The sequence below is a fragment of the Tympanuchus pallidicinctus genome, unplaced genomic scaffold, assembly GCF_026119805.1.
Source record: "Tympanuchus pallidicinctus isolate F22 unplaced genomic scaffold, pur_lepc_1.0 scaffold4, whole genome shotgun sequence".
Lineage (NCBI taxonomy): Eukaryota > Metazoa > Chordata > Aves > Galliformes > Phasianidae > Tympanuchus > Tympanuchus pallidicinctus.
In genome coordinates, this window is record NW_026294758.1 from 38,575,352 (window position 1) to 38,636,299 (window position 60,948).

At 36.8% G+C, this 60,948-nt stretch overlaps 2 protein-coding genes across 4 annotated transcripts in view; one reads left to right on the plus strand and one right to left on the minus strand.

Annotated features, from left to right (window-relative positions):
• The window catches only part of ANXA1 (annexin A1), a 16,573-nt gene extending 4,480 nt beyond the window's left edge, over window positions 1-12,093 (minus strand). The window contains exons 1-8 of one of the 3 annotated variants that reach the window (XM_052701125.1): window positions 11,959-12,093; window positions 8,584-8,662; window positions 6,416-6,509; window positions 5,558-5,652; window positions 3,723-3,836; window positions 3,042-3,132; window positions 1,868-1,947; window positions 1,067-1,123 (exon numbers count right to left, since the gene is read on the minus strand). In XM_052701125.1, the coding sequence (XP_052557085.1) occupies window positions 1,067-1,123; window positions 1,868-1,947; window positions 3,042-3,132; window positions 3,723-3,836; window positions 5,558-5,652; window positions 6,416-6,509; window positions 8,584-8,649 (597 nt within the window). In that variant the 5' untranslated portion in view covers window positions 8,650-8,662; window positions 11,959-12,093. Of the gene's footprint in view, window positions 1-1,066; window positions 1,124-1,867; window positions 1,948-3,041; window positions 3,133-3,722; window positions 3,837-5,557; window positions 5,653-6,415; window positions 6,510-8,583; window positions 8,663-10,566; window positions 10,591-11,958 lie in introns of those variants that run through there. The other 2 variants (XM_052701127.1, XM_052701128.1) reach the window with 2 other exon arrangements.
• Window positions 12,094-47,995: 35,902 nt separating this feature from the next.
• On the plus strand, window positions 47,996-60,637 carry LOC128089373 (uncharacterized). Its single transcript, XM_052700705.1, has 10 exons — window positions 47,996-48,094; window positions 49,633-49,752; window positions 50,389-50,481; window positions 54,006-54,066; window positions 54,476-54,624; window positions 55,075-55,275; window positions 55,668-55,834; window positions 56,242-56,399; window positions 57,016-57,095; window positions 58,893-60,637. The coding sequence occupies exons 2-10, from the start codon at window positions 49,672-49,674 to the stop codon at window positions 58,917-58,919; spliced, it is 1,017 nt and encodes a 338-aa protein (XP_052556665.1). The 5' UTR covers window positions 47,996-48,094; window positions 49,633-49,671; the 3' UTR covers window positions 58,920-60,637.
• Window positions 60,638-60,948: the final 311 nt, after the last annotated feature.

Sequence of the window (60,948 nt, forward strand, 5' to 3'; positions counted from 1 at the left end):
TACAAATAATATTTTCAGACATCTTAGAACCACCTTCTAGCCTTTCTGGGTATGTTCTTTCCTTGAGTGAAGATATTTTTTTATGTATCATGATATATTACAGTCTGCTTGGAAATTTAGGACTAGCAGGGCTTTCCTCAGAGGAATAAAATTAGCTCTGATCAACTAGACAAACGTGAAAGAGAAGCCTATCCACTAGGTACTTCTTTTCTTTCCATGACCGACTTTAAAGTAAAGTAAGAATCAAACCCAGTAAATTTCCCCACCTATTCAAACCTTTCTAGAAGTGCTAATTAAATGCCTTTACAGTGCAACAAAAAAGATTTAACAAAATTCCCTGTAGGTGCTGGCAGTGAATCCTCTGGACTTCTCTGGAAATTTTACTGAACTTTGGATCTCGGAGTATGAGTTTACCAGCCTTTCATATGTGGGGCTGATGGCAAAACTACATCCCTCACATAGCAGGAATAAAAATAGCAGTTCTCACTGACCTTTTCCCTACTGGATTTAAAGTAATAATAATTTAAAGCCAATCTAGATTTAAACTGTAAGTGATGCAGGAATTTATAAGTGAAGGCTCAGGACAGGCTGTAAAGTTCAAAAACATATTAGCATAACTGTCATACTAAAAGCAGAAAAAAATAAGGGGAAAAATTGTTTACTTTAGAAATATTGAAAATGACTGAAAAATTTACAGTAGCTGATTCTTTACCTACCTAAATATACATTTTGACCCTCAATTGAAGAACCTTACTTATTTTAAACAACAAGCAAACAAAAAGATTAAGTCCATTTTCTGCTAATACTGACCTCTACCTTAAATGCTCTGTACGTTTTACACAAACTAGAAGAGGTTTTGCAACATTTCTGAAGTTGGTTATTAAAAGTTTCGTTTCACCTAGTAAATCTCATGAACTTTGGAAAATAGTATCTCCTTAGAAAATATTGCGACATAAGTGTTTGTCACGTCTGCATTGCACAAGAAGTGAAACAGAACATCCACAGCCAGGCAGAATTTGTAATAATATCAAGGAAAGAAGCTCTGCAGTGTGAATTGTAGTCTTACCCTGGCATCATTGTCAGTGAGATCATCGTTCACATAAGGATCTTCAGATCGGTCACCCTACACAAAAATAAGAAAATTCACTGTTAAAATAATTCTATTCAGTATTTTGGAATTCTGGTCTGCCATACTCATCAACAACATAATATAGAACTGCGGAAAGCTGCAGTTATGTTAGTTATTCTGCAGATAAGGTGACATTTTTGTTAATCAAACAGGGCTCACATTTCTGGGGCCATCAATAATGTGTTTCTGAAATCATACATTAGAATCCATTGACGTGAGAGTGCCTTAATGTGAAGTTACAATCTTTAAAGCTGTGTTATCTTCTCTGATAACCACTGAGTTATTTTTACTTCTTAGCTCCTGTGTTTCTTTTGAGCATCTATTCACAAAAAAATATCTGTCCATTTATTAGCTACCTGCAACTATCTCATGACAAGAAAAGCATTTTAACAGGTAGTAAGAAGGTTTCTCTCTCTATTTGTAAGCATTTATTCTTTTTATATTTCTAGTCAATTGACATTCTAATTTTTTTTCAAGTGCTAAATGACAGCAACCACTGAAAAATCTTAAACATAATTTAATAAGTTATAATAAACAACAAAGATAAGTTTCTTTAAAATATTTCTGAGAGAAATCTTATTGTATCTTGTTGAATAATCATTTCATATGGTTTATGCTATATAAGAAAAACAGTGCAAGGAAATAAATATTTCTTAAATTCTTATTTATTGCATGACTTTAACATAATCCTGACAAAATTACTGGTAATGTTGCTGAAAATATTTAAGTACAACATACCTTGGCTAGAATAACCAAAGCCTTTTGAAAGTCTCCAGATGTGTCAGAAATTATATCTTGTGTCAAATCTCTCTTCAGTACTGAAATCAAATGAAAAAAGAATTACAGTTTATTTTAAACTGTATCATTTATATTACTTTTTTTTCTCCATCTTCCCACTTAAGTATGCCCAATAGAACTGTAGTTTTTTCTTGTTTCATTTTGAGAGAATAGATATTTTTGTATATCGTCTTCTAAAAGCTGGGATATGCTGTGAAATTGGAGGCTAAACCCAAAATCTGTTCAAAAAGTCCTCATTAAAGCTTTAAAGGGTAGGCTCTTGCTTGTGAGATAGAGAGGAAAAATGAAAAAAAAAAATAGTAACCCAAAACCTTGAAACTTTGAAATTTGCCCCTCATTTTTATGTTTGGATGCTTTGTTCAGCACAAAACTCTTCTGAATAAAATCGAGCTATTATTCTAGGTTTCTAACTGAAACTGTTTGATTGGAAAAATTAGCTCATAATTACATAAAACATGAAGTAATTAAACAACATTGACAGATGGCAGTAAATAATACAAGACACGATATGTTTTAGCTACCTCTCTGAACATTTTCTGCCTTCAGTTCATAGGTTGCTCCTATCTTTCAAATTATATGTGTTGTTAATTCAGATCATTTTTGTCAAGTTCAGTAAGATGATCTTGAAACTAGATGATATTTAGGGTCCCTTTCAACCCAGGCCATTCTATGATAAGACCTTAATATGTCAGACAAGGCTTAGCGATGGGAAGAGGAACACTGGGATTTTCCTTGCGTCTTATAAAAGGCAACTAAATGCATGAACCATCCCAAGAAATACTCACAGTTCTAGCTGGAATCATAAATCATTTACTAATTTATTGAGATCTATGTAAGCCAGAATTCCCTTCCCACATTTCTCTCAGTCCTACATGAAGTTTTACTTGTCTCCTAAAACGTCAGCTCCTCGTTGAGAAGTTAGGTCGCTACAGAGTTTTGAGAAGATATGCATAACCTACTCTAGATTCTTTCAGTCCAGGAATTAAGTTTGCACAGATCTGTTCATTATGAGTACTTTCATAAATAAACACCAAAGACATGAATCATTATAGAACAGAGCTTGACCATCTTTCAGTCCTGCATACCATTATACTTCCTTGTTAATCTAAATTACCTTCTTTGTAGTATCTGCTGGCTTCTCTGATTTCTCTGTTGTTTCTTGATGCCAGAATCTCAATTAAAGTATCTTCATCAGTTCCAAGGCCCTGTTAAAAATGATTGAATTTTTAAAATATATTACTTAATGCAGAAAAGTAGTAATTCAGAAAAAAATATGATGGGAATCATGGACAAGATTTAAAGAACCCACACAGAACAAGACATACAAAGGAAAAACATTCATCTCATTTAGAACTCATTTTTTGGAATCTAATATCATGCTGATATCCAACAGAACTGCTGAAGTGACCAAGCACTGTACATAGAAGAAAAAAGTATAAAAACTATGATGAAAATGCCCCTTTCCCTTTCTTTTTTTTTTTTCTTAAGTAAGCACATATGTAGACACCATGACTTTGTAGCACTTCATCAGCAACCAATTTCAAATTTTCAGCAGGCAAAGAGAGCTCTTGCTCACAAAGGATCAACCAATCTCTTCCAATCTTGAAATTCAGCAGAGATGATTTTCTTGCTTCTAGTGATTGGCTGTGGATTACCAGTATCAATGTATTTTACAAAACAGGGGTGGAATTAATATTATACATAAGCTTATACAATATGCAGCCAATGGCACTTAAAGGATCTGAGAGTTATTTACTTCTCTTTAGTAAAACCTTCTCTCAACTTTTTGCCTTACCTTCATAGAGGCTCTTAATTCTTCAGCATCAAACTGAGCTGGAGTTTTGAGAAGAGCAACAACAACATCTTCCAAGTGGCTTTTCAGCACCTTTTTCAAGTCTTCTTCCAGACTCTATAAACAATAAGGAAGAAACTCTGCGTCTTGTTTTTAACTGTTAGAATTAACTACCTTCATAGCAGCTAGTATGTTGTGTTTTAGATTTTGGAGAAAGACAATGCTGACAACACAATATTTTAGATTTTGCTAAGCAATGTTTGCATTAAGTCAAGAATTTTTCAACTCCTCTTACTGCCCAGCCAGCAAAAAGTTTGGACATACACAAGAGTTCAAAAGGGTTCACAACCAAGGTAGCTGATCCAAATTTTTCAAAGGGATATCTTATACATCACATGAATCTTGGCATCATATTGAACAATAAAACTGGGGGGCAGTTAGTCATAGCATTGAGATTGCTGTTGGTCAGGGACTGGTTGTGTATTTGTTGGAAGTGGTGAGCAGTTGCATTTTGCATCACTTGATTTGTGTACTTTTTTAATAATACTGTTTTCCTTTTATCTTCACATTTCTGTCCTATTCAACTAAATTTATTGCAACCCACAAGTGCGATCCATTCTCAAATTTCCTCTCCAATCCTACTGAGGGAGGAGTGAGAAAAGAACTGTGTGCTGCTTATCTTCCTGTCAGGTTATGCCACAACACAATAAGTAGTCTGATCTGTGATAAATTTTAGTGTACATCATTATTTTATCCATGAGAAAGAATTAAAAACCACTTGAGTTTTCTGATTTGTCATCTTAATGTTAACTAAAGAGTCATGGTTTTCCAGCAAGTATTCACGACAGCTTTCAGCCATTGCCCATCACAGTGTGCTAGAATGGCTAAGGTTGACATGGCCATCTGAATCAACTCCCTTGCTCAAACACTGACATCCAGACCAGTTTGATAAGGAACATGTTCTGCTGGCTTTGGAAGATCTCCAAGGAGGTATAACAACCTATCTGGGAAACCTATTCCAGTTTGTACCCATTGACTCTTGTCCTGTTACTGAGCACTACTGAAAAGAGCTCGTCTCTGTCTTCTTTGCATCTTACATCCAGCCATATATGGACACTCTTTTTCTGAGTATTCTCTTTGCTAGACTCCAAAGTCCCAGCTCTCCAACTTTCTTCGTATATAAGAGATGCTTCATTCTCTTAATGATCTTAGTGACCTTACACTGGATTCTTTCTAGTATATCTAGGCCTTAGTTGTACTGCCACTTTCCAAGGAGCAAAGGTATATTAAATCCAATCTGCAAATGCAATTTCAATTTAGATGTATAGTTCTAACTGGAGGAAATTTTGTACAGGTAAAAAGGGAAGAGCAATTAAACTCTCTTGCAGAAATGTGCAGTAATTTTCAAGCTTCCAATTATAGGGATTATTGGTTTCACTATGCAGAAGCAGAAGCTCACTATTCCCTGCACTGTTCTCATCAGCATTGATGTATTTACTCCTTTCATTCCCTCTGCAGATTGTCCCCCAAGTGTTAGTAAACATATTCATTTGCTCTGATTTTGCAGTATAAGAAATCCTTTGAAAATTTCAAAACTTAGAGATCCAGAAGTTTAAAATTTATCCTTTAATTTCAAAAGGATTGCCACTACATTCAAAGAATTATCAGTGACAATATTGTCACAGGATTACTATCGCTGCTACAGTTTTAATGAACTACAGAAGACAGTATCACTGCAATCTTTTGTTCTACAAAGAAAAAGCTGTTTATACCATAAATGCCAGGAACGATATTGCTATTCCTCATGCACATTTAAGCTCAACTTTGGTATACTATACCTTTCCTTTTGCCTGTTGATAGGCAGCTTTGATCTGCTGACGTTGAGCATTTGTTCTTTTAGTCAAGATGTCAATGATGGTGGCTTCATCCACACCTACAAATTATCAAACACTATAATGACTACCAGATTAGAGACGTTATAGTGTATCATTTAATCAAATAATAGTTGTACTATTTGTACTGTGTCACATTTTGATTGCTTGACACAGCAAAGTTTAACCAAAAGGAAAACTGTACTCATCTATTGAATTACAAGAGATGCAATGAAGAAAAAAGGTTGATTACCATAGAACTCGTAAGTCTATGTTTTCACAATTTAATATGAAAAGTCTGAAAGTGATCCGAGGGCGAAACTAAACATAAATATATAAATAAATAATAGAATTAGACAGCATACTCATTTAACCTCAGGAAGCTAACTGAAAAAGTTTTCAAAGCACAGTTAAAGTGTTAAACATTAACTTCATTAATGAGAAGAATGTAATAGAAACACACACTGCATAATAAAGTAACGTGGGCATATCCACTGCCTTGAATGGATTCCACAGAAATCAAATTTAAAAAAGACTTACTATGGTATGGTATCTTTGTTATTTTAATATTCTTCAGAAATTAAATTCAGGAAATTCATGAACTTTAACATAGTATTAAGACCTGAAACTGTAATTCAATGTCAGACTATCCAAGAGCAGAGATTTTTTTACCAGGTGACCTAATTAAATGTCTAGCTGAGCTTTTAAAAGTTGAGTCACCTATGCTGCTTTCCATTCCATGTGGCTCTGATATTTTATTCTGAACTATTCTCTACATTTTCTAAGAATCCTAATGTAGCTTACTTAAGTCTTTACTCCTCTTACCCTTTACAGTAATAGCTTTGTCCAAAGCAGAAACATCAGCTGAAGGATCAAAGTTTGGGTATGAATGTACTGCAGAGCCACCTTTTGAACTTTTCTACAAAACAAACAACAATTAAAAAAAAGCTAATTTAAAAGAATACTTATGCAAAGAAACATTTCTATGTGCCTTAATTAGCCTACCTCAGGGACTTTGGAACTGCTTACCTAGGACTATAAAGGAAAAAACTGAGCTTTCTAAAGGTAGCAAAATAAATCCAATATGGTATGAGCACTGGATTTGCCCCCCCCCCCCCCCCCCCCCACTCCACTTCACAACTCCCATGATAATGCAATTATATTAATTTTAAAGTCCATAAAATGACAATTAAATTCTATAGCTGCTCTCAGCAAAGCTCTACTAATTTTCTTACTCACTGTATGCAAATTGACTCTACATCATATTAAGTGATTTCTCAATTGATTCACATATCATAGTCTACAAGCACTGCTTGCATGCATGATCTTGAAGAAAAGTTCTGGCTCTCATCCTACAAGGAAGTGGAGATTTTTTTGAGGCACGAGATATAAATAACCCTTTCTTTATAGGCATTAGGTATTGGCTGACTATGGTGAATCCATACCTAGATGCTAGACACTCCCTAGATAATGCCTAAGGGACTCTGGAAATAACTAGGGATGATAAATTCCACTATATGATCAATTTCATGGCTTGCCCCAACATTAATAGACACATTGCTAGTAGGGCATGTAAACTCAATAGCACTATCTAAACAATTGTACTCATTACTTTGTGCAAAAAATATATAATGTCCTGAAATCCTTGGGTGAAATATGAAATAAATTTCTCTTTTATACAAAATCTGTAGTGATTTTTTACAACAAAAGTGAAGTTCAGCTAAATGTTTTTTTTTAGAATCAGCTGCAACATTTTATCTTATCTTCAAGAACTTTTTATTTTATTTTTTTTTTAAGAAGTCCTATGCAAGTTCAGGACTTGGCAAGCCTTAGGGATACACACTTTACGTACATGGCACTTTACATACAGAGTGCTGATTTTTTGTACACCTGAAATGACAGAGTTAAATGTTCAAAACAGAAATTTTATTAGATTAAATTTATGCTATGACTGCATACTTAGCATGGCAAGCCAAGAGAAATGAATGCAGTACATATTTCCCAAACAGGCTAGGTTAGTTTTTCTATATTGATATCCATGACAAATATATCAACTACCCAAGCAAAAACCTTCTGTAATCTCCAGTATGAGAATGACTCAGGGCTCTGTGAGAGCATGCATTAAACAATGGTAGAGGCAAAATTTTGTGTACAAAATACAGCCCAGGTAAAATCAGAAAAATCAGAAATTGGGAAATCCATGAAGATCTATATCACAAAACATTATTTACTGAAAATCACTTCCGCATTCTATTTTTTTCAAGATGAAAATTGCTTTAAAGTTTGCCTGTGGCTTCATGGCATGCCACATTGCTGACGCTCATTTGGGTGACGGCAGGCTGGAGAGCAGTGGAAAGGGATCTGAGAAATACTCTCCACATCCTCCTACTGCAACAGTTCTCCTTTACTCATCACCATAAGTATTCCTTCTCATCAGGATCAGGACTGATCATCTGAGATGTTTAACCACATACAGTGATCTCTCCCACCCACATGGCAGTGAGACATGTAGTAATGTTTTTGCTTCCTCCTTTACGTTCCACAGCTCCAAGAACTGGCATCCTGTATTTCAGTCTAAGCATACATATCTTTCTCATGTATGTCATCACAACAGGCTGTTACACGTTCACATGCTATACAGGAGATTACTGCTTTAAAGAGGATAACTTGAATGAATCAATGACTGGCCACTAGAAATGACAGTTCCATTACAGTATCTAGTTCCACTTTTAAATTGATTTGTACAAATGAAGGCATTTTTTTAAATCTGATAGCAGATTTATTAAATTATTAAATTATATTAGATAGCAGATTTATTAAATTATTAAATTATATTAGATTATAGGATGCAAACAAATTGGCTTCCAGTTCTAAACAGATGGAACTTTGCCACTGCTTTTCCTTCCTTATGCGTATGGAAGATGGCCAGTTTCATATGGCTTTAAGACACTTCTAAAAGCACAAGTAAATAAGTATATGATGATAACACTTACAATACATTCCTGCTCCTGGTTATCCATGAACCATGCCTGCTTCAGAAATTCTGATACCATAGCCATGTTGATAGAGTCTCTGAGGAGAAGAGATGCATCAAATTACAAAAATTACAAAACATTTTTCATCATTTTCATCACCAGTGGAAATCAAGATTTGCCACTCATAAAAACTTTTCTCTTAAACTGTGGCATGCAGGGTTTTGTTTCCCAAGTAGTAACTGGCTATTGGAAGGTGATAACTTTTGCTTACACTTAGCAGGTTGACACTGTGTTTGGCAACTGACTGGTCAATTGAACACACTTATGATACTTCCAGAAATTTTGAATTAAAAATAGAAAAGTAATTTATATTATAGCGATATCTAAGCACTGATTTTCAAAGGAATGTTACCAGAAGCAAATTAAACCTCTGTCTTTCCCCACTTGTTAATGTATTAAAATGTTCTTTTATTTTTCTAACTTTTTGAATCTGTTAAAATTCAGTGTTAAACAACTATTTCTGTTGTTTATTGACTTTGGAGGCCTTGTATGTTGTATTAAGGTAAAATATTTTCTCTTGTTAAGTATTCTCTCATGTACTTTCTTAAAATATCTCCTTCTTAAGAAAGATAAGTAGAAATAATCTCACATACACTATCACATACACTGTTCCTGATTTCTAATGGACTGCCTTCAATTTTTACAGAATAGATTGTTAATCCTTTAAAAAGGAAAAAAAAAATTTCACCACTTAAAAATGAGTCCAGAATTCCATGGCAATATGACTTGACACTGACCAATGAAAAGTATTGAATACAATGACCTCATTGTGAAGAATCTCTATTCTAGGAAAATCATTGATGAAACACTTTAAATATAATGAAGGTCTTAGGGCACAGATAACATAGAATGTATACAAAATTATGAAGAAAAAAAAAAAAGGATGTTTACACTGCAAACACACGTGTGTTATTTATGTCCTGTGATCAACATAAAGGTGATTGAGTCACTTAAAGCAACAAATTCCTAGGACCATGAAATGTGGCTGTAACCTAGTTCTCTCTTTCCTTACTGCAAAACCACAAAATTTACTTCCAGACTCAGCTGCTGCCAACATGCAGCTAGTCACAGTTTCCCTCCAGCTCAGCTCCACCCTTTTCTCCTTTTCCCAAGATAGGATCAGCCTATATTTCCTCTTGCCCAGAAAACTCACGATTTTGTGCCCTTACCTCCACCTTGAGGGAATAAATTCATCTCTGCCTATGCTGCTTAAAAACAAGAAGCTGGCTCTGAATCTATGTTATCTAAAGCAGGTGTCATTCGGGCAAATGATTGGAATACAGTGTGAGTTGTGAAGAACAACTTTTATGAATGTCACTTCTGAAAGATCAGAAAAGCATTCTTATGAAATTCTTCAAAACTTTTTATCAAGATTGTGGAGAATCCTTTATTACCATTGTATTGACAGCACAAGTAGATGGTCAGATGAAGTACTGTAGTGTTTCATCACAGAATCACAGAGTCACAGAGTCATAGAATCACAGAATCACAGAATCACAGGGTTGGAAGTGACCTCAAGGAGCTCATGTTCTGTTGCATTTTATAAAAAACATATATAAAGATCACATGCAGAAGGTTGAAACTATTCTAAAGCTGTCATCATTCTGTGTTGAGTCCAGTGGATCAGCAGTGACATGTATGGGTATATCTGCAACTAATAGACCCACTTTTTATCCCTGTTTAAAGCTACAAAACAAAGATTCACAACACCAGATCTAAGAACGGTTTGAAACCAAAACTTCATTTTGGTTGGTAGAATAACACCTCTCAGAAATAAAGTTGGTGGAGCTGGCTCCAGGAAGAGCTGCTGTTATCTATGTTTCTGCTTGCCCACTGCACTGCTCTAGAGGTTTTGCACCTTCTGGGGATAATTAAAAGGAAAGCCTACTAGCCTACGCTAAATTGGGTTTCTCAAGCCTCTCACCTATTATGGCTGCTAACCTGTTATGTAGAGCCTAGGTTCATCAGGGATACATTCAAATTACTATTTTAAGTTAGTATGAAGAAGGTCTGGAAGAACTGATTTTTTGCTGTATCTTCTTCTCGTTCATTCTTAAACTCACACCAAAGTCTATGAAAATAGAAAATGAAAATATGTGTATTATCTTCAGAGATATGCAAAGATGAGTTACTGTGGAAAACCAGGATATTCCACAAGAAACATCTTTTCAGAGTTAGTCTGTTTAATTACTCTGTTTAATGAAACACAGTCCAGTTTACATCTCCCACTTCCCAGGCTGGAAACCATGAACATCTCACTTGAGAGGAAAGAAGATTGTGGATTTATAATTTCTCAGTTTGAAAAAAAAATAGTAATGGTTTTCATGCATTTTATCATTCCTAATTTGAATGGTCAATGTACAACTAGACCAAAAAATGAGAGATCCAGACCTGAAAACTCCTGCTGTTCTTCACAGTCATCATTGAAATGTTTTTTTTCAGTTTTTTCTCAGTACCCAGAGTTGGACATATTCCAGTTTTTAGAGGTTTTGATAAAATACACAGCATTTGTTGAAAATATTTTAAGACATGCTTTTGCATTTTTCCTTCAGATAAAGCTATGTGTCAAACTACACCACTTCTCTAATCTTATTTGACTATAAGAGACATATAATCCCTAGTTACTGTCCAATGGTAGTTCCCAGGATCTTGATATAAATTCAAGTTATCAAATTCTATCAGAAAAGCAGGCAGTAGATATAACACAATTTCCTTTGCAGTGGAAAAGTCTAGTGAATACAAATAATACACGAGTGAGAAGAACAACCTCATTTTGGAAAACTCAGTGGAAAGTGTTAGCAGAACAAGCCCCAAATGATGCATCCCTTACATACGTGGCATTTGCCTAAATTATGAACTGTAAATACAGAGTTCTTCTCTCAGAGATCCTTTGCCTCATTTTCACTCTGAGGAAAGATTCCTTTACTGTCCCAAAGCAGCAAACTGTTGTTGAAGCAATAGCAGCTGCTTCTGAAGTTACCATACAAAGCACATCTTTTTCCAGCAATCTCAGTTTTGCTGCACAGAAAGCATAAGAAATAGCCTAATCTAAATAACTTTAATTTTAATCATTTAAGCTGCTCAGCTTTGTTTTTTTAAGGAGGGAAGAAAATAAAAACAAACAGTAAGAACAAAAACAGTGATTATCCAAGATCTCCTCTGCAGATAAAATATTTTAAAATGAAAAGAATTTCTTCTGGTCACACCCATTTTTTTTCTGTGCCAGCAGATCCAACCTACAGAAAATTGCACCAGGCCTCTTGAAAAACATACTGGATAGTTCTTAAAGTCTGTCAGGTCTACAAACAGCAGTAAAGAACTACAAAAACCTACCTTTCTCCTCACAGGTATTACTTTTCAGAACAGCGAAGCCCGGATAAGAAAGCAGGCGGATAGTGAGGCTTTTATTGTGCCATGCAGGAAACCCCACCTAGCAACCAGAATTGTTTCTACAGCCCCAGCAACTGGCTGGTTTTTCCTAGCAGCTAAATCTGTTTGCTGTCCAAAACAGGGAACCACACACAAAAAAAGTCATTGCGAAACTATGTGCTGGAGAAAGCAGGAAGAGAAGGGAAAGCTCATTGGCAGCTTTTCTCTCCTGCCTTGGCCAAATCCCTCACTGTAGCAATCGACTTAAATCTTCCTGTATCATAAGAGAGAAAAAAAATCAGTTGAATTACATTTTTGCCATGTCTGAAACAATTTTGAAGTTTCCTCTGAGGAACTTTAAGGAAAAAAATAAAAACGAGAAGAATCATTATAGGTTTAACTCTCTTCCAAACTCCAGTGACTACTAGTTCTGCTTTTTCTGTCCATGAACTGAGGACAGAAGTATTCCAAGAGCAAGATACTTCTGAAACTGAATAATCATACAGGATATCGAAATAACTTTGTTGTTGTTGTTTTGTTGTTGTTTTCATTTTATGCAAAGAAAACACTTAGAACCAGGCAGGCTTAACAGAAAAGCAGTAATTTAGACTTACGTAATTAAAATTTGTTGTAATACTCAGAAGTTCAAAGTGTAAAAGGTTTGCAAAAGACAGGTGAGTTTGCAGCCTGCCAGAAGCGGTTTTCTGCAAGCACTTCCTCGCCCTGCTAGCCCAACACATCTTCCAGAGCACGTCCTGCACAACACCGTGTGATGTATCACTAACATCTCAGGTTGGCTCAAAGCATCATGCCAGTGAAGAAACACCAGTTCCTGAAACAGAAATGTGTGTAGCTGTATGTTTGGCTTCCTAAATGCCTATTGCTTTGCTTTCTGCTGATCAGAATCTGCTGAAATATGCTAATAACTTCAAAATGAGGTTGTGCGGCTGATATTGAGAAACATGCATGAGGAGAAGGAAGGGGAGCAGATTTGGGTGATGAAAGGGATACCTGCCAATTTCTTAAATGAACTACTTCATTGCAAATTTTTCTTAAATCACACATATAGTACATCAAGCACAAGCCTTGCTTTGCTTAATATAATGCTACCTAGCTTTGTAGAAACTGTAAGAGCCCTGGAGGAGTTTGATTGCCAGGCCTCTGTCAGCTAAGGATCAGTGAAGCCACTTGGAGCAGGCCATAGCCCATGTAGTACTGTCAGAGGTGGTGCTCAGTCCCAGTCCAAGAAACTGCACCCTTGGACTTGACGTGGCCTCAACCACCAGCCTGGCTCCTCGCATCCCTGTGTCCATCTCCATCCCCAGGGAGATGCATAGTGCCCAGGGATGGGGCTGGCCTCATGTCTGACAGGGTAGTAGGACAGAATAAGCTCCCAGATCCTTCCCTGGCATCTGCATGGAGAGCCACCAGCCCTCATAAGACCCCACATTCCCAAATCTCTGATAAGAGCTTGAACTTTTTTTTTCCTCCAAAATTCACGTATTATTTGACAAGGGTATTTCAGACATTTTCAGTATACTGAATAATTGAGGGCTTTAGGAGTTGACAGTGATACTGTGAACAAGCTGTCTAGTTGCTTTCCATTTTGTTTATTTATTTATGAACTGTGAAGGACAGATTATTCCTGCTCTCCTGACCTTCCTGTCAGTATTAAGCTGACAGTCTTACTTCACTCATTTTGTATGTTTACAGAGTTTACAGTCTTTTTATCAAGGGAACATTTGCCTTTTCTATCACTAAACATTTATAATTGCGAAGTTTAAATTGAAAAGCTGGAAATCTGTGTGTATTCTGGGTATTCCTAACTAAGTTTTCTGAAATACTGAAATAATATAAAGAAAAACAGTTTACACAGGCTCAGAGCTTCCTTGTAAATTAATGGCATTTTCTGAGTAAAGAAATAAAGACAGAAACATTTACTCCAAGTCTGAAAGAGAAGGAAATAATGTGTCACAAGTATGTAGTAAGACATTCCTCCCAGGCTGACTTTGTTTTCTAAAACTCTTTCTTAATAATCAGACTATTGTTCCATTTTCACTGCAGCATTTTAACACGTTTTCTACTCTACTGTCTATCAGGCCTGTGTTTCTACTTTCAGACTGATCTGACATGAAGATATTTCACTTCAGTTCTTTTCAGGAGCTGGTTGCATGTGCTTTTTCTACATTTTTAAAGGGTGGAGATGTTGAGTCATCTTCTTCCTGAAGCTGAAGTGAGTCACCATCTGATAGCTAGAAACCTTAATTGTACAAAATGCTTACCCCTGAAAAAAATGCAGCTTAACCAGAGGAAGTTTTAGCATGCACTGTTTAGTCTTTAATAGAAAACCCACCACTTGTTTCACAGAGTTGTAATTGTGCAGATACTCAGGATCTGGTATTCCTTTTCCAGAAGTAGCAAAGCATGCAGCTACTGTCACTCTGTAAGAGAGATTAAAAAAAAACATTTTTCTTTGTTGTTAAACTTAGTATGACAGATCTTAAATGCTGCAATTATCACTATTTTGTTATAATAGTCAATCTAATGTGGAATACAGTTCCTGCTGAGAGAAAAAGAAATGTATGCTCTATGTAGTAAAAATAGAAAATAGTCAGGTTTCATAATCTGCTGTGTTCAGATTTACCAAAAATTCATCCTGAGGCTGACTCAAGTGAGCAGATAGAATTGCCCCAAGTTTTTCATACTACACAAGATGATAGCACAATGATTCAATAATTTAGTTGAAGATGGAGACAGGAGCAACAGTCCTTATATCTATCCCAGTGAGCAACACTGAACCTTCTCTAATTCTGTGACTATTCTTACAGGGAATTCTTTAAAGAGGAATTAAGGTTGGGAGTGTTTGGGAAAGGAACATTCTACCTGTGTTCAGACAAATGACTTCATTTTACTAGCGACCTTCAGATTAACCACAATAACATTAAGTGAAAACTGACGCTAGCAAACTGAATTGTTCTGAATTAAAATTGTATTTTCCTGCAAGAACTAAGTCAGACAACAGAAGATAAAACATAGATCTCTGCCTGTTTTCCACCAGATCAATCATTCCTTTGTGCAAGTTGAGGACAAGACAGAGTCACCTGGAATCTACCTCTCACATATTTTGCACCTTGTGATTTTAATTCATCCTTACTGGTGTTTACCTGCATCCTGTGAAACTGAAGAGAAAAATATCACTCACTACCTTAGACAGCAAGGCCCTTCAGGGCAACCAGCTTTACTCAGATTTCAACTAAAAGTAGTATAGATTATATGCATTCAAAAACATATAGTATTGTTAGCAGTCCTACTGAAGGCAACAGTACTTTCAACAAGGCATTCTAGTGATTCTAGTGCAAACCTAGTTTCTTTTACTAATACACTTATTCCTGCACAAATTCTTAAAGCAAGCCTCAGTTGCACTGTTCTGAAAAATATATTTTCTGTGTAATGAAGCACTGTCTTAGATTTTATCTTACTTTAACACTACATTAAATTTCAACCTGATTAGATTTTTATTTTAAGAGAAAATAGCTATATTATCTATTCATTCACATCTGATCTATACAGCTACAGACAAATATAATTACAATCTGACTGTGATCTTGTGTATCCACATTATCCCGTGTCATAGGCTGGCTGGTATATAGGTTCAATACAGACATATTTTCTTAGTAAGAATCAAGCAAAAAATGATGCATATGAGACAGCTAAACAAAACTGTGTTTTATCTCTGTGTGGTCTGTTAAAGCATTTATTTTCATTAATGTATCATTTCTCGTTCAGTTCATGGTTCAGATGCAGGCCACTTTGCCAGACTGCAAATAAAAAGGACAACATTCATTTGTATATTGATATCAATCCAAAAAGTTAATAAATATTTCTGAGGAATTTTCTAACTGGGATTGTGTTCTTACACTGCAGAAAATACTTATCATTTATCTCTCTCTTTCATCTTAGATTAGCTAACATAGTTGGAATGAAACACTGAATACTAATCCTCTGACAAAAGGAAGTCCTTGCACTTTCTGTCATTAATTGTCTTTAATATTTACTATTTACTTAGTCACAGTAAATACCTTTCCGTAGCTCTAAAGCAATATTAATGTAGAAAATGTAAAGGCATTTTCTGAGTCTTATGGTAGGTTGTAGCTTGGCTATTCCACAACATACAAAATGCTAGAGAGCTGCTCCCCTGTCTGAAGAAAAAGAAAAGCCCACACTGTATTAGAAACAGGCAGAACAACTGTCTGTGAAGTAATGTCAAGATGCCATCATTTTAGGAATTGGATTCATCTTAAATGAGATAGTGCGTTGACACCCACTTAATATAACTGGGAGTTATCTTTGGGATGCAGATTGAGAAAGAGTTCCAAAAGCTTTTTTGACTTGTCAGACTGCCTTCCAAGCATAAGCCCTGAAATCACTGTGGTTGTGTGCCAAAGTAATTTATACAAGAAAATTCTTGACCTTCTAGGAAGGCTCTAGGAAAAAAAGCTTTGGAAATCATGGTTACACAAATCCTCCTCCAAATCACAATAGAGCAAAACTAATCTTTATGGTAATATAGTTTTGACTTCAGTAGTAATTCTCTGAGGAAGGTATAATATAATGTACACGCAGTGGGAAGTACTAAGTAGATAAGAAGAGAAAGTGGAAACACATAAGCCATTGTACAGCAGGCAAACTACGAATTAGTTGCCATTACAGAAATATGGTGGGATTACTCCCATGACTGGAGTGCTACAGTGGATAGTTATAAGCTCTCCAGAAGTGACAGGCAAGGAAGGAGTGGTGGCAGAATGGCTTTCTATGTTAGAGAATGTTTTGATGTTCTTGAGCTTCGGGCTGGGAATGATGTGGTTGAGATTCTATAGGAAAATATATTTTATATATATATATATAGTATAAATATTTTATAAATATATTAATAGTAAGAGAAGGGCTAAGGGAATCTCCATCCATTACTGGATGCAGAAGGGAATGTGACCACTGTGGACAAGGAGAAGGAGATTCTCAATGTCTTTTTTACATGTCTTTAAAAGTCAGACCAGCTATCCTTGGGATATCCTATCCGCTGTCCTGGAAGTCTTGGATAGGGGAGCATAAGAAACCTCCCATGATTCAGGTGGAAACTGATAGAAACCTACTAATTCACTTGGGTATCTACAAATCCATAGGGTCAGGTGGGATCCACCTGAGCGTACTGAGAGAGCTTGCAGAGGTGAATGTCAAGCCACTTTCCATCATCTACCAGTATTCCTGCTCAACCAAATAGGTTCTAAGGGAGTAGAGGCTTGACAATGTGACTCCCATCTACAAGAATAGCCATAAGGAAGATCAAGGAACTACAGGCCTCTCCAGAACTACAGCCTGACCTTAGTGCCAGGAAAGCTTATGGAGCAGATGATTTTGAGGGAGATCACACAGCATGTGTGGAACAACTGGGTGATCAGGCCTAGCCAGCACAAGTTAGGGTTAGGGTTAGCGAATGTGAAAGGCAGGTCCTGCTTGACCAACATGATCTCTTTCTATGATTGACTGATCCACCTGGTAGATGAGGGAAAGACTGTTGACATAGTCTACCTAGACTTCAGCAAAGCTATCAACATTGTCTCCCACAGTATCCTCCTGGAGAAGTTGGCAGTCCATGGCTTGGGTTAGTTACATTCTTTGCTGGGTAGAGAACTGGCTCGATGGTTGGGCCCAGAGAATGGTGATGTATGGATTTAAATCCATCTGGCTACTGGTCATGAACAGTGTTCCCCAGGGGTTTGTACTGGAGTCTGTCTTCTTCAATATCTTTATTGATGACCTGGATGAGGGCATTGAATGCACCCCCTGTAAGATTGAGATGACAACAAGTTGGCTGGAAGTGTCAATCTGTCTGGGGGTAGCGAGGCCCTACAAAGGATCTGGACAGGCTGGGTGGCTGGGCTGAGGCCAATGGGATGAAGTTCAACAAGACCAAATGCCAGGTCCTGCACTTTGGCCACAACAACTCCAGGCAACACTACAGACTTGGAGTAGAGTGGCTGGAAGACTGTGGAGAGGTAACAGATCCGGTGGTATTGGTTGATGCTTGGCTGAACATAAGCCATTAGTGTGCTCAGCTGGCCAAGAAGCCATTAGCATCCTGGCTTATATTTGAAATAGTTTTGCCAGCAGAAGTAAAGATGTGATTATCCCCTATATTCAGTGTTGGTGAGGCTGCAGATTGAATTCTCTGTTCAATTTTGGGCCTTTCACTACAAGAAAGTCATCAAAGCCCTGGCACATATTCACAGAAGGGCAGTGAAGCTGGTGAGGGGTCTGGAGTGCAAGCCACAACATTTAGATGCTGTACTGAGGGGCATTTATTGGAAAATACTGGTGATAAGTGAATGGTTGGACTGGATGATCTTAGAAGTTTTTTCCGAATTTGATGATTAAATGATTCTATGACTCCATCTTGTAAGCAAACCATTCCACTTTGGTTGTTTCAGTTTGTTAAAATGAATAAATGGTAGCAGACTGTAATGTCCAGGTTAAATAAATAAAACATATCTTCCTCCATATCTGCGCTGAGGAGGATCACATTCTGAAACTTCAAAATCACTTCAGTCAGTCTGAGACCTGTTGGAAGTGGCACAGCCCTAACTCGGTTCTGACTATCAAACAGGAACAGGAATTGCATGATAAATGAATAATAGTTAATAATGTTTTGCTCAGTGACTGCATTCACAGTGTGAAAAGAACAGTCAGAAAACAAAGCTGAGTAAATTAAATATTTCATTTCCTTCTGAAATATCTTATACTATTCCACTATTGGGAAGGGAAGGGAAGGGAAGGGAAGGGAAGGGAAGGGAAGGGAAGGGAAGGGAAGGGAAGGGAAGGGAAGGGAAGGGAAGGGAAGGGAAGGGAAGGGAAGGGAAGGGAAGGGAAGGGAAGGGAAGGGAAGGGAAGGGAAGGGAAGGGAAGGGAAGGGAAGGGAAGGGAAGGGAAGGGAAGGGAAGGGAAGGGAAGGGAAGGGAAGGGAAGGGAAGGGAAGGGAAGGGAGATACAGAACAATCTGAACTGCTGTATTCAGTGTAAGTTTTTTCTGGTGTCCTCCACTATATATTTCATATCATTTTAAGTATGTTTCCTGTTTAATTTTCAGCAAAACAATTTGCATCATCACATTTGTTCCTGAGGTATGTATTTAAGTATTGAACAGCTTTTTCTCATTCAGTTTCCAGCTAAAAAATCAGATATCTTCAGTTTTCATGTTTCAGTTTTATTTTAGGCTGGGTTGATCCAAGGCTGTTGCTGCTTGGGAAGGAATACCTTTTAAAGAGTACAATGGATGACACAGTGCAAGTCATAATTATTCATGAGAAATTGTAAAGGTATTAGGCTTACCTTTATTTGGAAGAGAAGAATCTCCAAGACATGTTTGTATTTGTTGTAATTTGTTCCATTGTATGAATGCCTAAAGGTATGTAACTCAGAGTTGAATTTCCTGAAAGAGGAAAGATGCAGATGTGACATGTAAGATAGGACCTGATTCTATACTAAAGCAGATTATTTAGCCCTGGAGCTGCTATAAGATTTTTTAAAAAATCAAATAGGTTGGGAATATACATAAAGGAATATGAGCTTCTTAGCCCTAGAAATTTATCTTCATATAATCGAGCATAAAATATTATTGATAACCAGATGCCAGCAAGAAGAATGAAAAAATCAGTTTGAAGATGACAGAGATTTAAGAAAAATATGTATCAGTGTGGAATTGATTACTGAGGGGATTACTGAGAGGACTGAGAAAGTGATCTTAAGATGTTTGTGGCACTGACAATCTGCTACTCTGTTTATTAGCCAGCACAATCAAGACCTACTTCAGGATTAGAAATTATACACCCCTCAAAAGTTTTAGTAAAGAAAGAAACGTTACAATGATTGTTAAAAAATGCAAGTTTAAACCTATCAGAACATTGTTAAATATAATTTTACATCTTTTTTTCTTTTTATTCACCTGTTTCTGAAAATACAATCTATCAAAAACAATTCTGCATTTCTGTGGGACCACAGTTTTGGAAAGTCAAATACCTTCAGTTGTTCAGAGCATTATTTTCCTCATGTCTTTTCTCTTTTTCTTTTATTCTTTCTTTTATTTTTTTTCCTCCATTAACAAGAGACAAAAGGAGAAAGTAGATGTAAAAAAAAACATCACTGAATTTCTGTATCACAAGAAAATTCCTTTCATATAAGAAAATAACTTTTTCAGAGAAATCTTTTATGTAAGTTCCATGTCATGTTTTTTTCATCATACCCAAGTTTAAATACAGTATATTCAAAATAGAACACCAGGGAAACTAGTCATACAATCAATTAATTTTGTATTATTTGGAAACAAAGATGCTTCAAAAAATCCATAATGAAACTGCTTGTTGAGTTCATGATACTAAAACCTCCCTTTTAAACTACAATCTAAATGTAGGCTCTCATTCTTAATCCATTTTGACAGAAGGGTGGAGTATGGAACAATAGCAGCATAGTAAAAATCTGGAGCCACTAGTCTCACTTGACTAATCTTGATCACACCAGTCTGCAAACAGATTATTGTGTATTTGCTTTTGCAACTGCTGAGTAGTACTTTCTTCTGCCATTTCCTGCAGCTGCATTATTCATATTAATATGGGAATAATCATAAATTGTATGTCTGGGTTATTCTAAGAGAACAGTAAATTTGAACTGTCATTCAAAACAATCTGCCAACTTCGTTAGCTGAGGCACTTCTCGGTATAGTGGCAGTGATAAGTATGTTTTACCTTTAATTAGATGTGAGTGGTGAGCTTTATGCTTCTATAAGGCAAGGCAAACTTTGCTCTGATGTAATAAAAACTCAATCAGGAAGCATTTCATAACCTCGTTTATGTGAAATTAGGCTGAAACTACATCGAACTCCACATTACAGGTTTCCTTTACAAGTTTTGTAACTACTAGAAATGTAGCAAATGTACCATATTTTACTTTTTTTTTTTTCAGCAGAAACAAGTTAGAGTAGACTTTTATTAAATATTTTTTTCATAGAACCAAGTAATCACCAAAGTTGGAAAAAACCTTCAGCTAATCCATCTGCCACGAATATTTCCCCACTAAACTGTGCCTCTCAGTACAACACCTAAGCATTTCTTCAACAGTTCCAGAGACAGCGACTCAAGTATCTCCTTAGGCAGCCTATTCTAGCACCTGATCACTCCTTTGAGGAAGAAATTTTTCCCAATGTGTAACTTGAATCTCCCCTACAGCAATTTTAGGCTCTCTAGTTCTATCTCCAGTTATGCAGGAGAAGGGGCCAGTCTCCACCTTGCCACAAGCTCTTTTCACAAAGTAGTAGAGAGCTATAAGGTCTCCTCTGACCATCTTCTTCTCCAGAATTACAAGTCCCAGTTCCCTCAGCTGCTCCTCATATATCTTGCACTCCTGATCCCTCACCAGCTTCACTGCCCTTCTCTGAACATGTTCCAGGGCCTCAATGTCTTTTTTGTAGTGAGGTTCCCAAAACTGAACACATTACTCACTCTACTCGTGCTGGTTTGGCCTCGCCAGCACTGACTACAGGTGAATGATGCCCTCCTTGCTCCAGCTGGCAACACTGATATTAGCCAAGATGCCACTGGCTTTGGCTATCTGGAAACACTCCTGGTTCATATTCAGACAAGCATCAATCAATACCCCCAGGTCTGTTTCCTCTTCAGCCACTCTGCTCCAAGTCACATTGCCTGGGGTTGTGGCCAAAGAGCAGAATCCAGTACTTGGTTGTTGAACTTCACCCCCTTGGCTACAGATCAGTTATCCAGACTGCCCAGATGACTCTGCAGAGCCTTCCTACCCTCAGGGAGATCAACACTTCCTCAGCATAGTGTCATTTGCAAACTTAGGGTGTACTCAATCCCCTTGTCCAGGTCATCAATAAAGGTATTAAACAGGACAGACCCCAATATCAGCCCAGTCTTCTAGTGTTTTGAGTTTCATCTAGCAAGTTTTGATCTGGCAAAGCAGACATTGCTAGCCACAGGAAACAGTGAGAAGAAACCTGATACATATCTCCCGTTTTACTTTCTACAAGTATCCTGTTGCCTAGAAAAGCTTTTGTATTTTTTTGTATATTAAATATTTATGCACATAGTGTGGGAGGCTGACTGCAAATAGTAGACGTTAATTCACTCCTCTGAGGAAAAACTGGCCGTGAGAGCAGATCAATTACAATGGATGAAGGTAATTTTTAAGACTTTATATTTATTTAGGAAAGAAAGGGGTTCATTTATGTTGAATTATGGCACACAGTTGATGAGAGTGGAAGCACGGAGCCAGCCAAATTTTATATTTAAGAACATGAGGTAAATTTAAAAATATCTTATTTTTAAACTTCTTAGCTGTAAACAATTCTCAAAGAACAGTAGATGAGTATAGATTTAAGTATATCTAATCATTTTTCAAAGTCTGTCCTCAAAATACATATGTTCTGATGCTAGTTAGAGAGTTGTATACTTTATGAAACATTTAACAAAGTGCAATAACTGAAGTTCTCCTACTTAAAGCTTCCCTGGTCTCTAGAAATATTTTGTAACATTTTTCAAAAGTGGAATTGAGTTTCTAAAGCTTAACGAGACACTGAGTATTATTTCATCCACAGCAAGTGACAATATATGCTCATGCTTTTGTACTGTCATTTAGGCGTGTAATTATAAGACATATAATGTTAGAAAATGAACAGAGAAGATTGTACGAGGGATTGATAAAGGGCTAATGACAGTGGCTTCTGTTCAAGACTGAAAAGTGAGTTCAGTAGTTTAACAGCACAAGAATCTGAAGTTCTTGATCAGAAGAATTTGTTCAGACATTTTCAAAGGACTTCAATTGATTTGGCAAGCAAGCAGAGATAGATCTAAGAAGGAGTTTCAGTTGTACAGTATGTTAAAAAACATGCTAACTAAAAGGATGTTTAATAAAAATTGGATTAGTAATTAAAAGTGTGTCAACTATACTTCTATTTTCTTTTGCATGATGCATTTCAGTTACAAATATAATATATTCATTTATTTTCTTTCAAACTAAGATCTCTTTCTGCTGCTTATTGTTCTCCTGGAACAGTAATTCCATGTTTGCTGAAAAAAAAAAATAATATGTAAAGCAAGTGAATTAACAGAGGATTCTGCCTCAAATAAGAGAACATAATGCTTTAATGAAAGGATGGAAAATTGAATACTGCTGAGTTTTTTTGTTGTTTCTGCTAGAGTTTCCACAGAAACAATGTCATAATCATGACATGTAAAGAACTATAATTCAATAGCACCTGTACTCATCATTTTTGTTATACAGACTATCTCTTACAAGATGTTATTGTGAGTGTTAAACTCTGTAATGCTTTCCACAGAATCACAGAACCACAGAATGGCCAGGGTTGGAAGGGATGTCAAGGATCATAAATCTCCAACTCCCATGCCACATGCAGGGAGACCAACCTCCCCATTTAATACTAGACTGGGCTGCCCAGGGCCCCATCCAATCTGGTCTCAAACATCTCTAGAGATGGAGCATCCACAGCTTCTCTGGGCAGCCTGTTCCAGTACATCACTACTCCCATAGTAAAGAACTGACATACAACCTAATCTTCCTTCCCTCCCTCAACTTAAAACCATTTCCCCTTGTCCTGCAGTTATCTACTACCCTTTCGAAGAGTTGATTCCCCTCCTGTAGATACTTTTGGTACTGAAAGGCTGCAATGAGGTCACCCCACAGCCTTCTTTTCTCCAGGCTGAACAAGCCCAGCTCCCTCAGCCTGTCTTTGTAGAGGAGGTGCCCCAGTCCCCTGAGCATCTTTTTGGCTCTCCTCTGGACCCTCTCCAACAGCTCTCTGTCTTTCTTATACTGGGGGCTCCAGACCTGGACACAGTTCTCCAGATGGGGCCTCATAAGAGCAGAGTAAAGTGGGACAATCAGGGACCTCCCTGTCCCTGCTGGCCATTGCTCTTCTGATGGAGCCCAGGATACCATTTGCTTTCCAAACTGCAAGAGCACACTGCTGGCTCAAGTTAAGTTTTTCATCCCCCAGGTCCTTCTCTGCAGGGCTGCTCTCAAGGACTGCTCCTTCCATTCTGTATGGATGCCTGGGATTCCTCTGGCCCAAGTGCAAAACCTTGCACTTTGCAGTTTTGGGACTTCAGTCTTCTGATACATGCTCTGAGACATCTATATATTGGGCAAAAACTAAAGCACATAACCAGAGATACAAAAATTAAAATAGCCAGCATCAGCTACCACTTTTAGTTTGGGATTTATCAGAAATGCATGTAAGTGATAACAGAAGGTAAGATTATGTGGGCCTTTTTAAAGAGTATGTAATTACAGTAAATGTAAACAGCTGTGCAAAGCCTGTAATGAAATCAGGACTCTTTGCCTTGCTCCACCTTAGGAAGCTGGCTGCTGAGAAGTTGGATGAGGGAAAGAAGAGAAAGATTTGTGTCTTTTTCACTGTAACCTGCAGAACTTGACCATAAGTCGCAATGGAATCATGATGGAACAATATGTTCTTACCTGTTTTGAAAGACCGTGGTTGAAACTTTCCCAGCCATATTAGTAAAAGTATTCTGTGTTTACATATCAAGTAAACTCCTCAAGTATTATGCTGAAAATTTAAATGCATTGATGAAATGAAAATTAAAGCTCATTATGGCTTATTTAGAAGTAAATAGCACTCGATTAATGAGGCATTAAGACCTGTATTTACAGGTTGCTGAATAATAAGCGAGAAAAAAACTGGGAACACCTGGTAAATATCTTATCTAGCCAATTTAAATGAAGTAAAAGTCAACAAATAAGTCTAAGGGAAATCTAGATTCTCAGTTTTTTTTCCAATATCTCAGTAGTTCGTCGTCAGAAACGTATTCCTTCACAGAGAAAAATAGCCATAAAACTGACAAATGAGATCAAGAAAAAGCCTTGTGGTAGCAAAATGTTAACTGCTGATAGCAAATATTTTTCAAAATTATCAGCTTTTTAGTTCATGGAATCATAGAATATCCTGAGTGAGAAAGAATCCACAAGGATCAAGCTCAAACATGGGCTCCACACAAGGCCACCCTAAAATCGATACTCTGCCTGAGATCACTGTCCAAACATTTATTGAACTCCAGCAGCTGGGGAGCCTATCCTAGTGCTCGAATGGTGAAAAACCTGGTGAAGAACCTTTCCCTAGACCCATTCCCAGCCCTCCCCTGGCGCAGCACCAAGATGTTCCCTTGTATCATATCACTGTCACCAGGGAACAGATCTCAGCGCTGCCCCTGCACTCCCTGCAAGGAGCTGTAGGCTGCCACAAGGCCTCCCCTCAGCCTGCCCTGCTCTAGGCTGAACAAGCCAAGGAAAATCAGCTGCCTCTCTGTATCTTGTTCTCTAGACCCTTCACTATCTTTGTTGCTTGTTCCTATATGTCCTCTTCTTTATGCCAATGTATTTGTATAGAATAATTCAACAGTTTGAACATTCAAAGTATTCACTAACTGCCTGTCCATCTTTCTCTCATGCAATAAACTCTAAGTTGAGAATAACAAGTTAAACAACATCACTGATTGTCAGCTCTGTTAGGCAATGCCATTGGGCAAGGCTGTTGCTTAAGGCAGTGTAACCTGAGAATGATAGAGAAAAATATGTGGTTTGACCAGCATGAATAAGCAAAAAAAAAATCACATTGAATTGTTGTCTGGAAAAATCTGTAAAATGCCATCAGAAATTCATTTTCAATTTACTTTCAGGAAACGAGATATTCCTCCCAGAGTGTGAAAATATATTAATGCATGAATCTTCAGCTTAACAATTCCAAATCTAAATTAATATAATTATATAGTAACTGCAATCCTTGCTAAAACTGCAGGCTTTGATATTCTACAATAAGTTGTTATCAACATGGTGCAGTGCTCAGTAAGAAGCAAGGACTAGATCAGTTTGTAAAACCACCCACTCCACAGGTAAACAGGAGAAGCTGACACTGTCCCATTCATAATCAAGGGAAGAGTTAACATATGAGTCATTTCCAACCATTGAACTGTACTGAATCTTGCAGCTGAGCAAGATTGTTGTAAGCAAGTACTTGACTGCTTGTAGAAGAGATCAACAGCAGCAATAAAAATGACAATTTGTGCTTCATTGTAATCAACGAAGAAAATTAATGTGGTCTTGACTGTCAGTGCCCATTTGTTCAGGGTATAATCACAGAATCACAGAATGGCCATGGTTGGAAGGGACCTCAAGGATCATGAATCTCCAACCCCCCTGCCACATGCAGGGCCACCAACCTCCACGTTTAATGCTAAACCAGGCTGCCCAGGGCCCCATCCAACCTGGCCTTGAACACCTCCAAGGACAGGGCATCCACAACCTTTCTGGGCAGCCTGTTCCAGTACCTCACCACTCTCTGGGTAAAGAATTTCCCCCTGATGTCCAACCTAAATCTTCTCTCCCTCAACTTAAAACCATTTCCTCTTGTCCTGCAGTTATCCACCCTTTCAAAGAGTTGATTCCCCTCCTGTTTGTAGGCTCCCTTTAGGTATTGAAAGGCTGCAATGAGGTCACCCCACAGCCTTCTTTTCTCCAGGCTGAACAAGCCCAGCTCCCTCAGCCTGTCTTTGTAGAGGAGGTGCTCCAGTCCCCTGATCATCTTCATGGCTCTCTTCTAAACCCTCTCCAACAGCTCCCTGTCTTTCTTGTACTGGGGGCTCCAGACCTAGACACAGTTCTCCAGATGGGGCCTCACAAAAGCAGAATAGGGGGGGACAATCACCTCCCTGTCCTTGCATAAGGACAGCTATTATTCTTTTCCTACTTTGGGTTTCATGCTTCATTTTTTAGTTAATAAAGAAAGACTTGGTACATCTGCCTAAGTCAAAGGAGTAATTTTTTCTTTTGCTAAAGTTCTTCTATTGAGCCACACATAAAAGAATCAGTCTTCTCTTATCCTGCACTGCTACTTCTTGCAACAGGACAGAGAGGGTGGGACTCAATTGTTTAACATTCAACTGTTCTGTGCATTTATGGGAAAGTCTAACGTATACACCTGCTTTTTTTATTCATTTGTTTGATTGTTTTCTTTATTGTAAGACTTTCATAAAATAAAGGAGTAAAATCAGAAGTACTACTGATAACACCAGGGTCAGGCTTAGACCTAAGCTGAATAACCCCAACTGATGGTTAAAAATCACAAACGTCATAAGTTGATTTGTATGATTGTGTCATTATGATCGTATCATTTCACAAATTTTGTCAAACAATTTTACTTTTTGAAATGAAAATTTCAGTGTTTGATATTTTGATATAAACAGTTATGAGACACATGAGAGTTGCAATTTTGCTTTTTTGTTTTCCTTTCCTGCCATAGTCTTGAATTGTTTTTTCAATTGTTTATTTATTGGACATAAAAATTAATTTGCGTGGGGTTGATTATGTAGAAAGATGCAAGAATATTCCACTCTGTACATTATTGATATAAACTCTGCATTTACAGAGTGAAGAACAGATATCATATAAGCCTGGTTGATTTCTCCATCCCTTTGTAGAGTCCTTTCTCTGATGTCAGGAGCACCTCTTAGCAGTCTAACCTGTGCCTTATGTTCCAACAATTGAGACATCAATCATATGGCATTTGTAATTTTAATTAGTAGCATATTTAATGATTTACAAAGACTTTCAGAGCTCTGTTATCAGGGTTGGCCTGATCTGAAGCTCAGTTCCCTCTGTTTTGAAAACACAGACATATTTCCCTGTTTCCTAGGTGACACAGCACAGAACAGTTAGCATTAAACTATCAAGTTTCATTAAAAGTTGCTGTGCAGGGAACCTCTGAAGAAGAAAGCCAAAGCATGAGTGAGTTGGTTCTTACTCCTAAATGTCTGAACAATTTCTACAGTTTTTGCTTTTGTTTTTGTTTTTTAAATCTGATAGGAGTTTAATTGATGCTGTAGCTGGAGTTATTCTATGTAAAGTAACCCACACTGCAGTATGAATAATAATGCATTATATTAAAACTTATTCAAAGATATAAACACTCTATGTGAAGTTATAACACTAATTTTTTCTCCTGGCCTTGTGCAGAATATGACTGTGCTCTACCACAGTCAAACTACTGATTTTAATCTCTCTCTATGGATATTTTCTTCAAATAATCTGTTTTATCTGTTGTTGTAGGTATTTCTATATATGTTTTCTTTTATATTTATTATACCTATTGTCTGGATATTTTTTTTCTTTTCTACTTAGACCAATATTCATATCCTGAAGAAAATATTCCCCTGTCATTACTACCTTGGTTCTGGAAGAAGAAAAGGAATTCTGTATCTCCTGCTGACAAAAATCAAGACAAAACAGGTAATGTTAGCCTCTTCACCACATTTGCACACACTAAATAATTAGCAAATTATCAAAATGAAATGGTATTAATATAATGGAAGTGTTAGATTTGTTAATTATCTGCTGAACATTTTAAGCAATATGGTATAAATCGTTCAAGCACAGATTAGTAAAAACAGTGTCAGATTGTCCTGCATCAATCTCTTTGACAGATAAGCTGTGTGGCCCATTTGCTCAAATTGCAATAGTAGGATAAGATAGGATAGGTTAGAATGGAGAGGAATGGAGAGGAATGGAGTGGAATGGAGTGGAATGGAATGGAATGGAATGGAATGGAATAGAATAGAATAGAATAGAATAGAATAGAATAGAATAGAATAGAATAGAATAGAATAGAATAGAATAGGTATATGTAAGTTGGGATCTTCAAAGGTCATCTAGTCCAACTACCTGACTACTTCAGAACTAAATAAAAATTACAGCATGTTACTGAGGGCATTATCCAAATGCCTCTTGAGCACTGTCAGCACCTCTCTAGGACACTTGTTCCATTTCTTGATGGCTTTCATGGCTCTCTTGATGTAAAAATGTTTTTCCAAATAACCAATCTGAGCTTCCCCTGGCGCATACTTGTGATGTTCCAGTGTATCCTGTCACTGCAGGGGAGCAGGGCCATGAAACTGTTTTTGCCTGCCCTTCTCAGGGAGCTGCAGCTGATGTCACTTCTTGGCCTCCTCTTTGCCATACTGAATAATCTGAGTGTTCTCAGCCTCTCCTCACAGAACATGCTGTTCAGCTCTTTTACTAGCTTTTTTGTCCTTTGGACACTTTAAACTACTTTACTAATGCCTTTATTATGTTGTGGAGACCAGTACATTTGCAGCTGGAAATACTGTGCTAAACCAGATCAGAGATCTTTGATAAACCACAAAACTGAGATTGCAGGCTTGGAATCTGTTGCTTCTTAATCTGGAGGCACCGTGATTGGGCAAGTAACTTGTGTCTGATTTTTGAAACATTACTTACACAGTCTACTTATTTTGTCTACTTTTTTTTAGTTGAAGCCCAGGGCTCCAGGAAATTTTTCAACCCAAATCCTTTTCTTAAATCTCAATATGTGAGTGAAGGGAAAATAAAATAAAAAATAACTAAAAGAAAAGGAAAAAAAAAAGAACATTTGGATGAGTAGAAAGTAATTGTAACTTACCGATTGCTAGTTCAGACATGACAAGAATGACACTAACTGGCATAGTGACATGATAGATCAACTATGAGACTGGAAAACTAGCAGAGTAACATCTTGGTGTCTTTCTATGTTGTGCTTTACTGTATTCTGTCATCCTTGGTTTTGTGTGCCAGCTCAATCTTTGTGTATTATGGCTAGAAGACTGTGTGCCAGCAGTTAATGTGCCACTTAAGTAAAAAGTTCTGACACTGGATGAAATAGCATTTATTTCAGTGACTAATTTGGTACTCTGAAATGGTCAACCTGTTGCAACTAGCCAGGCTAGGCAGGTCCCTAGGTAGTTTTGGGGAAGAACATGAATATACCTGCCACCCATATAAGCCTCTGTAATAATATTGCAACAGTCTTACAAGTGTAAATAACACACCTGTTAAACATATAACTCTGCCTTCCCCTGAGGTTGGCTTAAGAGCTAACAATTCAGACACTTCTGCTGCGTAAAAGTGACTGATCTATATCGTTCATATTAGTTGAAAGAGAAAGATACTATAGTTCTCTCGGCAAACCATACTGTTTCAAATACTGTAACAGAGAGATTTTCATAGGGCTTTGCCAGTTTGCAATTCTGTGAAACCAAACTAGAATACATACTAGTAAAGAAATAATGCTTGTATCACTTTTCTTTTCCAAGGACAAAATGCAGAGACACAGAAGGATTTTTTAGGTCTTTATCATACAGTGAATTCAATATATTGATATAAGTATTAAAATATAAAATATAGTGAATATAATAAATAATTGGATGTAATCAATTCAAATTATCATCCTCTTTGCTTCATGGTTAGCAAATTTCAGAACTTAAAAATTAATGTCTACAAACTTTGTAAGATTCAACAAGGTCTCCACATAAGTATCTTACATATGAGATACTGGGAGAGATGCAAGCTAATTCAACTCCTACTAAAGTCATTAAGTGTGCATTTACCATGTTGTGCTTTTTGCATAATAAAAGGAGTTCACTATTTTTCCTTTGCTGTTCATTTGGCTTGATTGCTCTTATCTTACGATTTCTGCAAAATGTGGGTGTTAAGTCTGCATATTTTCTTCAATGTCTGAGTACTCTTCAGTGGTTTCAATTAGCAGAAAAGCCAGATGCTAGTCAATCAATATGAAATTAAAGTCTTTTATCAAAATTGTATTGGTGCTTAAAAACACAATTCCTCTACTCTAACAAAAACAGCAACTGTCAGCTTCCTTTCCCTTTTGATAGAGTATACATGCAACTGTAATAGCAACACTTACATCTTTTAACTATTACTAGTAAGGATGCAAAACATAATGAATATTTCTTGATTACAAAGAAAACAAGTGCTAGGCCATTTGTCTTCACTCTGATACCTTCTGAAGCATTCTCTTTATGTAACGAAACACAGCATGGCTCATCTGCTTTGTCTTTCCCTCATCTGTTTTCAGGAGGAAAGTAGAAATTGAGTGGGAGGTGCACTGGTGTATTAGATTCTCCTTTGTCTTGATCACCTAAAAAGGGACATTCTGATATGCAAATACTCTATCATGAGAAAAATATGTCTTTACTTGTAATAAAATAACAATATTAATTCAGTAGGGATATAATTATGTCATGTTTTCCATGCTGACATGCCTTGATATATTTATTATTTTAAGGAAAACATCTCTGACACTGTGAAAATGAGAAATAAAAACCATGAGACTTTGGGAGTTACATCCCCCCAAAGAAGTAGTCCTCTTCAATTTTGTTTTCTCTCCTTAAGTAGTATTATGAAGTCACTTCTCTGTCTTTTCTTTCTATCATAATTGCTAGTAGTCACTTCTATAAAAGAAAATAATCCTCTACAAAAGAACAGTCCATGCTGGTGAAAATGTAAAAGATATGTCAATATAGCAAAAAAAATAGGCAATTGAAAGTACACATGGAATGTGATAAAGGTACAAGATAGACCTTAGAATGTATAGGGTAATTCCCAGATATTAAAGCAGTTGTTCTTCTTGCAGCTGGTGTGAAAAAGTACAGAAATAGCGTGACAGAGAACCAATAACTCACAGGTACCACTGCATCTGAATCCTTAAGCATAAAATATTACTAGGGAGTGGCCTAGCAATAAATCAGGCATGCCAAGAATGAATGCTGCTATTTTAAAATATGCTTTTTATTTGAGAGAGGGATCAATAAATGAAAAATAAAAATTAAAAAAATAAGACCACCAAACTCTTTGTTCTTCCCATGCATTAGTTTCAAAATAAAAAACAAGATTTTATCTAAAGCAAACAGCTATGCTTCTCAGCATGCCCTGACATTAAGGTCCCCCACCTATCCCAGTAGGAATGCTCTCTGACCTTCCTGCCATGGCTGGTTATGCAATGAGGATGGTTATCTCCCTCTGTGTAAAGAGCTCATATCTGTCTGATGCAGAAGTGGGGAGAATTCTCAGCTTAGATGTGGCCTTGCAGAATTACTGTGGAACATACAGCAGCACTGTAGCCAAGGCACCACCACAAACTACAGCTTCATGGGAAATTACATTGTTTTACTATTCATAGGAATAAGGTCTAGTACAACTTCTGTGTCTGTACTTTGAATCTTTGTAAGGCATGGCCTAGAATCATAAGCATTTCATATCTTTCATGTGACCACGAAATGCTAGAGTTCTCAAATCTTAGTGGAGCCAGAAGGGGGAGCAGCAAAACGTCTACCATGGACTTCCAGAGGGCGGACTTGAATTGTTCAGAAGACTAGTAGGGGTAGTCCCCTGGGCTCAGTCTTAGAGAGTAAAGGGGTCCAAGATGGCTGGTTGCTCTTCAAGAAGGAAGTCATGAAGGCGCAGGAGCAGGCTGTCCCCCTGAGCCACAAAATGAAAAAACTTCCAGCGGGGAAGAAGACTGGCATGGATGAATAGGGAGCTATTGCTGAGGCTCAAGGAGAAAAAGAGAATTTACCTCCTGTGGAAGAAGGGATAGGCAACTCAGAAAGAATACAAAGAAGTTGTTAAGATGTGCAGAGAGAAAATCAGAAAGGCAAAAGCCCAGCTTGAACTCAACCTGGCCTCCGGAGTAAAAAGGGACAAGAAGCCCTTTTACAAATACATCAACAGTAAGAGGAGGACTAAGGAGAATCTCCATTCTTTACTGTATGAGGTTGGGAATGTTTCCACTGAAGATGAGGAAAAGAGAAAGGTTCTGAATGCCTTGTTTACGTTTGTCTTTAAAGGTCAGACCAGTTATCCTCAGTGTACTCCACTCTCTGACCTCGTGGTTTTGACTGGGGAGTAGACTGCATGCCCTACGATTCAGGAGGACACAGTCAGAGACATACTACTGTCACAAGTCCATGAGGCCAGATGAGATTCATTCAAGAGTTCTGAGGGAACTGGTGCAGGTGATAGCCAAGCCGCTATCCAAGGATCAGCGCTCCTTGTTGACTGGTGAGGTCCCAGAAGACTGGAGGCTTGCCATCTCCATCTACAGACTCCCATGTACAATGAGAGTTGTAAGGAGGACCTGGGGAACTACAGACCTGTTAGCCTGACCTCAGTGCTGGAAAAGATTATGGAGCAGACTGTCTTGAAGGAGATCACACAGCATGTGAGGGACAACTAGGGGATCAGGCTTAGCCAGCATGGGTTCACGAAGGGCAGGTCCTGCTTGACCAACCTGATCTCCTATGATCTTGTGACCCATCTGATGGATGAAGAAAAGGCTGTTGATGTAGTCTACCTAGACTTCAGCAAAGCCTTTGACACTGTCTCCCACAGCTTTCTCCTGCAGAAGACGGCAGCCCGTGACTTGGACAGGTACGCTCTTGGCTGGATTAGGAACTGGCTTGAAGGCTGGGCCGAGAAAGTGGTGGTGAATGGAGCTAATCTAGGTGGCGATCAGTCACAAGCGGTGTTCCCCAGGGGGCAGCACTGGGGCCTGTCCTTATCTTTATTGATGACCTGGATGAGGGCATTGAGTGCACCCTCTGTAAGATTGAGATGACAACAAGTTGGCTGGAACTGTCAATCTGCCTGGGTGTAGCGAGGCCCTACAGAGGGATCTGAACAGGCTGGATGACTGGGCTGAAGCCAATGGGATGAGGTTCAACAGAACAAAATGCCAGGTCCTGCACTTTGGCCACAACAACCCCAGGCGACGCTACAGGCTTGGGGCAGAGTGGCTGGAAGACTGCGTAGAGGAAATGGATCTGGGGGTATTGATTGATGCTTGGCTGAACATGAGCCAGCAGTGTACCAGGGTGGCCAAGAAGGCCAATGGCATCCTGAACTGCATCAGAAATGGCATTGCCAGCAGGAAAGGGGAAGTGATTGTCCTTCCCTGTACCCAGCTCTGGCTGCATCTCGAGTACTGTGTTCGAGTACAGTTTTGGGCCCCTCGAGGAGTTTTGGGCCCCTCACTGCAAGAAAAACATTGAGGCCCTGGAATGTGTTAAAAGAAGGGCAACAAAACTGGTGTAGGGTCTGGAGCACAGGCCTTATGAGGAGAGGCAGAAGGAGCTGGGAATGTTCAGTCTGGAGAAGAGGCGGCTCAGGGGAGACCTTATTGCTCTCAATAACTACCTGAAGGGAGGTTGTAGTGAGCTGTAGTGAGCTCTTCTCTTGTGTCACTGGTGATAGGACTAGAAGGAATGGCTTCACACTGCACCAGGGGAGATTTAGGCTGGACATTAGGAAATACTACTTCTCTGAAAGAGTGGTCAGGCACTGGAATGGGCTGCCCAGGGAGGTGGTGGAGTCACCGACCCTAGAGGTGTTCAAGGAACTTTTGGATATTGTGTTGAGGGATATGGTTTAGTGAGTACTATTGGTGATTGGTGGATAGTTGCGCTGGATGATCTTGTAGATCTTTTCCAACCTTGGTGATTCTATGGTTCTGTGATCTCTCTTTATTCTGTACTCTAAGGAGGTACCTAATTCTACGTTAATTTTCATTCTGGTCACTTTTAATGAAATCTTATGGCTTTCAAATAATAGTTGCAAGTATCCTCATGATTCACTGAAAGCTAAGTGATCAGAAACTCTTCAAACTTCAGTAGGTCTATTCTTTAACTCTGGCTGGATTTATAAGCTTGAAATCAAAACGATTTACTAGACTACACGAGTGTAGAGGAACTAGGCTTTAACTTTTTCATTCTTTCAGTGAGGATTTCTAATAATCATTCAAAAAAATGACCTCCTGCTTAAAGCTTCTTCTTCTATGTTATCCGGGGAATGAAAAGTAGCAAGCTAACTTCAAAAAGATTTCCAGGACCTAGTAATTTACATCTTTACAGTATTGATTCATGCAGCAGACATACTAGTAGGAACTGCAAGACGGAATTAGCAGATGAATAGATAGATAAAATTCAAAACAAACCAGTTTGCTTAGCTCAAAATGAACATATGCTCATACTTTTTCTAATAGTTTTGTTCCAACATTTTTCTATAAAACTGGAAAATATAAGGTAATGATTTTCTAATAATGATTCTGTTCGCATGCACTTTTTTTTTTTTTCCAAGAAGACTGCAAAAGCTGTTATGTTTACACCTCAACATGATGATTAGATAGGTGAGAACATTTTATGTTTCTCATCATTTTGCATCTACACAGGACAACAACTAACATTTAGGAGTGATAAGAATACCATGTGCTGAATTACCATGCATGAAAGAGATACAAAGTTCCTCTATAAAAAGGGGAACTGAAATTATATGTGAAAATTAAACCTTGTAAGTAAAAATTATACCCCTCTAAAGCTCCAAAAAAGTCTTGGACATGGAACCAGAGATTTAAAGCTGAAAAGAAGTAGCATATTGAGATCCAATTTTTGGAGTGAGGGTGATGTGAAAATTAATCTTCTTATTAGAAAACAAATCTACTGAAGTTGTACCCTATGGAGCCTGTTTACATACATTTCTGAAAAGCTTAGCAATGCTAGACGGAAACAGATGATATACCAAGGAGGCAATGAATGGTAAGGTGCAGTTTTGTAGAATGATCCAATCATCCAGCCCAAACTTACATCTGAAATGCTGTAAAATGATAAACACAGGCTAAACAGAACTACAGAATATTACCAATATTAGTTACTATAAGTACCCTTACTAAAACACATATTTTCTCTTTTTTTTTCAAACATCTTGCTCTGCAACATTAAGCATGGATATTTTTTTGCAGAAGTTTTTGGTAAAATCTTTTACTTACATTGCAAAGATTGGGTTAAAGTCTATTGGGTTAAACTATCTGGTTTTGCAAGTAATTACTTGACAGTTTGACTGTAATGGGCATGAGAGAGAGAGAAAGAGACAGAGAGAGAGAGGAGATCCTTTCCAACAGCAAAATAGGATAAATATCTGAAGTGAAGTCCTTAAAAACAAAAAAAGCGAAAAAAAATAAATAAAAAAAATAAATAAAAAAATTAGATAACTAGATAACTCCTTAAATTGCAAAATTACTTTCAGTTAAAGTAAGTTCTGATCCTGAGATGAATAGTCCTGTGAACTACTCCCATTGATTGCAGACTAGTCAGCCTAGCCACAAAGGAGGACATTTTGTTTAAGGCAGCTTCCTGATTGCAAGAATGAAAAAGAATACCAAACTAATTAAATTCAGTCATTTCCTTCTAAATCACTATTATTTGTGGTACAGAAATGAAACTGAAGTTAGATGATGGTATTTATAATGTAATTTTGTAATTACTATTATTAAAAGGGAGTAAAAAATCTATTTTGTGTCCTGACCGTAGTAAGAATTAAGCAGGTGACAAACCTCTCCATGCTAAAAGCTCTACTCAAAAGCTGCTCCCATCTGTAATCCTAACTTAATATTTATTTATAGGTATTTCTACCTTGCTTCCATCTGTTTTCTCTTTCTCTACATGAGTAAAAGATTTCCTCTCTGTCTCTCTCTCTCTCTCATGCCCATGTCAAACTGTCATGTTTCAATATTGCCTTCCTCAAACTCTCCTATACAGATAACACCAGAGTTTGTGTGAGTTTGATTTTTGGCCAGAGTTTTATGCTTCAGCTTTTTTATTATACAGGTAAGGTTAATTGCTTATTACATTTATCTTGCATGAAAACCAAGGCTTGGTTGCAGCTTCCATAATTCTTCACTCATCTCCCACCTTGTATTTCAGACTGCTTGAAAGCTCTACTAATTTTGGCTGAAACAGAGGTGGGTTGTTTTTTCACAGTAGGTGGTGTGGTGCTTTCTTATAGAACTGTGACCAAAATAGCACTGAGCTACTTCAGTTGTTACTGAATAGTACTGACAGTCTCTTTTTTCTCTGTTTTTCCCAGCAAGGAAGCATAAGAACCTGGGGAAGCACAAGGTGGAGGGGGAACACTTCCAGAACACCAGACCCAAGAATACTAAAGTGATATTACATGTCACATGATGTGTTCCTTAGCAATAAAAACTGAACGAAGCAGGAAGGGGAAATATTCATTGTTACAGCATCGGTCTTCTTGAGTAATCGTTACATGTGATGAAGTCCTAGTTTCCTGGCACTGCTTAAACATCAGTTTAGTAGTGCTCAATGCTTAAATATTAAGAGTAGGGAATTGATTTTTCTTTTTGCTTTGCCTGCACTTATTTTCTTTTCCTGTTGTGTTGTATTTATCTCAATTCACAAGTTTTCTCACTTTTACCCTTCTGATTCTTAACCTCTGACTCTGTGTAGTATGGTTACATGACACTTAGCTACCTACTGGATTTAAACTGCAACAGAAGCTACAGGAACATGTTAATCTGCTGTTTACTTGGCTGATGTTGCTGACAACATGAAAAATGTGGCTGATTGCTGTGATCATGAAAGGAGAAAACAGTTCCATATTTGTTATATTGTGATTATTATCATTAATCTCTGATAGATTACAAAAAGTCTGTTTCTTTTGCATTGAAGAAAGTCTTCCTATATGATTATCCAGAAAAGCAAAAATCATTAAGGAAATAAAGCAGCAATAGGACAAGAGATTTACTGCTGAATGTAGTCTGTCTGAGGAAGCTGATGAAATCTTGTAATGGAGCCCTGTGAGAAAACAGTGTTCTCCCTAGGAAATTTGTTTAATAGCGATAAACTGTGGTCCCGTCTCAAAAAAGATATTTACTTTTACCTCACATGATGAAAAAATTATAGATTACAAGAATGATATACAAAGAAAGCAAAAACTATCTTTTTACATTGCTAAAGCATTAACAAGAAAAATTAAAAGTCTATTAGTAGTGGTGCTAACCATTTGGGCCAGGGCTACATCTGATTTTAAACTACACAGTCTGTATGGTAGAGCTGCAGTCATTATAGAACGCACAAATGCATGAGGGTAAAATGGTTACCTGGGATGACCTTCGAAAGATGAAGTAATGAATGGTATTTTTAACAGCTGCTCTCTTATGTTGTATTTCAGTGTTCTGTAGTCACACACAATAGATAGACTCTTCTCAGAAAAGAAAAGCACCCAGTCAAGAACGAAGGTAATTCAGTTCCTCTCTAGTCTGTTTACCAGGAAGGCATTTAGCAATACCAGGAAGAGCTCTTTATGAAAGAGCAATGTACTGAGCTTTGACATGAGTGTTATTATTTCTTCTAGAAGAGAAGATCAGATAAGGACATTTTATCTGTACAAAACACAATCCCCGGTCAAGATGCTTTTCTCAATCTGCGGTATGAAAATGTTGCATCTGCTTTGCTAGATGCATACAACTTTGTTCAGTCCCTGTAACTTTCAGAACTTACTTTGCCAACATCATAATTCTTCTTGGCATCCATTATCTCTGGAAGAGTGACTTTAAGGCCTTCTCAGTGTTCTTAAACCAAGTTTTTAGGGGTTTTAAGCTTTATAGTGTGATGTTGACAAGCAGTGAACAAATACCAATAGTGCAATCTATAGCTATATATCAGGATACTCTGTAATGACATGACTTCAGGTGCTGAACTTATATGGACTTATATTTTCATTTCTCTGTATGTGTTTTGATGCCTGAAAAGACTACCTTTTGTACTTAAGATTCAGAATCAAGTACTTCCTTCCTTTCTAGCATAGAAATTTGTCTGGTTGTTCTATACATGATAAACAACTAGCAAATACATGTATTTTTCAAATGAATTTGTGAGACTGGCACAGAATAAAAAAGCTAACAGGACAACAAAAAACAACAACCAAGAAGAACAACAAACAAGAAACAAACAAAAAAATCAAAACAAAACAACCCTGAATACATCCTCTTAGTACTTCATTACCAATAATTACTTCTCCTGTTTTGTTTTGTTTTGTTTTCTTTTGTTTTCAGAAGCATGGACAGAAAGTGTTTCTCCTTCAAGCTCTTGTATTCCTGAAAATTTAGTAAGAAGTGATCCTGAACCTAAACCACAGGCCACAATTCACTCATCAGCTCCTCTACCAGGCAGCATAATGAATTTTTCAGAAGAGATTCAAGAAAATCCTTCATGTGGGATTAAAAGTGTTATGATTGAGAAGACACCTGAGCAGGGTGAGCAGCACTTTGTCCTTAAATGTTCAGATTGAGAATGTACTATTTTCCACTAAAGAGTGACACACTGTAGTCTCAAAGCAGAAGTAGTAGAATGTAAAAAGCATGATAGTCCATATTGCATCATCAGTGTGAGAGTTCCTGGTATGATTCAGCATATAGGTACTAGAACTTGTTCTCTAGGCCCTCACATAGAAGAGATGCCTCTTGGCCTTATCCCCATTACAAAAAAAAAAAGCCATTAGGAGAGTAGTCCTTTATTATCTCTTGTTTATCTGTAAATTCTACAAGAAGTATAAACTGACAGATTCTAAAAACTATCAAAAAATATAGTTTCAGTTGTTGAGAAATAATATTTCTGGTTAGTTTGTGTCTATATGACTGTGCCAGGTAAGACTAAATGTTTCCAAATAGCTTGTTATATTACCAATCTGACATGTTAAAAAAGAAAGTGTTTTTGCCGAAGAATAAAGAGCAACAGGAACAACTGAAGTTTTACTCTGAAAAAGGTAAATGTTATACATTGATTCTAGTTATAGAAATGAAAGACTTCTGATTTGAGGACACTTGTGTTCTGAAATGGGATTAAGTTTCCTGTTGGAAATGTTGGAAATTCCTATGTTGGTTTTAAATTCATCTAAAAGATGGCATCGAATGTAAAGAGAAAAAATTGACAGAGATATCTAGCCAATGGCATATCAGAAAATCCTGCACAACAAAGTTGTGAAAACATATATTAAGTAGCTAGATGTCTAACGAATGCTCAGCTAAAGAGAAGCCAGATATAGGCTGACATCTATCATGTGTGCATTAATCTGTGGGAGTTTGAGATACGCTTCTTCACCATGGACTGCTGTAGACCACAGCATAACTTTGAAGCCATTTCAGTAGAGGCTATGACAAACTCTGTTTGCATTTTTTCCAGTAAAAAACAATGCAGCATTTCTGATATCCACTAAGAGTTTCAAGATTAATCTTTTTTGAGGCAGGAAAATGGAATCTTCAGTGTTGGCTTGCAATCACTGATGCTCCCATGTTTGTTTTTGTTTGTTTGTTTGTTTGTTTTTACCAGAAGTGGGATTATGAATAGTAAAGAGCTTTTTCAAGATTATCTATGGTTTCAAATATAATATGTTGCAGAGAAATTCAAATATGAATTAAAGAGAAAAAAAAAGTAGATCTGAAATGATAAAGTTCTTTCAGAAGTAATTACTCTCTCTGTATATTTTAGCATGCATTCTTTAGTGACATATTTTAGAAAATATAACCTTATATATACATAATGATGCATATAATATATAATGACGTGAATGATGAATTCAATAAAGAAACTTGAGCTAAAGGGCACTCTTTCCAAAACCTGTTTATTTAGTTACGTATTTTACCTCTCATTAAATTGGATTTTAGAAAAAAAGAGTTTTATGGTTGTATAGAAATTAGGACCTGATGATTTTATCCAGAATCTGGATAAACTGTTTTAAGATAATACATTTTGTTACAAAATTCCCAGCTAAAAAACAAAACAAAGAGACTCATATTTGATTTTTTTTTTTTTTTTAATCACTGCTCTTGAGGTATATGAATATTGCTTTAGGAACTCAAAAAAGTAGCCCTACATCTAGATCTCCCCCGTGACCAAAAATCCTTAATTTCTGATAAATGTCTCAATCTATTTAAAGAGGCAGAAGACTTCTTCCAAACGCTGTTCTGAATTTTACTCTAGAATACTTTACAAGATACTCCAACAAACTTAAGCAACAAACAACAGCAACACACGTGGGCTATATATATCTTCTTCAATAATGTAATCTTTCCAACCACCACACATTTGATTTCAGTGATACTGGACAAAAGCCAACATCTCGAAGATGAGAAGCAAGACTGAGGGACATCTTTACATTCAGTATACCTCTATTTCCAGAATCACGTAGAACCATTGAAAAATCAGGCAAATATTGCATCCTTTTTCTGCTTGTGGTTCTCTCAGTGATTCCCTGATTTCCCGCTCTTCATTATGACATTTACTCATTATATACTCTGAAATTCTGTTAGTCCCAAAAGAATTAACACATACCATATTTTAATTTGATGATTTACTAAAGAGAATCTGAGAGTTCAAAGATTTTTCCTTGATTTTTACAAGTAACTTATTCATTTGTTTGATTGTTTAATAGACGTGGAGGGAAATTTTTGGCTGCAGAAACTTGGAATGAGTATAAACAAGTGGTCACAGCTGAATTCCCTGACTGAACTGCATGAAAACAGAGCTCTAGAAAAAGGTATATTTCTATAATAATTATTTTTCTTCTTCTTTTTTTCTTTTCTGGAACACATAATTCATTTACTATATTACATAAATCTTGAGGCTACTGCTTTTTTCTGTTAATTTTCTTTCCTTTATATGTGCTCAGATTTCTGAATTCAACTAAGTAGCTTGAATTTTTATGTCACTATTTTAACTATTCTGCCTACATTCTTTTGTCGTTACACATCTTTCAGTTAATTATTTTACTTAAGTAAAATATTTCAAAGTAAAATATATCAAAATAATTTTCTGGTAGAAAGTTAGCTGCTGTGCTAAGTCAGTTAGAGGGTCTGATCTGAAAACATTTAATTATATGTTTCTTATTAAAAAAAAAAAAAAGAAAATGAAAGGGGGTAGTTTTTATTACACTCTGGCATAAACTGAATCTTTCGAAACAACTTGTAAGAAGTGGTTGTGAAAAAGACATTGAAGTGTCCTACTTAGCTATGATAAAAGCTAGTTTTATTAGGAGGTAGCACTTTTCTACATTAGTTTTAATATAAGTTTTTGTTTGTAGCTTTAGTGTGCATCAGTAACATCAGAGTTACCATGGACAACTAATTGTCAAAAAAAATAAGAGCAATTGTGTCCACTGGTCAAAGCTGACAAGTTAGAGTTGTTAAAACTCTCCCCCCAAAGGCCCATTTCCTTTGTCATCAGGCAAAATAGATATATTTTACAACTATACTTGACGTTCCAAGTAATTGTGCATGTCAGTTCTTGCTGATAGAAATTACTTACGGTTATTTACTTCCAGTTGATAGCATAATTTTTTTGTTGTAAAACAGATCATCCAAACACATCTGGAGTTTGTTCTGATCTTGACCACAAAGTTACTGAGCTGGAAGAGTATAAAACCAAAGAAGAATTGCCATATATCCCATACAAACTTGCTACATTGTATATCTTAAAGGTAAAATAAAAATAAAAATTAAAAAATGAATGAATAAGTTACAATACAAAAAAATAACAATTAAAGTAAGTTCATCTGCACATAGGATATACTTAAATGCATTGTTTCCCTCATAAACTTTTTCATTATAGAAATCCAATTCACACTATTTTATTGCTCAATAGATTTTTCTTCGTATTAAGAAGTCTGCACTTAAATTTTGGACACAGAATTATGGATGTTAAAAAGAAAATGCTATTATAGTTAAAATAAGATACTGAATTATTTAATTTTGCCTCTAAAGTAATTGTCTGAAGTTAACAAACAAAGTATCACATCCCTTGAGGATGGAGAAAACCTTTGTATTCACATGCTGTATTTCTCACCACAACGCTTGATTGCCAGAAATGGCTTTCAATTTTCAGTACAAGGTCTTGTTTCAAGTTCAACATTTCTGCTGTCAGAAGAAAACTCTTTAATTAGCCTGATGCAGCCCTCTATTTATTGTTCATTACTGGTTTTTCATGTCGGCATCAATGAAGTAAGAAAGAGAAGTCTAAGGGTAATTAAAAGGGATTTCAGGGACTTGGGGCAACTGGATAAGCGTGAGGAGCACGAGCAATGTTTTCCTCTATTTTTCCAGTAGCAGAGAACAATACTGTAAGGAACAGGCAGACCCTGCTGTTGGCTCTGAAGCTGGTGTTACTGCCAAAGTTTTGGGTTTCCTCACCACGTGACCATCTACACAACACCAGGCTTGCTGGAGGTTGTGGAGATGAACCTTTTTCAGAGGGAGAAAAGTATTTCAGAGTAGGAATTGGTAGGGCTGATCAGTAGAGCTTTAAACTAGATTCAAAGGAAGTGAAAGGATAAAACCTAGCCTAAGGGACAACTTGCCAACATTTGGGGGCCTGCACTCTAGTGAGATCTTTCAGTATGTTTCACCAAGTGCTGGGTATAATGTAAAATGTTTGCAGTGTTTCTACACCAAGGCATACAGCATGAGGAACAAGCAAGAGGAGCTAGGAATTTAAGCCCAGTCCTAGAGCCATGACACCAATGGCATAAGCAAACCCCCTTGGGAAGAGCCCTCTAAGTGGCATGTTGCAATAGACAGTTCTGAGCTCTTTCAGCAGGGACAGGCAGGGCAGGTGAGGCAGGGGGTGTGGTGTATGTATGGAAAGAGACAGGCTGTGCAGAACTCATAGCTGGCTATGACACAACTGTGAGCCCCCAGGTAAGGATGAAAGGTCAAATAAAGCAGACTGGCTACCCAGCTAGACACAGACTCTGAGCTTTGAGGAAATGGTCCTTCAATGTTAAACAACTCTCTTGGGCTCCCTGATCTTCCAGTGTTCTAACAAATGGGATACCTCCTTGAAGAGGTCAGAGTTGGCTTTCCTGAAAACCAAAGTTGCATTCCTACTTACACACCTATTTTTTCCACACAAGATCCTGAACTCTGCTATTTCATGTTTGCTGCAGCCAAAGCTGCCACCAGTCTTCACATTCACAACCAGCCCTTCTTTGTCAGTTAAGAAAAAAAACAAACAAAAAAACCTCCAGTCAATCTCTCCATGCATGTTGGCTCTCTGCCACCTGTTTACAGATGTTATCATCAGTGCTCTGCAGGAACCTCCTGGACTGTGTGCTTGGCAGTGTTTCTTTTCCACAAATATCAGGATGACTGAAGTCTCCCATGAGAACTGATGCCCAGAACAGTGAGGCAACACTGTGAGGCAGTGAGGCCTCACCAACTTCCTCCTCCTGATCAGTCAGCCTGTAGTAAACACCCACAGTGGTGTCACCCATATTAGCCTGTCCCTTCTCACCTGTAAGATTCCACTTTATCACTGATCACTAGGCAGAGCTCAATACATTCCAGTTCTTCTCTTACATAAAGAGCAATTCCATCAGCTCACCTCTCTGGTCTGTATTTCCTAAAAAACAGCATACTAGACAGGCAAGCTGTCCCACCATGTCTCTATCATCACAATGAAATTATGAACCTACAACCACACACAGATCTCTAGCTCTTTATATTTATTTCTCTTGCAGTGTAAATTGGTATACTGGCACTTTTCTGTTTTATTTAGTCAGCTACTGTCAGAAGAATCTACCTTGCATTAAAATGCAACCAAGGATATCTATGAGTAGCTCCCAATTTTTATACTTTACACACTCATGTCTATTACTGCTGTAATTCATCTGGTAATATCTGTCAGACTCACTCAAAATGCGACACGTATCACTGTTATGTAAATTTGCACTGTACCTGCAAGACAAGGATGTAAAAAGAAAAGTAACAGAAACTGGGATGGGAAATAGTGGAATTTTTCTTTTGTGACTATTATGAAATAGAATGAATAAAATTGAGTCACTGAGGATCTTTAGGCAATTTTAAGCTTAAATGACTCATTTTTCAAATGAGAAAAAAACATCACTTTGCCAGTCCCTTATGTACATATAAGTTAATGAGAAATGACTATAGTGATTCTTAAAGTTATATCAATTTTGAATTTGTTAAAAAAATTACCTTAGTGGCATACTGAATGCAACTGAGTGCCATATGTTACCAATTTGTGTTATCTAACTTTTAAATGCAAAAATGTTATCTCCACTGTCCACTCTTTTTTAATTATTGTTAGTTTCTTTTCTTCCCAGCAAGAAGTTTAACAATGTTGTTTTTATTTTTCAAGAACTTAGAATAATTGTAATGACTGTCTTCCGTACTCAGATCACTACTCTACAAAAATAGAAATGAACAAGAAGAAAAAATCCACTTCAAGTAAATGAACAGACCCATATTTATTAAATAACATAATGTAGTTGAATAGAATCTAATTATTGAGTTGAATCTCATTGCTGAAACCTCAGTGTTTTTGTCTAGAGTCCAGGCTATTTACATGCTTTCAAGGTCAGCTTAGTCTCCATATTTTTAATGTCATTTTGAAAAATGTACATCAAAATTGTCTGATGATTCATTATAATTGGAGTTCATTCTCTAGTGTTCTGATTTCATCATTTCTTCCATCCTCTGCAGATTGTAAAAGACATGCAGGAAATGAAAAGCAAGCATATGAAGATAATCAAACAACTGGAAAATATCAAAAAAGAAAAACAGGTAATTATTCTGGAGCCTGAATATCATTGTGTCATATTATTAGTCAAAGTGAAACAGATGGAATCATAGAATAGGTTGGGTTGGAATGGACCCCAAGGAACATTATGTTCCAAACCCCCTTCCACAGGCAAGGCCACGAACCTCCAGATCTGGTGATTCACCAGGTTGCCCAGGGCTCCATCCAAACTGGTTTTGAGCACTTCCAGGGATGGGGTGCCTACAGCATCTCTGGCAGCCTGTTCCAGCACCTCACCTCTCTCTCTGAAGAATTTCCCCCTGACATCCAATCTAAATCTTCACTCCTTCAGCTTAAAATCATTCCCCCTTGTCCTGTGACTATCCATCTGAGTGAGAAATTGATTCACCTCCGGTTTATAATCCCTTTTAAATACTGGAAGACTGCAGTGAAGTGTCCCTGCAGCCTTCTCCAGGCTGAACAAGCTCAGGTCCCTCAGCCTGTCTTCATAAGGGAGGTGGTCCAGCCCTCTGATCGTCTTTGAAACCTTCCTCTGGACCCTCTCCAAAAACTCCACATCTTTCTTGTACTATGGGCCCTAGATCTGGATGCAGTACTTCAGATGGGACCTCACGAGGGCAGAGTAGAGAGGGACAATCACCTCCCTGTCACTGCTGGCCACCCCTCTTCTGATGGAGCCCAGAATACCATTGGCCTTCCAAGCTACAAGACCACATTGTTGGTTAATGTTTAGTTTTCCATCCACCAGTACCCCCAGCTCCTTCTCCACAGGGATACTATTAATGAGTTCTTCTTTCTGTCTGTATACATATCTGGGCTTACTCCAACCCAAGTGCAAAATTTTGAACTTTGCTACATTAAACCTCATTAGGCTTACATGGCCCCTCCTTTCTAGCCTCTCAAAGTCCCTCTGGATGGTTTCACTTCCTTCTAATGTGTCAACTGCACTACTCAGCTTGGTGTCATCAGCAAATTTACTGAGAGTGCACTCGAGCCTGACATCAATATCATTGATGAAAATGTTGAAAAGCACCCATCCCAAGACATACCCCTGGGGGACACCATTCATAACTGGCCTCCAAGTGCACATAAAACCATTAAACATGACCCTCTGTCTATGGCCTTCCAGCCACCGAATATCCACTGAACAGTCCACTCCTCAAATCTGTATCTCTCCAATTTAGAGATGTATTGAGGGATCACATCAAAAATTTTGCCTGAGTCCAGATAGATGACATTGGGTACCTTCCCTTTGTCCACCAGTGTCGTCACTCCATCATAGAAGGCCACTAGTTTGGTCAGGCATGACCTTGCCATGCTGGCCATCTCAGATCACCTTTTCATCCCTCATGTGCCTTAACATGCCTTCTAGGAGAACCTGTTCCACGATCTTTCCAGGCACAGAGGTGAGGCTCACTGGTCTGTAGTTCCTGGGTCCTCTTTCCTCTCTTTCTTGTAAATGGGAATGACATTTTCATTTTTCCTGTCCCTGGGGACTTCACCCAACAGTCACAATATATGGTATATATTCATATATTGTGTCAAGTGACTCAGCAACCACATCAGCCAGCTGATTTAGGACTCTGGAATGCAAGTCATCTGGCCCCATAGACTTGCATATATTCATTCTCATGAGGCAGTCTCAGACTTACTCTGCCCTTACAGAGGGGGAGCAGGGAGGATTTACTCCCCTGGTTTCCAGCTACAGGGCCAGGGATATGAGCTTCAGGGACATGAGCAATACAAGAATCCTGGCAGTAAATGAAGACCATGGCAAAAACTCATTTACTACCTCAGCCTTCTCCATATCTGTCATAGCCAGTTCTCCTTTCTCATTTACCAAAGGAGGTGTGCTCTTTTTGGCCTGCCTCTTCTGGCTATTGTACCTATCGAATCTCTTCTTGGTGTTTTTAATATCCCTTGCCAAGTTCAGTTCCATCTGATCCTTGGCTTTCCTAATCACTTCTCTGCAAGTCCGGACAGCATCCCTGTATTCTCCCTAGAATGCCCTGGGGAGAATGTGCCTTTATTTCCACAGCTTGTACAATCTGTTCTTTTCCCTTTGTCTGACCAGCAGATTTTGTGCATCCGCTTCCTGCTTTCTCATTCTGAGGGATGGAGAGCTCTTGTGCTCCTAGCAGGGCATCCTTGGAGAGTAGCCAGCTTTTTTCCTTTTCTTTGTCTCTAAGGACAGCTTCCCAGGAGATCTCATGCAACAATTCCTTAAACATCCTGATGTTCATTCTCCCAAAATTCAGGGTCCTGAACCCACTCTTTGCCAGGACTACGTTACTTGAGATAACAAACTCAGCAGGGGCATGGTCCCTGCAACCTAAACTGCCTCCATTTGTAATCTCTTTAATGATCTCCTCTGCACTGATGAGCACCTGATCCAGCAGTGCTTCCCCCGTGGTCAGTCTATCCAACACACAAACCAGAAGTTATCATTCATATACTCCAGAAAGTCTCCTGGATCTCTTGCAGCTTGCTGTACGGTTTTCCCAGCAGATATCTGGGTGGTTGACAAGGAGAAGTGCCTGAGCACGATGCCTTCTGCAGCTGAAGGAAGAAGGCATTGTCAGCAGGCTCCCCTTGATCAGGTGGTCTGTAGTGGGCCCCTACTACCAGGTGCCCTTTATTAGTCCTATCCCAAATTCTAACCCACAGGTCCTCGACCTGCTCCTCACTATTTCTCAGAGGAAGATCCTTACAATCAATCCAGTCTTTAGGACAGAGGGCAAAACTAGGTAATAAATTTATTTCATTCACATTTGCTTCTGCATTTAGTTACTCGTTGCATCCAATCTCCAAAAATGGCTATTTCTTCATTTTTTTTTTAATACATTAGTATCTTCCCCATTCTGAATATTTATGCTGGTGTATTTGCAGACTTTTCAGTTAATAAATTTTCCTGTTAAATGTCACTTTCTTCTGATGACTGACACAACTGTGTGAGTTGATCTGTCAAGAATAATCTTTTTGTAAAAGGCTGTTCTAAGCCTCATTGCCGATGCAGAAGGTATTTCAGCCTTTCTCTGTGGGCATGCTCTCTTTTCCTTTGCACTTGGCTCCTTTTCCATCTTTAAGGTTTAAATCCATTCTCTGTTTAGCGTAGTATATGACAATTTCTGTGAAGTTCATGAAGTTAATGAGCTCGATAAGGATAAATTTACCGGAAAACAACCCCAAAACATATTTCATAGTAAAGCATTATACAAGTCGAATAATTCAAGTTGTTTCCAAAATATGAATAAGATTGTTTCCTTTTCTTTGAATCTTGGTTGACACACGAAATAATGCTCATATAACTGGTTCTTTCAGCATTCAGACCCAGACACAGGTCTCCATGGATGTTTCAGTTTTTTCTTTTAGTGTTATGTAAATGTGGTTTAGAAAATCACAGAGGCCTTCCACCTGTAAATGTCCACAAGGCTACATTGAGGATCCATAGGCTCCACTCTTGTGACTATAACTCCACAGTGCCATGCTTTCCCTAGTGGAAGCATTTGTGTATTTCATTAGTCGGTAATTCTCCCCAGATCTGAATTACGTACATCTTTGGCTACATTGTACTGAAAACTTTTTCTTCAGCCTCCACTACTTTAATTCATCAGACTATTTTTCTTTGCCAATGAAGATCAAGACAGCCATTTGGTAGCTGTTTACATGTATGTTCTTCATAAAAATAAATTTCATTCTGTCCAGAGGGTATACACTGAGGAAAGATTCCAAATTTATTTCTCTACTGAGCACAGACAGAAACATAGGGACTATAATGTGATTTTAGTTAAAATCTTTGAGAGCCGAGTAGTTCATTGAAACACTGGAAATATCCCTACTTCTTAAACTTTCTGATTTGATTGCATTTATTATACAATTCCATTGCCTTATTTAGAAAGATCCTTTTGCTGAGCTATTTTCTATACTGCTCGTATCTTTAACTTCCCATCTTTTATTTTCTTAGAAAAGCTGAATTTGTTTAAAATTGCTTAGCCATGCCTAGAGAGAATTCATTAGGGTCTGATCTTCGAAAGACTTATGGCTTCTGCAAAACACAGGAGAAAAAATGATTACCTGAGCAGGATTTTTTGCCTTAAGCTTACGTCCTGTGAAGATACTAGCCTCTTGTGAGCAACACAAAAAATTTGCAGATTAAAAAAAAAAAAAAAAAAAAAAGAATTGGAGAAGGAAAAGTAATATTTTGCTATTGTATAAATGTTATTCATGTTTTCACTTCCCTGTTTTCACTCTGAATTCATTTTCTCAATAATCTTTTCTAATATAGGAGTGGACTGTAACTACTGTAAAACTGTATGGTGACAAAATGAGGAGTCTGAAATCTCAATTAGAAGCTTACCGAGAGCTGATGAACAAGAACAGCCAATACTGGCAAAATTTAGCTAAGGTAAACAAGAAGTGAATTTTAACAGAAGAATAAGAGCAACAGGAACATATGGGGGATGCAGAAAGAGATTGTAGAAGTCGTGTTTTCTTTTCAGTAACAAACTGAAGATATAGTTTGAGAAATTACTACAAAACCATAGCTGTCTTCATCTGGAGATGAGTAAAACCTTACACAGTACGTTTTCAGAACAGTTTTCGTATCTTCAGTTCCGTGATGAATACTTGGTGTAAAGTTCTCCCATACTATTTTGTTGATACACCTGAGAACAATTATGTTTTTATGAAGGAAAATAAAGACGTTCACTGAGTATTAAGGATATCTAATGCTTTTTTAGTGATGACCAGAAATTAAGGTTTATCCCATTCTTTATATTCTACAACCAAGCAAAAATTTCTGCATGTACCAGAATTTAAGAAGTGTATTCAGAATCTAATGACATTTGGTTTCTAAATTTGTCAATTTTTATTTTTGTCCAAGATCCCCAGGACTTAGCACTCTAGTTCAAATGTTCAAATTTCTCAACTTGTGTGGAAGAAAAACTAAAACAATCAAATAAATAAATACTGAAGACCTTTTTGAAAAATGAACGCTGAGTATGGAGCTTTTAATTACTTTGCCTTATTCTATTTCTTTCAGAGCCTGAGGGAAATTAACAGTCAACTGAGCCAAGAGAAGGAAGTTCTTCTTCATCAAATGAAACAACAAACAGAGAAATGGGAAGAAAAAAAGGTGAAAACAGCTGGTTTGTTTTTTCTTCATGAAGTTAAACTGTGCCCTCATTTTCATTTCTAGTTCATGCTGTTCCCAACAGTCTAAGGGTCCTGAAAACAACAATTTGTCTTTAGATATGTACAACTAAATCAGCCAAGATTAATTGCTAGACACTTGTTTTATTTCAGGGAATAAAAGTAATTTGGGGGTCATTAGATGCCAATGAAGAAGATGTACAGGATTTTGTTCTATGTTATTTTTCCACTAAAAACTGTAATTGTCATTTCTCAGTCTTTTTCACTTCTCATGTCTTTTCAATAATTGTAAAATCACAGCAGAGTTGGTTTTTGTTGTTGTTTTTTAATTTTTTAATTTAGCAAATGATATAAAAAATACACAAAGTCTTCATCTATCACAACAGTGTAAAGCAGCTCGTTGACCTAAGCAGCAAAAAATAACTTGCATAATGTTTCCCAGGAAAAAGGGGCATATTTGCAATATTTCTTTCTAATAATGAAGTATCAGTTTACTAATGATCTGACATGGCAGCAGATGCAGAAAAAGCCTGCAGAAAGCAGTGAACTGTAAGAGCAAGTTGCTATATCAGTGGGTTAAAACATCATTTCCACCCTTCTTATTGTGGCCAAACTGTATTGCAGTCACATTGTCAGACAATTTAGTAATACTCAAACTTTGTTCTTACTGAATCATTGATCACTGTCAGATGTTTCTGTTTATTACAGAAGCAAAAGAACTAAAAAAAAAAAAAAAAAAAAAAGGCCTTGGGTAAAATAAATGTGTATTGCAAGAGCACAGCAGCACTCTCCCCTTATTATTATTATTTTTTTCATTATAATAATTCTTTTAAGGGCAGGGTTGGGGAAATAGGGGAGATGAGCTATTTCAGGCACATCCAACCTGTAGCTCATGGGCCACATGCAGTCTGATACAGCTCACGCTGTAGCCATGCAATACCTCATGCTATCGCAGTGGCAGCTCTGCCCCACAGAGTGGCCCAGCTGCATGGGCTCCAGGGCATGGGGAGGGTACAGTGTAATGCCAGCTTAAGTTAGGGCAAATAATTTTATGCATTTCACAGAATCACAAGGTTGGAAGTCCTTTCACAAGTCCTGTGAAAAGTGAAAAACATGCAGCCATGCTTTCCATTTTGATAAATGAATTTGAGGTTTCAGGATTGCAAAAAAGAAATTAATATTTTTGTTTATTTGTGACTCTATTTCTAGTAGGCATATATTTGAAAATTTTCAAATGGAATGCATAGAGTTGTAATGAAAAATTTTATCACATCTCTTTATCCGTCTCTTACCAGAGAGAAATATCATTTGGTTTACAATCATGGCTCATTCACTTTGTCATTTTTTTGGCAGTATGAACATTTGTGAACAATTGTTTTCAAGGATGAAGTACAGGAAGAATAAAATTTCACCAGACATCTTAAGAATTCACTGAGAATTGCAATCACTGTCACTGAACCAGACTGATGCATTAATTTCACAAAAATACCAGTTTTATATTTTTGTTAGTCTGTTTTTAATATGTTTTAATAAAAAATGCTAAAACTTCAAGTTTTGTTACTTACATATATGAACTACCTTATATATTTTATGAGGGCTGCTCTGAAAGTAATGCCTTCTATTGCATTATGTTGTTCCACAACATCAGAGGCAGATGTTGGCTGTATGGCAGTTGAGGCTGAACTTTCTCACCAGTGCAGATTCTTTTTCATTGCTAGAGAAAATCCATAGCCAATGGTATTGACTATTTTAAAAAAAAAAAAGGTGTTTCGTAGATGAGAATTTGCTCTAAGACTACTGTGTTCTTTGTATTGGTTGTAGTTTCCTTGGAAATAATTAGGTAGTATTAATTTTGGAGCAACAGTCATAGATGGAGCTTTCATCAGTTTCTCTTCATTCAATGCAGCTTAGGAAAGCCAAAAGGTCAGACATCCATGAGTTATTTAACCTGGGAAGATCTTGAGGCTGTAACACCAGACACTAACATGCAGGCAGTTAATTCCTTTATCAACAGTTGTCTTGATACACTAACAAAACAACATTACTCAATGTAGAACGTATTTGTTTTTAGTTCTGAAAACAAAAAAAAAAGTTGTATTTCATTTAATGGTCATGAAATGCTTAGTGTTGTGCACCTTCAATAAAAGGTTATGTTCTTAAACAGTTAAATAGGCTGCTTATGTTAGTACTTCTGTGCCCAGCATGCTTTCAGGACTGAGCCCAAAATGCACATTAAAATAATTTAATTTATTCCTGGTTATATCAGAGTCCAGTTTCTTCCCTAATATGAAATCACTAACATGGACTGTGAAGTACCAATTTTGGCTCCATACACTGAAAAGCCATAACTTTATAAATATTCCAATATGTATTCCTTCTGTAAATTAAGCTACATTTATCTGTGGAAATAACAATTTAAAGTGATTTTCAATTTGATTTGTGTGTTATAGAATTTTGCCCAGTTTGACCTGCTAGTTTCTTAGTGATATCTTGTCAGAATTGCTTTCCAAATAAATGCAAGGGTATTTTTCAGATTTACCTATTTTATACCTCTCTTCTGAATTACATGTATACCATACATTCTGAATTTCTTGTTACTGGAGAAAATAACTTTTTTTTTTCTTTTTCTAATATAATCTATGAGCATGATCTAATTATTGTCTGTTATTTTCTATATATATATATATATTATTATGCATAAAATATGTAAGTATTTCTGTAATTTTGAAATCAGTCTTTATATCAATCATCACTGTACTACAATAGGGCATATATTCAGGATCATGTTGACACTCTTTTGAAGGAATAAAAGTCTAAAAATCAGACTTAAATTTTGAAATAGAGTGCAGATTCCTATAGCATTTCGGAGTGAAAAATAGGAAGGAGTATTTTTTTACAGTGCAGCACCATCTTTTGATGGAATTTTGAATGTCATCAGTATTTAATTTTTTTTTTTCTCCTATGTTTTATGATATATCTCCAATATTAGCTGATTCCCAGTTGACAAACAGTGAAGACTATAGTTTTTTACAAATTCTTGAAATGTAGCATATTATATTTTAAGAAAGAATAGCAAGTGGTGAAGTTATAATGTTCTAAGATATACAGGAAGAGAGAACATCTTTTATGAAACCAGGTAGTACTATCAAGATCTGAAGTAAATAAACTTTCGTTCTGTGCTGACTTTAGACTGTGTGTGCAAAGGATTTTATTTCTCAAATTTTTGTGAGACTTACTCTGTAATTTTTATCTCTTTAATTCTTGCAATGTGGGCAAATGTAAGTATTGGACATTTTGGTTAATTTTCTTGTGAAAATGGTAAAGTCTGAGAAGTCTCTGCTTTTCTTCTTTTATATTTTCTTTTATAGCAACAACCTGTTACTGCTCATTTCTCTAGGATGCGACTATCAGTGGCAACATTATTCCACTGTTATTAATTTTTACATGTAGACTCACAAAGGAAATACAAAAACTGATGTCTTTCTCTCCTCTTTTCTTGCCTTTCAGGTCAGGATTCTTGAAAATCTGTCTAAAACAATCAGTCATCTTTATGCCCAACACACATTGAGTGAGTTTTGTATTTTGGACATGAAATTTCTTGATCTTCCTATTTTCCCTCCTATTTTTCTTATGCTGTGGATTATACCAGACAAAATCAGTATAAGCTTTTCCATTACAATACTGTATTTCAGGTTAAATTAAAGAAGAATTTTAGAGCCAGAAATGTCTATCATAATTCCAAACTCTTTAGTATAACTGGATTATTACAGTCAGGAAGAATTTTGTGTAGACTTCTTTCAACATTTGAATAGAATATTCTAACAGAATTCTTGATTATCATAATTAATTTGTGCATTACAAATTCTTGATTTCTTAATGGAGACAATTTAGTACACTTAGACAATATTGCAGCCAGTGCATAGTCATAGAAATGCTCAACTTTTTCTTGATTACATCTTCTACTGGTTTCAATATAGCTTTGCAGGAATTTCACAACATCAGTCTGTATGTGGAAAGAGTGTCAGACCATGTGGATTTCCAGATCAAAATTCTTCAGCACAAATCTGAAAAGACCGAAGACTTGGAAAAAGCAGATGTGCTCATTTTAAAATCAAAAGCAGAACAAGTGAGTAACACAATGGAAATGAAATTGGTTGGTTTATAATTATTCCAGTTGTTTCAAAATATGTCAGACTGACTAATTCTAGAAAGGCTGAAGGAAGCTAGAAGACTGACAACAAAAAATATGGGAAATTTATATGTGCTTTGAGAATGATAAATTGGTGATGAATTATTAAAATACTATAGTAAGAAAATGAAGTCTAATTCTTCTGGAACCAAATAGTGTGCTGTTATCTTCATTATAATGCTAGTATACATTTTACTACAAAATCTTTTGAACATCTCTAGTATGAATTGTAAAAACTGTACACCAAACATTGGAAGTAAGCAACATCTACTTCTTTTAGATTTTTTTCCATTTGTGCTCTAACTTGATCATTAATATCTTGGAAAATTCATTCTGATGAACAGATTTTGCATTAACATTTTAAAATATATCTTTGTGGCCTCCCAGGGAGCTAATGAAGAGAAGTCTGAAAACTCAGTGGAAATGGGACCTCTGTGGCAAGCACACATCATACTGCAAAAGATACAGGAGTCTTTACGGAAACGAGAAAGAGAAGTTACTGAGCTCCTAGAAAGCGAAAGAAGATATAACAATGCAGTGAAACCTGAAATTACAGTCCTAGTATTCTTGAAAAATCTAGCTAAGAAGGTCGGAACTCAGAGACCGTAAAAGTGAAAAATGATTTGCTGAGTTTACAAAGAAGTTCAATTTGGAAAAATGTGTATTTTAATTAATTATTTTTAGTGTTAAAAAATAGAAAAATTATTTTATACATATTGATTTAAAGGCTAAATGAAATTTTCAGAATTACACATGTAATTAAAGAAATCTAGACCCTCACTGAAAATTGACCTACAGAAATCTGATTAGACCAATCTGAATACTCTTTTTATGGGATTATTTTAATATATAAATTAGTGAAACTCAAAAATGAAATCATGGAAAAAACAGTATTTTTCTGTTCTTTCAGTTCTTATCTGAAAAACATGATTTGCAAACAGTTTTGCAGAAAATTTAATCTTATTTTTGATCCATGATAGGTTCACACCTTATACTGTGATGTCCCTGAGGCACAGCAGTACATCAATCAGCTTGTCAGGAAGAATGAGGTTGAAAGGGCTGGTTGGAAAGAAGCCTTTAATAAAGCTCAGGCTGACATTTCGTCCTATGAAGTGCTTTATGGAAATGAACCTAGGGATGACAAAAGGTATGTAGGAGTGTTAATAAAGATAGAAATAATATTAAAAAAGTAATGAGTTGTTTCCATACAGAGAAAATACATTTTAAAGAATCTTATTATAATTTTCATGCATGGTTTTGAAATTGAAAAAAAAATCAAAGTATTCTATAATTATATTAAAAAATTAAATCAAGGAGCTTAAAAACACCTTACAAAGAGCAGGAAAACAATTCAGCATATCTATCTTATGCAAATTTTAACCAGTGTGTTATAAAATATACTGAAATAAGCTTATTTGGCAAGACTGTTATAGTATCAACAACTTCTTTTTCTACATTTTTCAGAATGTTTCTTCCTCATACTTTTCGTAATTGCACCCTTCTTGTAGTTTTAATAATTAGTTTCTCACAAAGTCTTCATCTTATTTTGAACAGCAACAGGACACAGTTCTCTATGAAGCTTTTCAGAAATCTTGGGAGAGCAAAGTCTGAATTAGAATTTGCTGAAACAGAGAAGATAGTTTTTGATTGTATCCAGACTGGGGAAATCCCCAACTGGATTAAAAGAGATTGTCCTTATGTAGTCTTGACAGGTGAGAAATCCTTTCATCAATTCAGAGAAGGCTAATTTATGTTTTATATAAGAAAACAGAGAACAACAGTAGCATTTAAATTCATATTGTGGTAATGCCATATAATATCCCATGAAACACCTCCAACTATATTCATTTTAATTAATTATTATATGAATTTATAAGCCTGGGACTTCATTTTCATATTTGTTTCTCTTCGCTCATCTTTTCTCTGGTGTCTTTATCATTTTAAAATCAGATGTATTGTGTACAATGTGTCTATCTATTTCAATGTGTGTTCAAGGTAGACAAATCCAGAATACCCTCTAGCTTAACATTCAGGCACTGAACACAATGGAAATTACAGAACTCAGAGAATAGTATAGAGAACAGACTACCGAAAAATCTTACATCCACTGCATGAATTTAATACTTTGGCTCTTCTGAGAAGGAATAATTTTCCAATATTTTGCTTGTTTTTTTTTTAATTATTTTGCAACACACAGTGGTTTTGGTGGTCTAGACAGGGAAAGAGGAATGGCTATGATTTCTATTTTAAGAATTACTATTTCTAATTTAAGATATTTACTGTGATATGTATTTGTCATTTAACTACATAATTACTGGAACTGCCCAGAAGACCATAAGGATGTATGCTCTAGAGAGATAAGTCAGCATTCAGAGGAAATAATGCAAAAGTTTGAAATGGAAATGAAGGTAACACATTACAATATATTATATCATATGGTTTTAAATCATTAAAATAAAAAATGCCATTCTTTTCTGTTCTATTCTTAAGGGATTTTATATTTTCTCTAGAGTATCTTAAAGAACATCTGCAGACAAGTGGTAACTATTTGAACTGAGTTTTTCCTGCTGAAGTTGAATTATAGAATCATAGAGTCATAGAATAACAGAATCATAGAATTGTTTGAGTTGTAAGGGACCCTTTAAGTTGATTTAGTCAAACTCCTGTGCAAGGAACAGGGATATTTGCAGCTAGATAAGCTTTCTCAGAGCCTAGTTCAACCGGACTTTGAATGTCTCCAAGATCGAAATATATGTAGGTTGCTCCAAAAGTAATGCCTCCTATACGAAGAACACAGTATCACTATTAGAGCAAATTCTAAGCTACAAAACTCTTATTTTACACAATTAGGTATGCATTTTGCCAGCAATGAACGAGAACCTGCATATCATGACCATAAAGATCTTCACCAATAGAGATGACCCACTGTTTCTCAGCTGCTATGATAGTGTCATTGGTAGGAAAATGTTGCCCATGCAGTCCCTAATTCATCAGCTCAAACAGATGGAAATCAGAAGGAGCCAAATCCAGAGCATACTGTGTGTGTGGTAGGATAGTCCAGACAAAACTGGCTATATGCTTCATGGTCTTCAAACTGACATGAGGCCTTGCATCTTCTTGTAAGATAAAGGTCCTGACCTACCACAGGAAGTTCAATCCCTCAGCTTGGTCAATGTTGCAGTGTAAAAGTGAGAGCTGATGGTTTGCCTGGGTTCCAAGAAATATAAAAGAATCACCCCTTTTCTATCCCAAAAGATATTGCACATCTCTTTACCTGCTGAAGGCTGCACCTTGAACTTTTTCTTCAGTGGAGAATTACAATTATCACTCCTTACTCTGCTTTTTTGATTTTAGCTTGTAGTGGTGAAAACACATCTCATTGCCAGAAATGATGCAATCCAGAAAACTCAGAAAACTGATCTCAGAGTGGCTCAGTAGGTCCTGTTTCTGTTCCTGTGTGAGCATGCGTGCAAACTTTTAAATATTCCAACATGGCCACCTTTGTTTCAACATATTGAAGCTGATAACCAACCTTGTGCACATTTCCTTGATTATAATCCACAAATTCATGTGGATGAAGTGATGCAGACACTCTGTTTCATGGTGTAATACCTGCACATGGCCATCTTGAACATGACTTTTCTTTCACATCACTGATACCACTGCTGAAACACACCACTCACCACTCCACTATGCTCATATCCACTGGTTAGTCTCCAAGCATCGATGAATGTCAGTGGGTGCTATTTTTTTCATCTTGGGGGAATTTGTTTACATGCATTTGCTTAATATGCACTTCCACATCAGACATCATTCTGTCAGAGTGCCTCTCTGCTGCCATCTGTCACACAGCAACAAAGAAGTAACAGAATATCAGAGTATTAGTAGAAGGCTCAACCTCCACTGCCATAACACCAAAATCTGCTTCTGGTGCTGTGGGGTGGCATAACAAAATAGGAGCCATTATTTTCAGAGCAGTACTCGTACTTTAATGATACAACAGAAAACAGAGTGTAATAAGAACCTTGGTATATTTTTGTTGCTGGACTTCAAACTGAACAGTCCCCAAATTGCCATCAATTATTATTTCTTTTACTTTAATTTAGCTATAATGCTAAATTAATACACAGAAATTTTCACTATTAAATGATGCACACAAAAAACAAAATGTTTACAATTATTAATTATGTAACTGATATTTTTAGGTGGTCAAGAAAACAATGGAACAGTAAAAAACACACCAACAATGGAACAAGTTTCCTGTTTTAAAGGGGACGCTGGATGGACGTCTTGAATAATAGAAACATTTTCTACAGCAGCTTCATGATAAAAAATGAATTGGAAGAACTTCAAGCCCACTATTTACTCTCAAGAAACTTTTGGAGTTTCAGTGTTTTGAAACTTTTAGTCACTTTAAGAAATATTTTGAAGACATCTTTAAATACAAAACAACAAAACGCACACACAAAGCCCCCCCACTATTGTATCCTGAAAGAATTTGACTGAACAAAAGAGCCTAAATGCTTTATTTAAGCAGATACAGATCTGTTTGTAAGTGGATGGGATTAATCTCACCAAATTTCTGATGTCTAAAATTATGTATCTAACATGTATCTATAAGAATAGAGAGATGGCTCCAAACTGTATTTTTTCCCAGAGCACAAACAGCTCTGTTCCACGGAGAGAAGGCTCAGGGTGAAATGCTGTTTGGGTGTTAAAATGTTAATAATAAGCACGATCTGTCCAGATTAAACTAGGAACTCAAAAAAATAACTTTTTGTTTATTTGTTTTGTGGTTTTGGTGGTGGCCTTTTGTTATTATTTTTTCAAGTAAAAGATTTACTCTTAGCTTTAAATGTTTTGGACAAAGAAAAGCACATTTGTACACAAAAGGAAAATTATGCTTATTTTTAAAGACCATGCTGAAAGATGCATGGCCAGCTATAGCAGTCATTGGACTAGACCACCATTCCAAGTGAAAGCCTTCAGAGAACTCCCAGACATGTTGCTTTTCTTTGTCTTTCCCTTTTTAAAATAATTATGTAGTGGGAACATGTTTTTAATTCTGCACATAATAAAATAAAAGGAATGAATCCCAGTGGACCACACCATATCTGACAGACCATGTTATGGCACAACTGTGAATTTTGTATATGGGCTCAGTTGAAAGTATATACCAGCAGAGTCTTTTTCAATCAAACAGATGCTTTTATGTATTGATGTCATGGTTATATGATTCTTGTTATTGGTATTATTTCATATTATCATGTGAAGCACTGAAAGTTAAAGAGTTAATGCCCCATTTCTGTAGACTGCCGAATTTCCTGCTACCTGTTTCTCAGAAGGAAAGAAGAACTACATATCACAGAGGACTTTGTATCCTCTGCTTATTTGAACAGCATCCCTGTTTTCCTCCCAGGTGGCACTGCCTGTGCACGCCCTTCTTTTCTCTCAGGTTGACCAACAGATCCTTGATGAGCCATGGTGGTTTCCTGCCTCCCTTGCCTGTTTTCCTATCTCCAAAACAGCATAGAAAATAACAAATTCAAAGTGTGTCTTAGATTACATACATTATTTGAATTTAAAGTATTCTGAATAATCTGAAGTGCTTTTACACTGTTCGTCTATTCTTAATCAAGTGTTACTATTATGCTGCACTAGGGAAATATGGTGTTTTTTTTTCATTATATATCATTTCATATGCTGCTTCTCTCAATTCTAGCTTGAGTTATTACAGACTTACATAACATGGCTCATAGTCAATTTACTTTCTGACACATTTTTCACTGCAAGAGCTTTACAACTTGAGGGGAGGTAATCTTGAATAAAGATTTAACAGCACCCAGGAGATGAAGCTGGTCACATACTCTTGAACAGGCAAATCTATCAGCTACATTCATGCAGTAAGAAGCTCTGGTATATTATAAAAACATGCTCAAGAGAAAGCTGTCATCTTTTAGACAGATAAACATAATTTACTTTCCTAAAGACAGCCCAGAGTGACTGCAATTGTGTGGATTGTTGCCCTAATGAAAGTTACCATCTTTTTCTGCAATCTTTATTTCTCTTGACTCTTTAAAGACCAGCACAACTATAAGGCCTACCACTATTCAGACATGGTTTGCTAATTCTTGGCACCTATTTCTGAATTGATATAACCAGTACAAATTCAAACCAAAAAAGACTAATCTTTCCCTATGTAAAGTATTTCTTAATTTTCTGGTTCTTCTCTATCTCATTTGAAAGTTAACATTTAAAGTT

What these genes read in the sequence shown, in the direction of transcription:
- LOC128089373 (XM_052700705.1), top strand. Translation starts at nt 49,672, where the DNA reads ATGAGGAGTCTGAAATCTCAATTAGAAGCTTACCGAGAGCTGATGAAC. An exon ending in TTATGCCCAACACACATTGA is followed by an intron (nt 54,067 to 54,475) that starts GTGAGTTTTGTA and finishes GTTTCAATATAG; the next exon opens with CTTTGCAGGAATTTCACAAC. An exon ending in TAAAATCAAAAGCAGAACAA is followed by an intron (nt 54,625 to 55,074) that starts GTGAGTAACACA and finishes GTGGCCTCCCAG; the next exon opens with GGAGCTAATGAAGAGAAGTC.